This window comes from Balaenoptera ricei, chromosome 21, assembly GCF_028023285.1.
Source record: "Balaenoptera ricei isolate mBalRic1 chromosome 21, mBalRic1.hap2, whole genome shotgun sequence".
NCBI lineage: Eukaryota > Metazoa > Chordata > Mammalia > Artiodactyla > Balaenopteridae > Balaenoptera > Balaenoptera ricei.
Window position 1 is genome coordinate 6,359,991 of NC_082659.1, and position 70,499 is coordinate 6,430,489.

Sequence of the window (70,499 nt, forward strand, 5' to 3'; positions counted from 1 at the left end):
TAAGTTGGGAAAATTCAAGTTTGGAGTCCAGGTCCATGAGGCTCACAGATAATGCTAAATATTTACTCCACTACTTGAGGTCATTATAACTATGTTTTGTATCCGTCTTTTCATCAAAGGTTTTTAGAGTGGGGTTTCCCAATGGAAAGGTGAATGACCATATGTGGTGGAGAATGAACAGAAGAGGATTTGGGGAATTGAAGCTATATCTTACCCACTCAACCCAGACCACAGAGCTGTTTTGAGATTTCCCAGATAACTGTCCTATGGAACTACCACCGGGACATTTACAATGCCAGAACACCAAGAGAAATTCAATCAAGTGATGAATTTGGCATCTCCACCTCAATCTTCCATCTTTAAAAAAAAAATGTCTTATGATTGCATACATCAGAAACCAGAAAACATTTTCTGTAAAAGACTAGACAATACATACTTTTAGGCTTTGCTGGTCATATGCTTTCTGTTGCAACCACACAACTCTGTAGGTGTAAGTGCAAAAGTAGTCACAAATAATACATAAACACATGGGCGTGGCTTTGTTCCATAAAACTTTATTTATGAAAACAGGTAGCAGCTGGATTTAGCCAGTGGGCCATGGCTTGCTGGCCCCTGGCATGTACTTGTAAGATAATGAGTGTGTAGGCAGCCTCTAAGGTGACCTCAGATGACACCTACCTTACTAGAGTTCATGTGCCTGTGTAACTCTCTTTTTGCTTGTGGGCTGGCCTCACTGACTCACTTCTAACAAACAGAATGTGGCAGAAGTGATGGACTAATCCTGAGATTAGGCTATAAAAAGAGTGTGGGCTCAGTTTTGGGTTCCCACTTGCTCTCTTACTTGCTGATGCTGAGGGAAGCCAGGTGCTGTGTTTTGAGCTGCCCTACAGAGAGGCCCATGTGTCGAGGAGCCGAGGAAGACTTTTGGTCAACAGCCAGTGGGGAACTGAGACCCTTAATCTAACAGCCTGCGAGGCACCAGCTCCTGCCAACAAGCCCCCAAGTGAGCTTGGAGAAGTGAGCTTTCCAATGGAACTGCAGGCTGGCTGACAGCCTGTCTGCAACGTCATGAGTACCTTGATCCGGAAGCGCCCAGCTAAGCATTTCACAATGCACAGAAATTGTGAGACAATGTCTGTTGTTTTCAGCCATTAAGTTTTGGGGTCAGTTACAGATGTAGAGAACAAACGTATGGACACCAAGGGGGGAAAGTGGTGGGGTGGTGGTGGGATGAACTGGGAGGTTGGGATTGACATGTGTACACTAATACATATAAAATAGATAGCTAATAAGAACCTGCTATATAAAAAACTAAATTAAATTAAATTTAAAAAAAGTTTTGGGGTCATTTGTTATGCAGCAATGGTTAACTACTATGGTGAGGTATGGTACAAACAATACTCTATATGAGATTGGGAGACCTGAGATTTTCGGTCTCAAGGTTTTTGACAAATTTACTGTGTGAGTTTAGGTTAGCTGCTAATCCAGTCTGGGCCTTCCATTTCCTCTCCGCCTGCCAAAAGAACAGGGATAATGCATTTCTGAGGTTATTACAGGTCTAAATCTTCATATTTCATTTAATTGAGTCAAACCGATTCCTGCCTCGGAATGAGAGTTGTGAACTGGCAACCCATAGGTAAAATACAGCCCACCAACTTATTTTGATACAATTGCCCACGTTGAAAGGACTAGAGATTCTGCAGAAAAATCCAGATTTCTGGCATCTTCAGGAAAATTCGATGATTCAACCCATATTCTCATACTGTAACATCAAGGAGTATCCAAAGATCTCTCTCCCCCTTTACACAGAATGAGACCCCCCCCCATGCAGTGCGGGACCCCCATGCATTATTTTTCATGGGCCTGTCTCACTTCTTCATAATGCTTGTCTCTGAGGGGCTTCAGGAAGCCACTTAAATTATGTGCGATCTTGCACTGAGATCTTCTCTGAAACAGAGCAAGGGTGTTCTCTTACCTTCTGATTATGTCTTGAGTCCAGGATATTGACCACCTGATGGCTCCATCTGCCCTGTGTGAAATCCAGCTGTGTCACAAGATCAGCATCCACGGGTCCTGCGGCGCAGACCCCAGGGAGATCCAGCTGAGAGCCCAGGCAGGGCGTGCGTCCAGTTTGCCACAGTTGTTAACATTCTCTGCTCTCTCTGCCACAGCTCTAGAAGACCTCTCATCCCTCCCACAGCCTTTATGGGGAGATGCACGCTCAGGTGCGCACACAAACACACACACAGAATTACAGAATTCTCTCTAGCTCAGATGGAACCAACACCTGTCTTATATCCCCTCTGCCCCTGATACATAAGAGCCTGAAAAACTTCCCCTTTTTCCACCTCCTGCAGGTCTTCACTGCCCCTCTACCTGATGTCATTTATCCTCTAACAATCTCCGTGAATCCTTGATTTCTCTTTCCTTTTCTCTCTCCCATTCTTTCTCCTTCCACCTCCTTCCTTCTCACCACCCCCAACTTGACAGTCACGTACACATTTTTCTATTTATCTATGTTATTTGCATTTGTCTTATTCTTTTGAGCACTAGGTCTCAGCTCAGAAAAAATACAGTCTATATAATATATGTATATATGTACATACAAACTTAAATTACTGTGACTTAAAATTTGTTTCATTTTGAGGATTTTTTGTGTTTTGTAATAAGCATTTCACAAGTCATATCTGTTTTAGGATACACTCTGGCCCAGGGCCAAATCTCAGCTTTAGCTCTGTAGTTATGTACACATATGCACAGCTTACAACACCTGTCCAGAACTCCACACCCAGCTAAGGAACTCTACAAAACCGACAAAAACGGGGGGGGGAAAAAATCAACAAAATATCTAGATGTTTTCAAGCACAGTACACATTTTAGGAAAATTACTGATAATGGCCTGGACTTTATTCTCCTGGGGGTTGGTATTTTGAGTCACCAGACTGTCATATATTGTTGTGAACGTCATGGCGCACTGAGCAAAAGACCTCTGGGATGGCTAGGGTGGGACCCACTGCTTTCCAAAGGGTCAGATTTGCCTCGTCCAGTGGGTTCTCTGTAGCCTCTTCGGAACTAGATTTTGCTCGAGACAATGGTGCTCGGTGTCACAGGCTGCCCTGCTCAGCTGCCCGAAGTTTCTATTTAAGTCTCACTTCACGGACTCTTTTCATATCTGCCTCTTCCCTGGGGACACGTAGAAGCTCCAGATATCCGCCTGGAGACCCTCTGCAAAACTGCACCTGTTTACTCAAAAAAGGAAACCATAACGTGTACCCAAATATTTTTTCTTCATTTCAGTCTCCCTTGAGCGATCTGTCTTCTTCTGTTACCGCCCCCCAACACCTGTGTCTTCTTCCAATCTTTTACCCTGTTTTATGCATCACATTAACCTCTTCTCTCTGTCTGGCTCTTGCTTTCTCTCTGCCTTATTCTTCTGTCTCTGTGTTCTTGTGTCTGTCATTGTCTGTCTCCTACCTCCTCCTGTCTAACACTGTGTGAGTGTGTGTGTGTGTGTGTCTCCACAGGGCGGTCTCTCTACTTCTGCTCTTGTGGGGAATGTCACGGTCTCTGGGTCTCTCCACATCAGAACTCTCTTCCTGACAGGCTGCAGTGCTTCCAGCTCTTGGGACCACCTTCCCCAGCCAGCCAAGGGGATCTCCTGACTGGGAACCTCCATCCTCTGGCCATGCAGGTGCCTCCAGATTATTCTGGGGGAACATGACCAAACACACAGTCCTGCTTCTGCTAATAAACCTTGCCACCAAGCCCGGTAATGAAAGGATTAGAGATTCTGCAGAAAAATCCAGATTTCTGGTAATGACTTGTCCTTTGAAGGTTCATGCGGAATGAGGTAACAGAGATAAGAATCAACCCTCATTTTCTGTGGGGAGAAGAGCTCAAGGGGGGAGGGCTTCAAATCTTATCTAGGACTAACCATTCTCAAATCCCCATGAGGTAGGCATAGGGCGGTGAGTGTGCCTTCTCTCCATACGAGGAAATATAACCAAGCTGAAATGGTCAAAGCCATGCTTCTAGGGGAGTTTACTCACTTTTTAAAAGTGACTGTTTCCTTGCTTTGTTATTATCAGCAACAAAATCTCAAGATTTAAAGGGATCTTCAAGGTCATGTCATAAAATGCCTCATGTGGTGGTTGAATCCTGCCTCTTTTTGAACACTTCTAATGTTGGTGAACTCACTGTTCCCAAAAGGATCCCACTTTATTTTCAGCTGCTATGCCTATTGTTTTACTTTTCTCCTTATTGAGTCAAACTACGCTTCCTTAAAACTTGTCTCATTGTTCCTGTCTGGATTCCTGGTTCTCAAAAACTTCCCTCCTTTCCCTCTTTCTTCCTTCCTTCCCTTCTTGTTTTCTTTCTCTTTTAAATTAATTAGACCATGTCCTTTTTATTTTATTTTTGACTTCTTGATTTTTAAATTTGAGTTATAATTGACAAATGAAATTGTAAGGTCATGATGTGTACATTGTGATGATTCAAAGCATGTGCACCCTTTGAAAGGACTTCTCCCCCGTCTAGTTAATTAACACATTCAACACCTCACACCTTTATCTTCTTTTTTTCTGTGTGTGAGAACCTTCTTCCTTTTTTCCTTTCTTTCTCTCTAACCTTGAACACACATTTCAAATTTAGCTAGAGTGGTAGTGACACATGTCCAGCGGCTCAGACTGTGGTGATTCTGGGGAGAAGTGAGATTGGGCACGCTGGGCTCCTTTCTTTCTCCAAGAATTTTCACCTCCAGCAGAATAGTTATTTTGCATCCAGATTAAAGCCCTATATTGTTTCCCTGACACCTTCTTGAGGAGACTGGAGACTCAAGCCAGTAATTAGGGTTTCTGGAGGTCTTGGGAAGTCTACAGGAAGAGGATTTCAAACTTCCTGGCAGGCAGGAAAGAACATTTGAGCAAACTGGTGTGGGTTCACGTTCGGACCCGAACTACTAACATTTAGTCAACGTCCCCCTATTAGCAGGGGACTAATTATCTGGTAGAGGTAGAGGGAGTATTTCTTGGGAGACGGTTCCTAAGCTGGCGTTTTCCATTAGACACAAATCTCTGCTGTCACTCTTCTTGCTTCCACGGATGTCATCAAATGTAAAATGCACCATTTTTAAATGCATTAATAAAAAAGTGTTAAACTATGAACAATGTATTTTTATCACATGGCATTTTAACTTTATATTTATTGAATGAGCTCTTTGAAACTTATTTAGACATAATTATTTATTATATTTTGTGCTTTTATATAAGTGAAAAAAATTAAGTTTCCATATCAAGAACATCGTTAATGAAGCAATTCTTAGAAGAGTGTTTAACTTGGACATTTTTCAAGGACAGTGACACACAGTATTCAAATTTTGATGATGATTTTTTTTTTAGTCTTAAATGAAGACGTCGACAGAAAGTTTCTAGTCAAAAAGCAGAGCTTGTACCCTTTTCTCAAATGGTGCTTCGGCAGTTGGTTGGATGGAGCGCTGAAAAGCTGCTCCCAGAGCAGGGGTTGGGGGCCTGTAGAGGCGTGCATCACTATGCTACCAGGAAGCGGGCAGCAAAGGGAAGGGAGGACCGGGTACCCACGAGACCCTTGCCCTCCGTGGGGTGGTCAGGGTGGGCGCTGGCCCCTGGAGAGGAAAATTGCTGGAGTGGGAGATCCTGGAACAAAGCTTTCTGTCATCACGGTGCTTCTTCATCTTTCTTTTCATGAAGAGCTGCCTCTCCAGCAAATTCCTTTCCCAAGACTCATGGTGTCTTCCCTCCACATGAGCAGATGCCAGAATCACGGGGAGGAAAGGGGAAGGACGAGCCAGGCACCAGGGGTGTGAAGTCTCTCAGTGAACCAGCCTGGGGCTCTCTGGCTTCACCTTTGCCCGACCAGCTGTTGGCGGAGCCGTGGTGATTCACGGAACAGGATGTTCAGGTGTGATGTTTGATGCTAGGTGTGGTGCAGTTCCAGGCGAGCACCATGAAAAACTGGAAAAGCTGCACATTTCACTTTATTGTTGTCACTGTGTCGTTCCAGGGAGGGAGCTGAGGAAGCAGAGACGGGGCAGCTACCAGCCCAAGCTCGTGTCTCGAAGCCAGATGAGCGTCTTCACCCTTCAGAAACTGTCTCCTTTAGCCCTGTGGTTCTCAGTGCCATCTTGGCAGCATTTAAGAATTACATATGGCGCCCAAGGCACCACCTGTAGGGATCTGACTGATTGAGTCGGGTGGATCCTTAGCTAATTCTGTAAAGGGACCTGAGCGTAGCTATTGTGCATCCAGAGCTGAGAACCATGGCCTCAGGTAGAGAATCGTGGTTCCGTTGCATCCTCTCCAGCAGCTTCACTGTCTTTTCCCTGCAGTAACATGACGCTGGCCATCACCACATCCCCCCACTAAGTAAGGCTCCGAAGGAGTGGCAGACAGAGAGGAGCTGCAGTGAACGCTGGTCAGTTCACCACATGATCCCACAGACCCACTAACAATCTGTGAGAAGGAAGGCTAGCCCTCCTCCTCAGAGACAGAGACAGCGCTCTCGGAGGAGACATGTCATATGATGCACTTCACGTCAGAGAGGGAGGCGTAGTCTAGAGGGCAAACCTCACTCGGGGGCCCGCGTTTGTACCCAGAAAGATAGTGCTGTACGAGGAGAGACGCCAGGTGGGCGACACCCCGTTTCAGACAGAGAGAGCATTCCCTGAGGAGAAACGTGGGATCCTGGGCCTTGACCTCAGAGAGGTCAGCAGCTCTCTTTGAAGACAAGGCCTGGTGGCCTGCTCTTGTTCTCAGACAGACAGAGGTCACAATAAAATAGAAACACCAGGGCTTCCGTGGTGGCGCGGTGGTTAAGAATCCACCTGCCAATGCAGGGGACACGGGTTCGAGCCCTGGTCCGGGAAGATCCCACATGCCGCGGAGCCACTAAACCCGTGTGCCACAACTACTGAGCCTGTGCTCTAGAGTCTGCGAGCCACAACTACTGAGCCTGCGTGCTACAACTACTGATCCCACATGCCACAACTACTGAAGCCCGCGCACCTAGAGCCCATGCTCCGCAACAAGAGAAGCCACCGCGATGAGAAGCACGCGCACCACAATGAAGAGTAGCCCCGCTTGCCACAACTAGAGAAAGCTGGCACGCAGCAACGAAGACCCAAAGCAGCCAAAAATAAATAAATAAATAAATTTAAAAAAAAAAGAAAAGAAAGAAACGCCAGAGGATGGGCCATTTTCCTTCGACAGCCCTCTAGGAGGAGAGGCGCCCAATGGACAGGGAAGAGAGCTCCCCGAGGAGAGAGGTGGGGGGGCCGGGCTCCCCTCAGTCAGAGAGGGCGCTCCTCGAGGATAAGCTCAGCGGGGATGGCAGCTGAGAGTTTCAGAAGGAGGGGCAGGTCTCTCCGAGGGGAAGTGCGCTGGCTGGTTCTCCACCTCAGAGCGAGACCGCGCCCTGAGGAGAAAGGCCAGGTTGGCGGCGCTCTGCCTCAGAAGAGGAGAGGGCCCTTTATGAGGAGGAACCCCGAATGGCCGGCCTTGCTTCTCAGACAGGGAGAAAGCGCTCTGAGGAGGAAAGACAGCTCCCCTTTTCAGACAGACAGACAGACAGACAGAACTGTGTGAGGTGAAAGGCTGCATGCCTCCCTTCTTCCCTGTGAGAGGTTCACTGCTTCCTCTGGTGAAGGGTTGTACACCCTGCCTCTCTTCAGGGAGACAGCACACACTGCTGGGGACTCTGAACGTTCAGCGGCTTCTAGGCCCTGTTTGTCAGGGAGGGAAACAGGGGGCGGCTGTAGGAGTCCCTTGATAGCCCCCCACATTTTGGGGGCCACCTTGCCAGATGCCATCTGCTGAGCTTTCTCTTAACTTCATGTCTTTCTTTTCATCTTTTCTCCTTCTTCTTCTGCCTCTGAAATGTACTGGACTTGAGCTACAGGCTCAAGACAAATGGTGGACAGGCCTCAGGCCCTGGGCTTCCAAGGGCGCATCGGGCAAGCAGAGGAGCGTGGCTGCCGGCGGGGGTGACGTTCGCCCCAGGTGTCCTCGGGCAGTGCAGCAGGGGCCCCAGGTCACTTGGGGGGCGCTGTGCCGTGTCCCAGCAGGTGTCGTGTCAGCCAAGGCCTGAAGGGTTTGGAAATTTTATGAGCTATGTTGGAAAATCGGCTCATTTGGGGGAGAAATAAATTAATAGTATCAGGATTTATCACCCACCTTTTCCTCTGCACTTGAATCTATTCCCAAGTCACAGACTTGGAATGCAACCACTAGGGAAGAATTTCATAAATAGTTTGGAGAATCAGGCATACCATTCCTAGGGAAGATAAATGACCTTCCTCGTGTGTTAATTACGCATTGTTGTACCTTTGTTACCTTAAGTTGTCACGTAACTCACAGACCATTAATAACAGTAGCCAAGCATCCGGGAATTCCTTGACAGGAGAAGCTATATCATTAGTTGGTTGATATAAATATTCTGTACATCAAAGATGTGACGCATAATCACTATAAGACGCTACAAAAGGACAGCCCTCTGCACTGTCCCATTTTTAACAAGCTTAATCCTGTCCTCTTTCTATTACCTTGGAACCTGTAAGGAGAATTCTCATTCGTTAAGAAACCAAGCATTAATTTGGCCATTGCCTATCACCTTGGTTTCTGTATCTGAGTGAGGGAAACAATAAGAGTTTCCTCAAGGAGTTATTTGGGGACTATAAATAAGACAAGTAAAATTCCAAGAACGATGTTTGCAATAAGGCGTATTTGGCAAAAGACAGCCATCCGCTGGAGGCAGACTGGTGGACTGGCTCTCCACTGCAGACTCCAGAAAGAAGAGGCCGTTATTCTTCTGACTGGCATGGACGCCAAGGCACTAGAGCCTCCAGGTACCCAAGGTGCTGTGTTCTGTGGCACAAGGAGGGAGAATGCCTTTCCCCTTTTCCATTAGGGTCTGCTGGAAGGATCCCAAGGCTGTATCGTTGCTGCCGTATGTTTTATAGAGTTTTTACTTCCAATTTCAGTCTAACCATTTCATTAAATGTGCGATTGGATACAGTGAGAACTGGGCTGGGAATTCCACCCACCTGCCACCCAGGTGATTCTGAGATAGCGTTCTACTGCTCTCAGATTAATGGCGAGTGAAGCCATTTACCCTTTCCCACTCATTTGTTTATCCCCCTAAAATGTAAGCTCCATGCAGGCAGGAGTTTTGTGCGTTTGGTTCTTTATTATACCTTTGGCACCTAGAACGGTGCTTATCATATAATACCTAACTGTTGAATACCTTCATGTTCACCAGAGATAAAATTCAAATCAATACAGAGCATATGTAAAGAAACACTACAAAATAAAGGTAAGGGAATAGTATTGGGAAGACTCAGCAAAAGACCCATCCTGTGAAAAAGATCCACTGCAGGAATAAGAAGACAATTCTGTCTCAAGTTTTTAAAAAACAAACAAACAAAAAACAGCATATAGGACTTCCCTGGTGGCACAGTAGTTAAGAATCTGCCTGCCAATGCAGGGGACACGGGTTCGAGCCCTGGCCTGGGAAGATACCACATGCCGCGGAGCATATAGGCCCGTGCGCCACAACTACTGAGCCCACGTGCCACAACTACTGAGCCTGTGCTCTAGAGCCCGCGAGCCACAACTACTGAGCCCGTATGCTGCAACTACTGAAGCCCGTGTGCCTAGAGCCTGTGCTCCGCAACAAGAGAAGCCACCGCAACGAGAAGCCCGTGCACCGCAGTGAAGACCCAACACAGCCAAAAATAAATAAATAAAAATAAATAAATTTATATAAAAATACAGTATCTACCATTTATAGGCAACTGTCTACAAGGACAAAACAAGGTGGGATAAAATAGTAGGCAAGATTTTTAGAAAATGAAATGGAAGAGTAAAGTTTGTGGTACTAAGGAAAAGTCCATACTTTGGAAGCTGAACTAATGATGTGAAGATCACACTTGAGGTGGCATTCCAGACACAGTAGGAAAAAGACACAGACACGAAAACTACTACAGATGGTGAGACACAAAAGTCAGAGGAAGACAAGTCAACCTAAAGGCTACGGTATTCCTGAGAAGAAAACAGAAAATTTTCAGAGGAGATATAATGTGAATGGCGGTTACCAGGGGCTGGAGGGAGGGGAAGTGGGGAATTATTAATCAACAGGTGTGAAGTTTCAGTTTCGTAAGATGAGTAAGCTCTAAAGATGTGCTGTGCAATGCTGTGCCTGTACATGCATTGTACACCTAACATTTGTTATGATAGATATCACGCTGTGTTTTTATCACAATAAAATTACATCTTTTTAAAAAAGAAATAATGTTAAAATACTATTTAAAAAGAGTTTGTGAAGTGGAAAATTACTGAAATAAGCCAGTTTATAGGCCTTCCCAATCTTCAGATGAAACCAATTAAATGAGAATTGCAGTTAAATGTGCCTTAATGAAATGTTTAAGGCATAAACAAAAAGAAATAAGAGCTTACCAAAATCAGGAATCCCATAAGAGAACAAAAGCAGACCTACCCTACCTATTTCTTCCACTACACTAGATGCTGCCTGAGGAAGGGCGCCTTTGAGATTTTTAAGAGGAAAATTGTGTTGCAAGGATTTGGTTCCATGACTGATTATCTCTCATGGGTAAAAAAAGAAAATCATTCTGAAATATTCAAGGAATCAGAAAATATTTCATCCAAATGCTATTCTTGAAAATATTATAAAATTTATATTTGTTTCTATACTACATTGCATCTCTTTTTTTTTTTTTTTTTTTTTGAGAAAAGGAATACCAGATGCTATTTTCTGCCTTCAGATTTGCCATGTTCCAATCCATTTTCATGTGTCCTTGAACAAAGGGCAGAAAGCATGACTGTGTCCTTCAATGTTAAAACTCTGTGGCTTTGCCATTCTGTTGGTTCCTGAAGTAACAGCTACTAGTGAAAAGAATTTAGTGGTTGGCTAAATTTGTCTTTTCCCTCTCAAAGTCATACTTAGGTTCATACTTACAGTTCCTCTGTCCAAACTGGCTCTTCACTTTTCCTGAAGCATTTCCTACTTACCATATGTCTATTTCAGCACATATAGTGTTTCATGATCCCCTTTTTATCCCTGTAGAAATAAACAGAATTTTCAGCCTTCACTACCGCAATGGAATTATCTCACACTCCCCTAAAAGCCATAGGGCAGTGTCTTGATTATCTATAATAAGACTAATTTCTCTATTCATCAGAGGCTTCCATCAAGTCCTTGGTTCCCAGCTGCATGAATTACATCAACACAGCCCTTGGGTTTAGACCAGGTGAAATAATAAACTGGGTCCCCACCACCTGACTCTGGCTGGGGCAGTTGTTCTTATTTTTGGCTGAGGATTCTTACCACAATATCCGCTTGAAATGATCTTCCCACTGACTTCCTCTCATCCTAGAATCCTTCTGGTGTGTCTTTCTTTTGTGTTTATTCCTGTAGCTTCTATTAAAGACAAAAATGACTAGTCAGAAATACCAGCCTCCTTTCCTCCTAACCCTGGAAACTCCTTTGGGGCTTTCTTTTCACTATCCTAACTCAGTTCTTTAGTTACTTCCTATAATCCTCCATATTACACCCCCCTGTACAGCTAACAATCATTCACCGGATCCTTGGGTAAGCCAGGGAGAAGGTTGGGGCAATTATTTATCATTTTCTTAAAGTCCTACACCAAATTCTTTTCTCATTTGTCTCACAGGTCTTTTTTCTCTTCCAGGTTTACCATAATTCATCACAGGAGAGCACGCCAAGCTCCTGCAGCCATATTTCCTTTGTCAACTGAGGTACGCGCATAACTTATGGAAGTAGGTATCCCAGACACACCTCTGTTTAATTGTCTTCACCAGCTGTGGTCATGTTATTGGTTTCCTAGGATGAACTACTCATTCATACAAACACAACTCATTGGGTTTAGGGCACTTTTGCCCACTGTGCTCATCAGGAGTTCCCCAAAGCATCAACACAATTATTATTAGAGTTGCGACTAGAACCCAAGTACCTGGCATTCCCAGTAAGTGTCACTTCTACTCACTCACTCACATACACAGTCATCCGCAGCTCACAGAGCCATATGCCCTCCTGCAGGGAAGGCACCCATCTCCAGGGTTTGTTGAGAAGCTTATCTTAGCCAGTGCTGTCGGGGAACATCCTGAGAAAGAAACGTGTGTTGTCTTAGGAACAGCAGAAAAGCCCACACCCACACGTTGAGTCTTCTGGCTCAGAGTGAGTTGGGTTAGGGTCCTAGGCATGTCCCTGATCTCCACCTGATCTAGGTTGCATCATTTAACTCTGCCTTAATTTTTCCAGCAATGAAACAGACATGATAACTGACCCGTTGCAGGAACCTTGGATAGACAGGCAGGAAGTAGTGACCAGCTTTCTCTAGGGGAGCTCTCAGAGCTCAGAGAAAGGAGAAACAGGGAGGAGGCAAATCAGAGAAGGAGCCCAGAGGAAGCAGATGGAAACGAGAGAAGAACAGATTCTCTGGGGCTTTCCTGTTCTCCCGAAAGTGTAAAAGGACTGGCCATGCGCTTCACCGCAGTGCCCGCTGGTGCATGTAGACCTAACAGAGCCATTTAATCAGACCCCCTAGGGAAGCACCCTCTGCCCCATAGTGGGGCTTGACGTTGTTTCCCTGCAGCCGAGGTCTTTCCCATCCCTGCTGTCCTCATTGGTAATACTGATGTTGCTTGTCTGACTCCAGGAACCTTTTCTGGTCCATCAAGAAACAGGCTGTGTTAATGCACTCAGTCTCCCTTCATTTGGACATACTAATTTTAATTTTTGTTCTTATTGCTAAGAGATTCCCTGGGTCCAGTAAGGTCATGTCCTATGACCCAAGAGATAAGGGCAGGCCAGCTCAGAGCAGGCCAAGCCTGCAGGTAGCTGTGGTGACCACTGCATGTGTGGACCGGAAGGAAAGATTCGGTGTGGTCTTTATTAATCACCGGAAGCCCAGTGGGGATGAGATTGACTGAGCCCGTCCTCCCTATCTCCTTGCCTGCAGACCTTGGCACTGCGGAAGAAGCAGACTTCCTGATCACAGGGCAGCTCTGGGGCATGGATGAGTCTGAGGGATCAAAGTCCCGGGAAGGCTTCTTGGGGTACAGTGGGAGAGCAGCACACTGTGTATGGATGGTGGGCGAGGGGAGCAGACAGGAGGCAGTCAGGTGTGTTCCAACCGGCTCTGCATCCTGGTGCCTAAAGGATCTCTTCCCACCAGGGGTACAGCCGGTGTCCATAATGCCTGGTCAGGCATCGGGGCCCTGCACTCAGCGGGCTTCCGGAAAAAGACCACCACCGTGTGACTAATAGAGCTGCTCGCTCAGAACTGACCCTGAGGAGCCAGGATGCTAGCTCCCTTGTCCCCAGGCAGAGCTGCAAAAATGACCCAGAACGGTAGAAGAGATCAGCTTTTACCAGTTTCTTATGAATCCCCAAGCAGGTTCCAAAAACCCCTCTGGATAACATGCTTTGATGTTTTATAATCTTAATGCCCAGGAAGTTCTTTCTTATGTTAAATTTATGACTTTCTGGAGGCAATTTAAGTCTACTATAGACTATCTCTGCCTAGGATCAAAGTAGTCTTTGTTTATATGTACATACATATTTATCCTTAGGCACATCAATTTTGTCTTTTTTTTTTTTTTTTAAGAAATTCACGTTCTTTTATTTATTTATTTATTTATTTTTGGCTGTGTTGGGTCTTCATTTCTGTGCGAGGGCTTTCTCTAGTTGCGGCAAGTGGGGACCACTCTTCATCGCGGTGCGCGGGCCTCTCACCATCGTGGCCTCTCTTGTTGCGGAGCACAGGCTCCAGACGCGCAGGCTCAGTGATTGTGGCTCACGGGCCCAGTTGCTCCGTGGCATGTGGGATCTTCCCAGACCAGGGCTCGAACCCGTGTCCCCTGCATTGGCAGGCAGATTCTCAACCACTGCGCCACCAGGGAAGCCCCCAATTTTGTCTTTTTAAAGGTATATTTAAAATTAAGAGTAATACAATAACAGAGTATTTTTAAAGATAAAATAATTTAAAATCACCAATAATCTTAACACTGGAAACTAAAATCTTTTTTTTTTCTTTTTTTGATTTTGGACATATTTTTCACAATTAATTTTACATCAAATATATAAAAATTGTATCCTGCAACTTCTAAGAAAGAAAATTTTATTTTATGCATTTTTATGGTTTTTATTTGCTTTTATGTTTATTATACATAAGGGATATGGAATATCCCTTTAAGTATTGGGTTGGCCAAAATGTTCCTTTTGGCCAGCCCAATAGATCTAACATAGTTTGCTAAGATATTGCTTTATTGGAGTATATATCTCCATTTGCATATGGAGGCCATCTTCCCATTGCCTCATAACTTACAATGCTCTACAGACCAACAGGAGGACCCAGGGCCTGCTTACTTAGATTTATTTTTGTTGGTGGGTTACCTTTGAAAAGCAGATGGTGATGGGGATCTTCCCTGTCCTTCAAGATGTGAGTAAAATTTGGGGGGTAGACCATAGGATTAGTAGCTACAGGATAAATGGGGGAAGTTGCCCCTTATTACAAAGTGTGACTCCATCTGTGTTTTCACTCCTAACATCCTTGGGGCGGTTACGACAGCCCTCCGGATCTTTCCGTCATGTCACACAAAGTGCTCCCACTTCGGTCCTGCTCAGGGTTGCATCAGAAACACAAAGGCGCTGGTCGGCACTGAGGTTTGGAAGTGGGGGGAGATGTTAATATGGCAACTAACCTTCTCTCGGTGGATAAAAATTCCCTCAGTCGGGACTAGGTTAGGACCACCCCCAGCCCAGCCTATGGGCAGAGAGAGGGGCAAGTCTTCACTAGCCTGCAGGCACTTCCCCAAGGGCTCTTGGCGGGTAGGGAGGTTAAACAATGCAGCAGAGGAGGGGGGAGGAAGGAGAAGAAAGGGCATGGAGGCCCCTCCTCAAGTCCACCCCCCCCCCCCAAGGCTTCTTCCACCTTCGTTCCTTCATTCACTCACAAATACTTACTGAACAAAGACAATGCGTTAAGACGTGCTGAGCTCTGCAGTTTGGCAACGAAGGTACAGATGTGCTCCCTGCTCAGGAAGTGCGCCTCGTAGCGTAGAGTTAGGTGTTTGACCATCCTGCCTTTACCTTCCTGGACCAGGAGAGCAAAGACAGGGCCTGCCCGGTCTTGGGGGTGGGGGACCCGGCGCGGGACTCTTCCGGATTCGAGGACATTTACTCTCTCTCTGAAGGTGAGTAGATCAAAAGAAGGTGTCGAGGCAGCGTGGAAGCAAAAGGTCAGTTCGTGCCAAGGAAGACCTGGAGAGGCTCGTGTGGCCCTTGAGGAAGGAAAGGCCATCACGCCTGGGACTCCGAGAGTCAGGAGGAGAGGAGCGTCAGAGCGTGTTAGGTGGAGGATATGGGCTTTCTCCGGGGAGTGGGTCATCTCCTGCTCTCACACCGTCGGCTTTCAGGCAAGGGTTTTTAAAGACAGTGTTAGGGGAGAGGGTCATAGGAAACGTGCTCCTGGACCTTCTTCTAACTGGTTGGTGGTGAAGAACCAGGCCATGTTTCCAGAATCTCAATCATCGACCTTCTGGTTCTGACCAGTCTGGGGTCTACAAGCTGGAGGTCAGCATGTAACCACCGTCCACCACCCGGCCGGGGGAGCTCTTAGTGTCTGCAGAACAGCACAAAGACGTGCATCAGATTGTTCTCTCTCTCTTCAGGAGGAACTAGGGGTCCTGTGACTCTGTTGTTCTGATCTCTTTGGAACTCGGGGAAGGTCTAGGAGGGTCCTTTTTTTCTACAAACAAGAAATGGGGGAGACGGAGGGGCTTTTGTACCCAGGGAGGCCCTGCAGGGTCTTACTCGGTTTCAATCCCCCTTTTTCTTTGATACTCCTCAATTCTGAGGGGAACAGGGGCAGACAAGAAAGGAAGCAAAGTTTTGAATAGAGAGGTTAGTCATAAACTCAGTAAGGGAGCTCAGTTTTAGGGGGACTGCATTTCCCTCCAAGAGAGAGCAAGGTCTGAACTGAGAGGGGCACTTGTGCGATTGGGTGGACCCTGGGACATTAACGACACCCAGGAACCCCGGGAGCAAACACAGCTGAGGGTGGGGCTGTTGGCTGTTGAAGTTCAGTTGTCCTTGTCAGGAGATGATTAGAAATACTCACGTGGAATTCCAGCCAGGGACTAAGGGTAAAGAGATGGGTGGGGGACTTGCTGACCGGTGCTCACATTTCAAATTATCACAATAAATGTACCTCTAAGTCACCAGCAGTATCACAGGCTCCCACTGGTCATTGGGGTCATGTGACACAAAAGGCCTTTATCTAGTGAGGCTTTCACTTGGCCTAAAGGGTCAGAGGCTCCGGCCTGTGCTGTGGTTTCATCTCAGGGCATTTCCCCAGGAAGGTCTGGTCTGGTGTTGACACTTTACCCCTGACAGTATTAATAAAGGGCTTCTTGTAAATACAGGAAAACAGAAACAAAAACTCCAAGTGGCTTCCCGTCTTCCTCAAAGTGAAAGCCTGAATCTTACTCTGACCTCTGAGTTCTCTTTGCTGGCCTCCGCTGGCTGTTCCTCAAATGCACCAGGCTCGGCCCTTCTAGGGGCGCTGGCGTTTGTTTCCCCTCCTTGGAGTGCCCACTGCCCACCAGATACCAAGGGCTCACTCCTCACCTTCAGGTCTCAGAATCTACCTTCTTGGAGAGGACTTCTCTATCTCCTGCATCCAAATGCCACCCTCTGCCTGACACTTTGTATCCCCTCCTCTGCTTTTTCTTTTTCCGTATCATTTATCACTTTCTAATAGATGTTTTATTTATACACCTTGCTTATCGGTCTCTCCAATTAGGATATAGATGAGCGACCAGAGCGTGGGAGATTTTGTTTGTTACTGGATCTCCTGTATCTAGAACACTACCTGGGGCATCGTGGATGCTTCCTAGATATTTGTTGAATGAATGAGTGAATGAATGAGTGAGTGAGTGAATGAGAACCGGGAAGTCATTAGAGAGATTTAAAGAGAATGGTAACGTATGTAGATGTGTTTTTGCAGGGAGGGCTCTTGTTTTCTCCATCTCCTTCTCAGTCATCTCAACTTTATGCTTCCTTTACAGACTTTGCCACACACATATGTACCTTAGCTCTCATACTTAATCATTATTTTAACTCTTACACACACACAAAAAAAAATCCAAAAAACAAAAACAAAAAGCTGCCTTGAATACATTTTTGTTCTCGCCACTTAGAGGGAGACACTGACATCCTAAGGCTTAATACCCAAGGCTCTATTGCTGACAGAACTCCAGCCAAGACCCAGGTGTCTGATGCCCGGTCCCTCAACTAGGTGCGGCTGAGGAACCATGGAGACAGTGGCATACTTCACTTTCTCCTAGCATCTCTGCCTGCTGTCCCAGCATCTCTGCCTGCTGTCCCAGCACCTCTGCCTGCTGTCCCAGCACCTCTGCCTGCTGTCCCAGCATCTCTGCCTGCTGTCCCAGCACCTCTGCCTGCTGTCCCAGCACCTCTGCCTGCTGTCTCAGCACCGCGCTCTTTCCTGGACCGCTTTCTCCTTCCTGTCATAGGTCTCTCTTCATCTCTCTTGGGGACTCCTCATTTTTCTGTGCCTCATGGAAACATCAGCATTCTTCAGTGCGTCCCTCTGAAATCTGTCCCTGGGTGATAGGTTATAAGAAGGCAGTTTCTGCCTACAAGTGAATGACTTTGACTCTTTTTTTTCATTTTTTAACCAATTTTTATTGGAGTAGAGTTGATGTACAATGTTGTGTTAGTTTCTGCTCTACAGCAAAGTGAATCAGTTATCCATATACATATATCCACTCTTTTTTAGATTCTTTCCCCATATAGGTTATTACAGAGTATTAAGTAGAGTTCCTTGTGCTATACAGTAGGTCCTTATTTGTTATCTATTTTATATAGAGCAGTGTGTATGTGTCAATACCAATCTCCCAATTTATCCCTCCCCCGACCCCTTTTCCCCTTGGTAACCATAAGTTTGTCTTCTACATCTGTGACTTTATTTCTGTTTTGTAAATAGGTTCATTTGTACCATTATTTTAGATGGCACATATAAGCAATATCATGATATTTGTCTTTCTCTGTCTGACAATCTCTAGGTCCATCCATGTTGCTGCAAATGGCATTATTTCGTTCTTTTTTATGGCTGACTTTGACTCTTTTATTTCTTGTCTCCTCCTCTCTCCCGGAACTTGTGCAAGTCCATCCAGGTCCCAGCTGGACATGGTGAACGCCGCCGGCTTCTAATCCGATGTTCCCCAGACCGGTCTAGCCCTCCCCGTGCTTCCCTTCCTCCCCACGTCCCGGGCGTCGCCTGGTCCCCAGGACTCTCCCCCACCCCGTGCCTTTCCTTCTCCTCCGTCACCAGACCTGTAACCTCAGCCTCTGCAGAAGCCCCTTAATTGTTCCCTCGTCAGAGCCTCTGTCACCATCTCAGCCACTGACCACATCCTCGGCCTTCACTGTCCCAGTCATCTCTTACCTTCCTGCCTCTGGTCTCACACATTGTCAGTCCATCCCCAATTCTTTTGTTAGAATGAACATCCTAACACTCAAGTATGATTACATTCACTCCCCTGGCGCACCTGGTAACCTTCTCGTGTTTAGCCCTCCGACGTCTTTAGCGTAATATTTGTTTTCTGACAACTTCACACCATTTTCCTGCACCCTCCTCTTTTGGTACTTGTAATTAGTCCCTCTCCTTTGCGGTTATGCTGAGCTTCTCCCCATTTTCTTAGCAAATCATTCTTTCAAGTTTCCATGACTTCCTACAAACTGTACTCTTTGCCTGAAAAATCTCTGCTTCTCTCTTTCACTTAAGAAACTCCTAATCATCCTCCAAAATCCTGCTCAAATATCCCCAGGAATCCTTTCTTAATTCTCTCATATTCGTCCTCCCCACATTTTGGATATACTCACATTTTAAAATATGCAGCATTTTGTTGTTTTTATGTATTGAGATGTTCTTCTCCTCATATATCCACAGTTTCAATTCATTACATTTCTCAGTGTCTAGAACAAAAGTAGGTACTCAAAAAATATTTTTAAAATAAAAGAACAAATGACTTGAATGCTTTCCTATAAAAGTTTATTACATCCATATCTACCAGTAAACATTGTGTGATTTGCAAGGTATTGTACATCTCAAGCTAAGTCACTTTCTCTAAGATCACACCGAAAGATCACGTATAGCAGTTTTTGACTTTTCTTTTGCTGCAGTAGGATGTTTAGACTGTCAGGCGCAGATGACCAAGCCTCACCTCCTCTCTGCTCAGCTCCTTCTCCAAAACACCCGCATCTGGATTAATGGCCCAGGAGAACAGGGAGTGGACAAAGCTTTGGCTTTTATGACAACAACCTCAGTTTTGAGGTAAACAGCACGCATCTTTCTTTTTAGAGCAATAGCCTAGTTGTAGTTCCATATAATTACAATATTTTTGACATCTGCCATCGCCTCTCTTGCAGTTGACAACTTTGAAATCTGGTTCAACGTCTGTATAAAGAAATAGCCAACGTTAAGAATCAAACACTGGTTATCTTAGCCCAAAGGGATATGGTGGAGGACGGCAGGGGATAGGAAACGGATTTCTTTTGTACATGGTCTATCGTATTGCCATGTAACCATTCTGATAGCATCGAACTCAGATTCTTGATTCCGGCTTAAAAGTCACCTTCACTCTCCCTGCAAATTCAGAGGCAGTTGGGAAGAGAAATGATGAGGGATGCATTACAGTACAAATGTTGTACTTTAAATAATTTGGAACGTTGTGTAGGGGGACAAATAAGGACCCTCTGAGGTAAACTGTGAAGTGACATGGCCCCATCAGACATGTACTAAGTGCAATGGTCCCTGAGGAAAGTGGGCAGAGCCGTCCCTGTAAGGGAGATGAGACATCTAGGCCAGGCCAGGCGAGCAGGGGTGGCAGAGGGTAGAATTTTAAAGAACGAAAAGATGTATTTTCTGCCCCTCACTACCTTATGAATGCCTGGATCTGCTACCTTAAACATGAGTCAAGTTACTTGAGTTAATATGAAATTGATGTCTCACTCTATAGTTCAAGCACTAAAATTGTTAAACATTAATTTTTCTCTTAAGTAATATATTATGATGACAATGATGGAAAAGGGTGAGGGGCAAGTGTTAAAAAAAGAAAAAACTGATGAACACAATGAAAGCAGAGGCACAATATCAGAGAATTAGCAATAGGTGTCTGGCTGGGGAAGGCTTCTGATGGAGACCAGGGTGCTCCGATTATCACAGGCGCTGCCACCGATTTGAGATTTGACCTTCAGAGTGATTAAATGTTAAAAGATGTTACCCTCTTCCTGTCCTAATTTCTTTCATCGTGTGCCTTACAATTATTTGGCTAGATCAATGAATCAATTGGTCAATCAATTAAATTATTTTCTTATCACTTCATTTTCAGATCAATAATTTTTTTTTCTTATCCATAAAAACCTGCACGTAGAGAATTCCCTGGCGGTCCAGTGGTTAGGACCTGGCGCTTTCATTTCCGGGGCCCCGGGTTCAATCCCTAGTTGGGGAACTAAGATCCTGCAAGCCGCTCAGCACGGCCGAAAAAACAAAACAAAAAAAACACCCTGATACCATCGCCATAATCAAGGTCATAAACATATTCCTCGCCTCCAAAAGTGTCCTTGTGTCCCTTTGTTTTTGTTTTGTTTAGTTTTTGTTTCTCTTGTGGTAAGAACATAAGACCTACCCCTCTTAAGAACTTTTTAAATGCACGACCTGCAGCATTAACTATAGGCTCTATGATGTACAGCACACCTCCAGGATTTATTCACTCAGCATAACTGAAACTTTACCCTATTGAACAACAGTTCCATCTATTTCTCTACCCCTTTCCTCTGGAAACACCATTCTATTGTCTACTCCTCTACCTTTGATTATTTTAAATACCCCATATGGTTCATAGTTTCAAGTTTAAAACTATAAAATCAACTCCAGGTATGTAGCTCTGCTTCTTCCAAGAGAGAGATTTACCTCCTCAGACCTATCATTCATCTAGTTAAGCCCCAACAAAATCCAAAGATTATTTTCATTATGACATCAATGGCAGAGGACTCTAGAATCGTCTCAGTGCTGCTGAGAAATGTCATGTTTTTCTAGGTCATCCTGTGCCACAGCTGCAGAACAGTCATCACTAGGAACCCCTTTCTTTTGGGGATTTAAAACTCCTTGTCTAAGTGAGAGAGTGGTAGTGTATATATGGACATATAAACACTACCAAATGTAAAATAGATAGCTAGTGGGAAGCAGCCGCATAGCACAGGGAGATCAGCTCAGTGCTTTGTGATGACCTAGAGGGGTGGGATAGGGAGGGTGGGAGGGAGACGCAAGAGGGAGAGGATATGGGGATATATGTATATGTATAGCTGATTCATTTTGTTATATAGCAGAAACTAACACACCATTGTAAAGCAATTATACTCCAACAAAAATGTTAAAAAAATAAAATAAAATAAAAATAAAACTTGTCTATAATGTTCACTCCATGGCTCTCTTTAGTCTGCTGATCTACCCAGAATAATCCTGTCTGAAGGGAGTTATTGTATCCCTCCAAGTATCCTAGTCTCATGTTGAACTATGTAACTTGTTTTCAGGTTATTTGTGAGGTAGGTGTTTGTACCTTCTGGTTGTCCGCTCTAGGCCCCTCCAGTGGGAAACAGAAGTGGACACACACCTCTCACCAATCAGAGGAGCTCATTCTTACTGCACCTACACACAGTCCAGCCCAGCATTTGCCCTCCAGCCCCTCTTCAACCTGCATCTCTGGTCACCAACATGAATTCTAAAAAATTAATAAAACTAGTACCCTGAATTGAAACAAGAGAGGATAGTATCGTAGGTTCTAGAGGAAGATAGTTCTGAATTCACACAACTTTTCTGCTACTTAGGTGGTGTGTGCTTTTGAGAAAGACACTCTTCAAGCTTGACCATCAAAAGGAGGTGATAAACCTATCCTCTAAGTTTGTATGAGTTCTAGCAAAGTACCTGGCACACAGTAGATGCTTATTATACTTAAATCATTATTATATTAATTAAATTGTTTGGGACATACTTTGGCCCTAGAAGCCTCTAGCCCTGGAATCTTGTACCAGTCAGTAAGAGCAACAAGAGGACGGATGGCACAGTCTTTGGAGACCATTTGGCTGGCCCAGCTGCTAACAGCTCTGACATCACGTGGGGAAAGGCCATGGGCCTTGTTCTTCTCAATTTACTCATTTGCAATGTGGGGATAATAATAGTACTTATCTCCTAAGGCTATTGTGAAGATTAAATGAACTTATGGCAAGCAGTTGGAACAGACCAGCACAAAGTGAGCAGTATATAAATATTATTGTTACTATTATTATTACTCATGATAACATCTTGTGGATTGCCACAGTAACTTATAAGACAAAATGATCTAATGTTATGAATCTCGTGTACAATAAAGACAAGTTCGGGGCTTCCCTGGTGGCGCAGCGGTTGAGAATCTGCCTGCCAATGCAGGGGACACAGGTTCCAGTCCCAGTCTGGGAAGATCCCATATGCCGCGGAGCAACTGGGCCCGTGAGCCGCAATTACTGAGCCTGCGCATCTGGAGCCTGTGCTCCGCAACAAGAGAGGCCGCGATAGTGAGAGGCCCGCGCACCGCGATGAAGAGTGGCCCCCGCTTGCCGCAACTAGAGAAAGCCCTCGCACAGAAACGAAGACCCAACACACCCATAAATAATAAATAAATAAATTTAAAAAAAAAAAGTAGAGGAATTTAAACAAAAACTCCTAAAGAAACTCAACATTTAAAAAAAAAAAAAGACAAGTTCATAACATTTTGTCCACTAAGCATTTTTGTCATGAAGCAAAGCCAATTTACCCGAGTATTCACTCAAGAAATCATTACTTGTAAAATAGATAGCTAGTGGGAAGCAGCCGCATAGCACAGGGAGATCAGCTGGGTGCTGTGTGACCACCTAGAGGGGTGGGATAGGGAGGGTGGGAGGGAGACGCAAGAGGAAGGGGATATGGGGACATGTGTATGCATATGGCTGATTCTCTTTGTTGTACAGAAGAAACTAACACCATATTGTAAAGCAATTATACTCCAATAAAGATGTTAAAAAAAAAAAAGAAATAATTACTGAGAACTTATAACGTGCTAAGTCCTGTTCTGGGTGTTGGGCTTTGCACAGTGAATGTGGCAGTTGATCTCTTATTCTCTGGTGAGGTTTACATTTCCCACTAGTCTTCACGTGACTTTGGAGACACAGGCAGAGCATATAGGGGACACAGAAGTCACGTGGTCCAGAATCTCCAACAGGTGGATCACAGTCAATGGACCGTCTTGAGAGCATCCCTTGTCAGTCCCCAAGCCAGTTGTGTCGCGCTTCTCCTAGTGGCTCACGTGCTCCCTTCTCTGTTCTTGGTGCTTTTGCCAACAGCATCCTTCTCTAGCACCAGCCTTCTCCCTTCTGCTCCAAGAAACATCCCTGCCAACAGACCTCCCCTCACAAACACCCACGTGGACAGACAGACATGCATGCAAACAATCCAATCACTCTTCCTTAGACAGAAGTTACATTCTTAGTGCTGGTTGACCCTGAGGTTGTAAAGACACAGCGACAGAGGCCCAGGAAGCCCACGCGGCTTCCCTGAAGTTCACCCTGCTGCAGGCAGGGCACAAGGAGTGGTCAGCAATGAGCTCTTTTCTTTAGAGATCCTACTCTCTTCCGCCAGCTGAGTTACTGAGGTCTCTGAGGCTTGCAGCCGTGAGGTGGACGAGGAGGAGGCAGATCCGAGTTTCTCACTGATTTGTCCTGTGATGCGCTGACCTTGTGCCCTGGCAGCCAGCCGGCAGGAGGAGGCACCCTTACTCCAGTTCGCGGCTGACTCTTTCGCAGGCCCTCAGTGTCTGGTGGCATCTAAGGCACATTCTCACTGACCCCTCAGGTCCTCAACAGACACCCTCTTCCAGAGGACCAAAGCTGACCCCTGTGTGAGGCCCAAATCTGGACCACGGAAAACAAATACGTGTTCTGCCCACCGAATACCTAGGAAGGTGGGCCCATTCCCAGGCGGCGTCCACCCCTCCTTCGCACCTGCACCAGGGAAGCGCAGCAGAGCAGCTGCCACCCGTTAGACTTTGGCCGCCGAAGAGGTGTCAGGCCAGCGTGGCTTCCTGTGTCAGGGGAGACTCAGGTCTCCAAGGGCCTCTCTTGAAGCCCATCTCCGGTGTCTCGGGGTGGGAACAGGGCCCAGGCCCTTTCCCTGAGGAAAAGCATGAGCCTCTCAAGTCACCAGTGGCCCTTTCCAGAAGCTTCTTCCCAAACTCATCTCAGTTTCCCCTTCTCTGTTTAAGGGCCTTGACAGGGGGAGGATCTCAGACTCGCCTCTCCGGGTTTCGGTCACCCCCTTTCTATAGAGCTGCCCGCCTCTGCACCCACACATGGGGGCACGTCTGACCGACACCATCCCCTCCGGCCACCAGCTTTGGGTGAAGTCCGAGCAGCGGCCTCTTGTCTGCTCGACGCTCCCACGTTTCACAAGACCTCCAGGGGTCCCGCCCTGGGGGGCTGTGAGACTCCCACGTCCTTTCCGACGGGCAGGGCAGCCTAAGCCGTCCACGTAGTGTCTCTGCGTCCCCAGCACAGCTCAGCTGCCACCCCGGCCCGGTCACCCCGCATCTAGCCTTCCTGTAAAGCCTCTGCCCTCGACGTACCCATCACTTACCCGGGAAGGGGGGCGTGCGAGGTAAGAGGTGGCGTTCTACTTGGTGGCGTGACGGGTGAGACCCTTCGGTGCCACGTCCCGGGGGGCCTTCCTCTGGTCCCCTGGGACCTTCGGTGTCCTGCTGGTTAGCATTCGTGACCCTGGACAATCCTGTCTCAGAGTAAACACACAGCAGAGAACGCTCAGAGCTCGCCATTCACAGAGCCAGGAGGACGAGGGGCTTACATTCCGCGGCTCGAGTGACAGTGGAGGCGGGAGGGGCAGGGGGATTGTCGCCCAAGTTTACAGTTCCGGTCGCGCAGGATGGGCACGGCCCAGACCTGCTGTCCAGCTTAGGTAACAACACGGCCTTGTGTGCTTCAAAATTTGCTAGGGGGGCAGATCTCACGTTAGGTGTTGTTACCACAGGAAAACAACAGCACGAAGAAAGGGCCACCGAAACTCTGGGAGGAGTTGGGGCGTCCGTCCCCTTGGCTGGGGGGATGGAAGCACAGGCGTTTGCATATCTCCACACGCATCACACTGTACACAGTAAGCAGGTGCCATGCCCCGTGTAACAACCATACGTCACTGAAGCTGCAAAAACAGAGAGAGGAGGATGGACGGAGTAGGCTGAAAGAGGGGCAAATGTGACGTGTGTGTGTGTGTGTGAGAGACAGAGACAGAGACAGAGAGAGATGAACGATCTGAAATGGTAAGTGGTGGAGCCTGAGTGCCCCGTGGAAGCCAAGCTGACCACCCCTAGGCTGTCACCAAGGTAGTCGTTGAGACCCCCTAAATGTCAAGGTCCTCCCTGACACACACTGTCCTTCTCTGTAAGGGGAAGGGGATGTTAAAAGGATAAGAAAGTGGAGTCAGCGTGGGGACCCTCCCTCCTGGGAAGCTATGCCAGCAGCACATTCAGAGTGTCACTCACGGGACTTCCCTGGCCATCTGGGGGTTAAGACTCTGTGCTTCCGATGCAGGGGGTGTGGGTTTGATCCCTGGTCGGGGATCGGCCAAAAAAAAAAAAAAAAAGAGTGTCATTCACAAACCCAGGCAGAGGCTCCTACTGAAAAACCCACCAGGAGATGGGCTCCCAGGGCTGAGTTTCTCAAGGCCCAGCCTGGACTCCTATCCTGGAAATGACCACTGTGGAGAGACCCTGGCCCCCAGGCCCAGGCCACACTGCCAATTTACCTGGGAAGAGAAGAACCACCAGGAGAAGGGTGGCTGGAGAGAGGAACTGCCTCATGTCGCCGAGGGGACGGCAGCTGGGGTGCCCAGGGTGGCCGCAGGCGGGCGGGCCGCAGCAGGGCTTCCTTTATAGCTGGGCTGGGTGAGTGGGCCTGTGGCCCAGGATGGGCTGCGTCCTGAATAACTTCCTGCTTTCACAGGACACGGGTAGATGCATTACTTTCCCACCGCTAGTGGAACAAACAAACATTGAGCCATTTTTCTCAGGAAGTAAATAATATGCCTGAGTGCCTTGGGCGGATTTGGTGAATAAGACAGGTAAGGCGAAGAGAGGAGGAGAAGGAAGAGGGGAGAGAAAGGTCATTAACACAAAATAGCCAATTTCATGTGCTGACGGTTAAAGCACGGCTATTCATTAAAATGGTGACCTAAATAAAGCTGCCACTGTGCTCCTACCCTCTCTTCTGAACATATTTATTTTAGCATAAAAAATCATGCAGAAAAACACAAAGCATTTCAGGTATGACCTGACTTTCAAGGCTGTCATTGCCTGAGCTTGCAGAGGTAGTTCCAAAGCCACTCCAAATAGCCCTTCCTGTTCTTCCTCCCGAAGCTCTCCCTCATCTCTTTTTACCCTCCACCCTTTGTAATTTTTTCTGGCTCTTTTTCAGTTTTCTCCCCTCTTTCTATTCTCCTCTTTCCCCCAGATGCCTGACTATTGATGCCATTGGGTCCAATTCAACACTGTTTTGAAAACAAGTTCTGTAACTGAGCCTGGGTTTTCTCTTCTAGCGATAATTAAGCCAAAGGCGCGTCTTCATCGTCTTCTTAGCAGGCACGAGATTTCATTTTGTTGCTTTATCACAGGCTTGCGCAACCCAGGCAGGGTGTCCTGGACTCAACCAGACGTTATAACCATCTAACGTCCAGTATAACGTCAGTGACTCTGGAAAGGGCAGTGTTTATCCCATGTGTCTTATGTGCATGCACATTTTGGTCCAGAGAAAAATGTCTTTGATTACTTGTGTAAATGAAAATGCATCTGTTCTCCCCAGAGGAAGGTGGAAGTGGGTGGAGAAGGGGGCAGCAGGTACCACGGACACTTGGCATCTGGGGAAGCAACAAGGAAGCAGAGGAGGATTGCAGCTTGAATCGATGCTCACGGACTTGCCCCAGCATCTCGACCCAGCAATCACCGCTTCGGGTCTTGGGCGCGCAGAGGTTCTAGGCAGAGGTAGCATTAAGATCAAACACATCCTTTTATTTTTAGGCATTAGGAAATCTTCCAGTTCAAGAGGACATTGGGGACTCTGGCAGGGGTGGGAGACAACTGGCCCAAGATAAGGGTCATTAATCACCGAGGTCACCAGATTCTGACAAATGGACGTCTGAAGAAAGTAGATGGTCAAGAAAGGAAGTGAAAAGCTGTGGTTACCTCAACTCTAAATGGAGATTTCTTATTCCTTCACCCCATGCTCTCTTTATTTTCCAGTCCAGCAGCTATGTCTTATAGTTGTACTTATATGTACTTAAGTGTAGAATTAGGATCTTTTATAAAGATAATGCAAATTTTACAGTATATAAGCAACTTATTTCTACAGATGTTTGTTTTCCCTATTAAAAAAAAAAGTAAAGAAAGCCCATTCTAATATTCAGAGGTTAATAGTGATGAGTCACGGATCAACCTAGAAAAGTATTTTGAACACTACCAAATGTAAAACAGATAGCTAGTGGGAAGCAGCTGCGTAGCACAGGGAGATCAGCTCGGTGCTTTGTGACCACCTAGAGGAGTGGGATAGGGAGGGTGGGAGGGAGATGCTAGAGGGAGGAGATATGGGGATATAGGTATATGTATAGCTGATTCACTTTGTTATACAGGAGAAACTAACACAACATTGTAAAGCAATTATACTCCAATAAAGATGCTAAAAAAAAAAAAAAGAAAAAAGAACAGTATTTTGATAACCACCGCTCAGCTAAAGGAAGGCTCTAATTCATTCAAATCATCTGATCAAATTAGATGAAGAAATCGAGCCCCAAACAGTCACGTCTCACTTCCTCTGTCTAGGTCTTAAGATAAAGTAATCCCTCTCCAATGCTTCTGAAAAGAGCAATTCTTGAGCAGGAGGAAGAAGTGAAAAGCTCGTCCTGCTTTTTGATAGACAAATGTTGGCAAAGTCGTTATAAAAGCAGTTGGTGTCACATTGGTCCTAACAGAACAAAGTTCTGAGTCCTCTTCCAGAATTCTGTGTTCTAAAAAAACCATAGAGCAATTTACCTGCTAAAAGCCACATCCATCCTGAGGGGGAGAAGAACCCATTTCAGAACATTCTAATCACTAGTTCTAACTCTTGTTTTTTGTCCATGCAACTAATAACTAGTATTTTTCTTTGTTTGTTTTTTGAAGCCGCTTAGTATGTGAGATCTTGATTCATCTGAACCAAGTAGGTGAGCTAAAGTAAAATGGTAGAGGCTGCTTTGCCTAAGAAGATAATCTGCAATAATCCCTGCTTACCCCACATTCACATTTTCCAGGATTTAACGCGGTGCCACTCAGGAGGCAAGAAAGAGGATGTTCCAGGGCTGAAAATCTCACCCCCTGCATGTTTCCTTTTTCCATTAAGAACTTGGATGGCAGATCTGCTCACCCAGATGTTTGTTCCGTTAATCTTCCAACCTTCTCTCTCTTTCTCTCCCCGCCTCTGTCTCGCTCTCTCAACTTCAGGTAATACAAAATGTATAAAGGTGTTTGCAAAATAGTGCTTGTCTCATTCTATCACCCTTCCTTCCTTTATTAGCTGGACTACTGTCTGAAATACAGTTTGGGCAGGAAAGTCAGGTCAAATGCTTTATTACTCCCCTTACTTTGCTGGTTTTCACATTAAGAAGTCTGAGGGCACCTACGCAAACCCTGCCCAGTGCCAGAGCCACTCTCTGCTGCCACCTGCTGGATGGGGCCCTCCATAGCCATCCACTGGGGTCAACCCTTCTCACAGAGCATCTCTTTGCTTTGTCTCCCTGGAGGTCTATGGTTCGAATTACAGTGTATGCCAAACAAACTGCACCTAATATTGATTTATTCCATTTTAATTAATAAAAGACATGTAAAACTGTTGAGCAGAACTTCTGATCAGAAAAGAAACCCAATATTATCAAGATCAATCAATATAATTCAGGCAAAAAATAAAATGATGTTCACTTAGGCTTGTGGCTGATTGGATATGTTGTTTGGTTCATCTTTTCCAGTATTGAGACTCTCACGTAACCTGCATTGCTGTCCCCCCTCATCAGGTGGAGGCCTTGTGTTCTCTGCATCTCCTGTACTGGCTCTGCATGGGGTGAAAGCTCTCAGCAAGTCTTCACTCAGTGGTTCCACTGGGGATGTTCCAGCTGGAAGGCCTGGAGAAGAAGACTCAGAGGCCTAGCTGTCGGCAATTCCAGGGACCAGGCTCCACTGGATTTCTGTCTTTCACTGGATTCAATGAGTTGACGGTCCACTTTTTCAAACAGCACGGAGAGGTGTTGGGGCATTTTCCAGTTCTGAATTCTGGTCTTTTACAATTCCTCCGGCAGCGAGAAGTCCCGTAGCCGCATATCCTGTCTGCATGGAGGTCACTTCTCACTAAATAGCAGAGTAAGTCAGTGTAATTAATTGTAACCGAGGACCGAGAGGCGAGGCTTTGGCAGGTGTTTGGGGGGAATGACGGAGACTGACTGGAGAATGCGGGGAGGAGTAGAGGTGGGACTGACACAGGATGACAGCTGCCCTGACGACCCCACCTCCTCCTCTTTCCTAGCTGATTGGCTTCACCGTCTGATTTGCTTCCAGCATGACTTTTGCATGTGTGTGTGTTTTAACCCAGAGGCCTTTAATACCATCATTTTAATCAGAATTATAACAATGTTGAAAATTTTTAGCAAGAAAATATTTTACGTGGCCACCTTCATTCAGCCAATTAAAGGGAGTGTGGGTGATAGATGGTGGACTTTTCTGTTTCATGTTCATTGGTTCATGTCACACTTCTTTTTAAAATTCCTGCAAAAATTTGCTACTACTTTGTGATTAAATCCAACCAAGGCTGTTAGCATGGTCCACAAAGCGATGGCAATCTGAGCCTGGGCCTTCTCTCCAGACTCGTGCTGTTCCCCAGCGGCTCCTGCTCTCCCGCCAGAGCCCCCTTGGCGTCCCTGTGACTCCTGCACACCAGCTCTTGGCTGTCTGTGTGCCCTCCCTTGCGCTGTGCCCTCTGCCTGGAATACTTTTCTCCTCTTCCCATGAACGACCTCTCTGAACCTTTAGCTCTCAACCTAAATGTCAATGTCGGGGAGATCTGCCTTGTCCTCTTCATGGGCTTAAGTGCCCCAGAACTATTGTCTTTCTGATGCAATTATTTTTATTCCTTCGTAACATGTATCCCAAACTGTAGTTCCTTCTTTTTTCTTTTTTAGTACTTTGCTCTTCTCAGTTGAAGTCCAAGTTCCCTGAGTGGAAGATGTCCGTGTCCCACGCTCACACACCCAGTACACGTGCACAACGTGTGCTCAACGAGGACCTGCTGGGCACCTGCCTGGAGAGACCAGACTGGAACGGGTAGGGGAGATCCGGATGCGGGAAACGAGATCGAATCCTGATCCTTTGGCCCTTGGCCTAGAACAGAAGCGGGAGATGTGGGTTTCCTTACTCAGTCTCCGTGTGTGCTCTCTGAGGCTGAAAGCAGCTGGTTAAACCAGCCTTCACACGCCAAACTGGTAGTATTTCACAGCGGTGCCAGGAGAGCCCTAGAAGCACAGGTGTGGAGCCCTGGAGCGGAAAGGTAGTTGGTGGATTGAAGGATCCTCCCTGTAGAGAACTTTGCTTGAGGTGGCTCTACAGACAGGTGCCTCTTGCATCTGGCAGGACCAGATAAACGCATTCTACGGTAGACCAAACGATACTGGGTCTCCCTAACATAACCGATCACCCTCCTATTCACCCACCCTCCCGCTTCGTGGGCATTGCAAGGGGCTGCGGGTAGGTAAGCGCCAGAGTCACCAAAAGGAGGAGCAGCAGAGATGCGGTCGGGCAGTCCTGGCAGTTCGCGCTCCCCTTGCCCCGCTCTCCCCACATCGCGCCCCTCCTGCGGGCCTCTCTCAGGCTTAGACCGTAGCAGCCAACCCGACCCAGCCCTCAGCAGCCAAGGGTGGGCAGTGGCGACCAGGTCGGCCTGAGCATCCCCATGGTCCTGGAGGGACCCCGGACCCAGGTTCCTATCTCAACAGGTTCTTTGTCTTGTGATCACAGGTCGAAGGGAAGTTGGTTTTTGATAAATAAATTACTATCATACTTTGACAGACCTGGAATACGCTGATAGCAGAATTTCAGAGAGGCGTCCATGGGAAGTGGCCCAGGAAGAAAGAGCAAGGAAGGAAGAGTTAAGCTAAACATGGACCCTTGGGATAAAGAAATAACCCATGTGGATTACTGCAGGGACACAGCCCAGAAGGAGAAAAGGTGGGCAGGCCGGGAACCCTTCAGAGCCATGGGAATTCACTGAGCGGCTTGAGCAAGATTATGGAGTTGCTATGAGTCAAACGATTGGTGTAATCCCAGCACAGCTGGATTCCTCTTAATCCTAATCCTCTGACATGATATGAAAAGGTGTTGTAAAATTTAGGAGGGTGAGTGGGATCCCCTTCTGTGTAGATCAAAGCTTTTCAGGAAGCAGAAGGGGGTCATCAACAGGAAGGGGAGAAGACATCTCTTTCCACACAATCAACAGTGAATAATTGCAGCTGTCCTGCAATGCGGTAAGTACGGTGAGTGAATCCCCCCCACACCCCTGACGCCTAAGGTCCCTGCGTTTTTGACTTATGACGTCTCACTGCCAGGAGGTATACGAGGACTGCCCTTCACTGCATTTTCCTCATGGTCTCAATCAGGGCAGAGATTAAAGGCTGTGATTGAACAAGGATGAAGCTCCCCGTGGGATGTTTATTCTTAGTCAAGGTTTTTCTTCACATCCTGTCCTCTGCAACTGCATGTATTTCTAGCTAAGAGTCTCTTTTTACCTGGAGGACCTTGGTAGAGCAGAAGAAAAGTGGTTAAGAGAAGGACAAGGACGCTCATGGTGCAGGGTGTCACCTACACATCGGCACTTGCCATCTACCTCTACAAGGATTAAATCATGAGCCACTGCAGCTGCTGACCTGCAACGCCCCCTAAAAGGAGTTCTGGGTGGAGAGTAGGAATGAGGCACTCTGTGCTCTGGAAAAAACTGGCAGAACGGGTCTTCACATAGTTAGATATTTGCAGGAACCGATGTTATGAACCCAATTCTTGCATCTCGTCATATCTAGAAAAGCATTAAAACCCTTCATGGTGATGACTGCTCCTCGTGACTAGCAGAAACCTTCTGCAAAAAATATGTGCTTGATTGCATGTCACTTCACCAGAATCACATATATACTGACCTTCCCTCCTACCTCTTTGGAGCAGTTTCTCAGAGCTGTCTGAGATGCTGTCTCCCGGGCTATAGTCCTCATTTTGCCCCAAATAAAACTTAACTCACAACTCTCATGTTGTGCCTTTTTTTTTCAGTCGACAAGGGGTTCCTGGAGAGACACAGAAGCAAGTCTGCCACAATCACCATGGGGCAGGAGAGGAGCATCTCTTTCTACGGGCAGGGTGCTGCTTTGGATCGCCAAGGCTTTCGAAAAGCAGCATGTATAGGGGAGCGCTCACGAGACACAGCGAGAGGGTAGGTGTTAGGGACATCCCTAGTGGCACGGAGCCAGTGCTCAGGATGGGGAGGGTGGGTTCTTGTATGGAAAGGACCCTTTATGAGGAGTTGTTTGCAACTTCATTTGTTTCCCCGTCTGAAACAAGAATTGGAAAGAGGATCTCTAAGATATTCTTTGATTCAGATGAAAGGACTTGCGGTTCTGTTTCAGTTCAGCTGGCATTAAATTGCTCCAGGTAAATTTCAGCCTGGAGCTTCTTGTTGAAATGATGGCCTAGGCCAATGGGGTTAAAGTCTATCATTCCCAGGACCGCTCTGAAAAAAATAAGCACACAATGTGAAAGAGAACAACGGCGTGGGAGGTGGAGGAGATCTCAGCGCATTTCCGGGACAGAAAAACCTATGGGGTGTGGATAACAGGTATCTCCAAGGAGCAAGTATCGAAAGGAGTTAGGAGAGAAAGACATTTGTTGCAGGACGGACCTGTGGAGGCGAAAGTGGGGAAGGAGCAGGACAGGGCAGGGAACGTCTTCGCCCTTGTTGTGGGCCTGACACCCCTGAGGAGGTGAGGTGGGGCTGAGTAGGAACAGCCTTAGATTGCAGGCAGCTGGGACCCCCAGAGCGCGGCCGCCCTCGGAAGATCCCTGCATCAGCAGACACGGCCCAGCTTTGGGTCCGCCCTGTGCTTATTCTCTGACTGGAAGCAGCCCTGGAAGACAGTGCCCTCCTCAGGGGGCTGCCTCCTCACAGGGGACCAACCTGAGCACCAAGGGGCATAAGGCACGGGCTCTGCCTGCCTGTCCCAGCTTAGGCGTAGTGAACTTTGATGATGCGCCTCAGGGAAAAGACAGCTTAAGTTCAAGGTCTGACGAGCCTAAATTCAAATAGACTCCGAGGGTGGGCAAGCACAAGAGGTGGAAGGCACTGAACGCCCCAGACCAAGACCCACCCCCTGCTTCCTGGGCTTTAACTCCAGGAAACCCACCAAGTTATCACGGTGAGAGACCAGAAACAAACCCCTGTTGGCTCTGGCAAGGAGAAAGGAAGAGTAATTATGTGACACGTGTCCAGAGAATTCTCTGTAACAAGAACTTACTCTCCAGGGAGAAGAGCTTTACTAGAGCCACGTCCCATCTGGGAGAAGGGCGATTCCCCTACATGAGCCCCACCCAACCTTCCTGTCTCACCTGAGTGGTGGTGGGAGAGGCTAAGAAAACCTTGTGAAGGTGGCATTGCAGAGACGCAGGGCAGGAAAGGACTGAGGTTTAATTGTAAGATTATAAACTGCTTCCCTTCCGCCCACTTTAGCCCCCCATCAACAGGGCTCCAGGATAGGAACAGCAGGTTACAGCTGAAAGAGCTGCAGATACAAACTACCTAAAAAGGAGTTGTTTCCAGCAAACCCAAAGATACCAGGGGAGACAAAAACAAGGACATCAAAGGAAACTGAGGCTTCTGACACCTACAGCTACAGTCAACAGTAAACACAGCCCAACTCCCAGTCAGATCAACACGAAACCTCACACTAGAGACCGATTCACTTCAGTTCCTATTACCCCATGCATCATGTCTGGCTTTCAGTAAAAAATTACAAAGTATGCTAAAGGCAAGAAAAAAAAACATTCTGAAGAACTAGACTCAGATATGGCAGAAAATTTCAAATTCTAAGACTGTGAATTTAGAATAACTATGTTTAGTTTGCTAAAGAAGATTTGGCAACGTGCAAAATGCATAATGGAAGCAGAGAGAGGGAAACTCCCTGCACTGTACTCTTTGGAAGGACGTCCCCATGCACTGTCCACACTTAAGGAGTGGGGAATTATGCCCACTTCTTTGAGGGCCAAACATCTGCATAAATTATTTGGAATTATCCTGCATGGGAGAGCTGTCTCTTCTCCTCCATTTCTTTCTTTCTTTATTCCATCTTTTATGTTAGTATGGAGTCATGGTCATAGATCTTCATTTTATGCTTTGGATTATGATCCAATACTACTTAATTTATTTATCTTTGCTCAAATTAATTCAGGTTTGGTCATTGGGAGCTCTTTCAGTTGGTTTTTGTGTTCCTTGGACATTCCCCTGCCATCTTTTCGTTTGTTTGTTTTGCTTTGAGTACTCCTGTATGTTCTGGTGCTACAAGCTGCTCTGGGTTTATCTCGCATACCTCCTGCTCCAGCCTTAGAATTAGCCATCTCTCCAAAGATCCTTGGTTCCTTTTATTGGGGAGTGATATCAAAAAGCAGGATCTAGCTGCTGGAGTATCATTGCTTCTAGGCCATCTCAGCTGACGGGGCAAGGAAATATATGTATAAAAACCCATATATACATATACATATATATGGGTACACACACACCCTTATAAATATTTATGTAATCGTCTGTATCTACAGTAAGCTAAATATGAGTTCATATTGATGTCTCCGACTCTCATCCATCCCCACATGGATCATTCTAACTTCCTTGCTTATCTGTAAACTTCCACTCCAGCAGTAAGAATCCTGGCCCCCAGCCTCTCCCATCCACTTAATTGTTCAATGTCCTTGTACCTGTACAGCAGTATCTGAACCCTAACCTTGTATTACAAAAGAAACAACGTTATCAACTGGACTGTGGTCCTTTGGTACGGTTCCTTTGGCCTTCAGACTTAGAGATGGCCCTCCTTTTCAAAGGGACTTAGGTCAGTATCTGTCTCCCCCCATACAAATGCCTTCAGTGAAGTTGTTTTATGCATTTATGATACGGTTAGACTTGTTTTGTCACATTCTGCATTCTATCCTGGGGCAGCCCTGACTTTCCTAACTTATCTTTTTTCATTTGCATAGTGCACCTTAGTTCAATCTTCATGCTGCAAAGTTCTAATGGTTTTAACAAGTGCCTAGTATTATACAGAATAGTTTCACTGCCCTAACGCACACCCTCTTCTTCCCCTAGGCAACCCCTGGCAACCTGTGATCTCTTTACTATCGCTATAGTTTTTTCCTTTCCAGAATGCCATATAATTGGAAACATACGGTATGTGACATTTTCAGACTGTCTTTTTTCTGGAACAGTATGTATTTAAGATCCATACATGTCTTTTTGAGGCTTGATAGCTCATTTCTTTTTATCCCTGAATACTATTTCATTATATGGGTGAACCACAATTTGTTATCAGCTCACTTATTGACGGATATCTTGGTTACTTCCAGTTTGAAGTGATTATGAATAAAGCTGCTATTGATATTTTGTGCAGGAGTTTGTGTGGATATAAATTTTCAAATCAATTGAGTAAAACGTTACAAACTGATGTTTTAGGAAAATGCAAAAATAATTTAATGGAAAAAAGACAATTTTTTGAAAAAATATGCTGGAGCAATTGAACATCCATAGGTTTAAAAAAAAAAGACCTTGACCATCTCACAACTTTTAGAAAAATTAACTCAAAGTGGTTAATGTATTTAAAAGTAAATGTTAAATTATAAAACTTTTAGGAAAGAATACAGGAGAAAATCTTTAGCGTGTAGGGCTACTCAAAAAGCTCTTAGACTTGATCAAAAAACAAGATCCTTAAATAGAAAATATGTTAGACCTCACAAAATTTTAAAAATTTGCTGTGTAAAAGATCCTGCTAAGAGGCTGAAAAGACAAGGACTTCCCTGGCGGTCCGGTGGTTAAGACTTTGCCTTCCAATGCAGGGGGTGCAGGTTCGATCCCTGGTCCGGGAGCTAAGATCCCACATGCTTCACAGCCAAAAAACCAAAACATTAAAAAAAAAAAAGAATCAATATTGTAACAAATTCAATAAAGACTTTAAAAATGGTCCACTTAAAAAAAAAATCTTAAAAAAAAGAGGTTGAAAAGACAAGCTGTGGATTGGGAAAAAGTATTTGAAAACCATATATTCAACGAATAGCTAATATCAAGAATATATCAAGGACTCTCGAAACTCAACAGCAAAAACAACCAAAAATAATCCAATTAGAAAATAAGCATATGAGAGATATTTTACTGAAGGAGATATAGAGATGGCAAATAAGTACACAGAAAGATGTTAAATATCATTAACATTTAGAGAGTTGCAAATTAAAATCACAATGAACTATCAATACACTCTTACCAGAGTGGCAAAAATTAAAAAGTAGTGGCAACTACTTTTAGCCAATGCTGGCTAGAATGTGGATAAGCTAGATCACTCTTATCTTGTTGGTGGGAATGTGGAATGGTGCAGCCATTCTGAAAAACAGTTTGGCCTCCTTTTAAAAAAACTACACTTCCAACTACTAAAGGATGCAGCAACTGTACCCCAGGACATTTATCTCAGAGTAATGAAAACTTATGTTTGCCCCCAAACCTATAAACATCAATGTTTATAACAGCTTTATTTGTAATAGCACCAAATTGGAAACAACCCAGATGTTCTTTGTTGGGTGAATGGTTAAACAACCGTGGTTCACCCACACCATGGAATACTACACAGCAATGAAAATGAAAAGACCCTTGATGCATGCAACAACTTTGAAGACTCTCCAGAGAATTATGCTGAGTAAAAAGCCAGTCCTCCAAAGTTATATACTGTATGATTCTATTGATATGGCATTCCTGAAAAGACAGAATTGTAACAATCAAGAACAAATTAGTAGTACCAGAAGTTAAGGAAGAGGAGGAGGCCAGAGGGAGGAAAGTGTGGCCATGAAAGGGCAAAAAGTAGGGTCTCGATGGTGATGGAAACGTTGTGTATCAATGTCAGTATCTCAGTTGTCGTGCTGCTTTGGGGGGAAATTGGGTGAAAGGTGTAGGAGATGTTCCTGTGTGATTTTTTACAGCTGTACGTGACTCTACAATTGTCTCAAAACAGAAAATGTCATTAAAAGTGTCACTGATTCCAAGAGGATTAAGTACATTGACCCTGAGGAATTAAAAGGGAGGCAAAGCAGGATTTCTGACCCAGCAGAGAACCAAGGCTGGATCTTAAGCCTAGGGAACATGACAGGGAATCCTTAATTGAACCAGGTAACGTGAGAGCTTAGAGTCAGAAGGTAATTTGGCAGTTAGCCAGTTCCTAGGAAAATAGTAGAAAGTCAATTTGGGACCAGGATCCTGGTCACTGGAGCTACTAGCAATTGTAGAGATATTTACGATCCCTGTGCCCAACAGCAAATTTGATTCCAGTCTTATAGGTAGGGAACAAGTCCATAGGAACTGTCTCCAATTACAACTAAAGGCATGGAGTCAGGATGATTAATTTAGACAGGTGTGTGACACAGGATAGTCCCTGATAAATAGATTATCTATCCATATATCATTAATATGATGATCCATCTAGATATATGTTAATTTCTCTACCTACCCATCATCTATCTGTCATCTATCTATCTCAACAGGTTGCTGGGGGTTGACTGCCTGAGAGAAAGCTAGAGGTTTGTTGATTATAACAGCTTCTAGCCCCCTTTTAAAAAGAAATATCAGGTGGCTTAGGGACAAGTCCCTTATCAAAAAAGTACAGAAAAAGAAGCCAAGAGTCAGGGACCATCAAGGTTAGCTACTCACGTTCCCCCTTCTAAGTGATCATTGACAAATGGATCAAAGAGAGTCATTTTATTTGTATTAAAGTGTCTTCTTACTGGAGGCCAGAGTAAAAACAAGATGGAGGTGGGTGGTCCGTGCTGCTCTGGAATCTTAAGCATTTTCCTTACTTTTCCAACATGCCTGGAGTGTCACACAGCATTTCAGAGACTTCCGGCAGAGACCCACAAGTTCTTCATTTATCTGACAGGACTCCACGCATCTCCCTTTAAGCTTGTAGCATTTCTCCTCGAGAAATCCACTCCTGGCTACACAAGGGAAAGAGCCACCTGAATTAATTCTCTTCTCAAATATGTCTAGTTACCAGGTACAGTCGTGTCACTCATCAGGGAGGGTTCCTTTACCAGTTGTTGCAGCGCCTCATCCTGCCAGCAGATGAGATGGCAGTGGGGGAAGTGTTTTCTCTTTGATTTTCCTATGGTCTTGTCACACAGGCTGAAAGAGCAGGAAGGACAGATTTGCCTTCCTTCCAGCATGTTGGATTAGGCTGTGTGAGGGCTTTGGGAAACAGAAGCTAATGTTCTTTCTAATCTTTTGGGATATTGTCAACTTATTCCCATAAACACCTCCAGAGTCCGTAGCTTCCCCCAACACACTCTCAAAGTGCTATCTGTAGATGGCAAGACCTGAGATTGGGAAGATGTCCCATGACTGGAGTGAAAAAGCATAAATACATAGAAAGAAGAACGTTTACTGTAGTGGCTAGAAGTTGAGAGATTGCTTTAAGAGGCTCGATTTGATTTCCTCTCCACATTCCATCAAATGTGTTCAAGAGCAGAAAGGGCGCTGTGTCGGGAGTAGTTCTCCCAGACTTTCCTTGTGTCATTCTGCATAGGATGCTGGCTCTGGCCTTAGTACTTGATGAGGAGAAATCATTAGAGTAGCCAGCTTCAACTTAAAGACAGGCAGAGCACCTTTTTAAAAAAAAACATTTTTGTTTGTTTGTTTTTTGGTTTTGGCTGTGCCATGCACCGTGCAGGATCTTAGTTCCCCCTCCAGGGATCGAACCCGTGCCCCCTGCAGTGGAAGCGCAGAGTCCTAACCACTAGACCGCCAGGGAGTTCCCCAGGCAGTGCATCTTACCAGAATCAACATTTTAAAGTTGCACAGTTCAGGTGTGTATGTAATGAATGTGTCAGACGTACACAAATTGCAATTAATGTCAACATATAAAGATGCCTAATTCACATACCCGTAAAACTAAAACCAGATAGATTAGTGCCAGCATATGCGCTAATCAAACCAGCATTGGCATATGAGCTCGTAAGTTTAAATACTCTGACATTTCAAAGCTCAGTGAACCCTGGCTTCTACCACAGGAATTTATACTCTCTCTGCCGTCCTAATAGTAGAAGGCTATCTCAGGCTAGGGGTACTGGACCTCACTCTGACAAGAGTCCTTGTATTGGATCCAATTCGCAGTGATGGCCCAGAAAGAGAAAGCCTCTGGAAAGAGCGAGAGCACGCATGCCTACAGGGCTTCTAATGGATCACCACAGATACCCATCTAGAGAATACGTGTGGGCCTGTGTGTGCACGTATGGCACGTTAATAGGTCAGTTTCATTTAGTTACATTAGATAACTTCCTATTACATCATCTTGTACTGCGTTGAAAGTATGAGGGATCTGAAAAGGGTGCTGTGGTTAGTTTCCAACGTGTCCATCAAGGCCAGTGGAAGGAATGGTTCACTCTAGGTGCTGGATCCTCGTGTGCTTGGCACAGAATCTACTTACACAGGGTTACTGCGAAACAGACCAGAGACGTGCAGAGCTGGTGGAAACTTCTGAGCCTCATACCAGGGATATCACTGGCATTTGGCACAAATTCGGACTCACGGTCGGTTCTGGAAAACCCTTTGTTCAGCTCTCTGGAATGTGGGATGAGTCTAGCCTTGCACTGTGATTTTGGGCAGGACCCAGATGGAGCCATTGGAGGTCCTCAGGAGGTGATGACGGAGTTCTGATGCGGAAAGGACACTGTGGCGAGACAGAGCCGGCCTCAAGACCTGCCTTCCCTCCTGCTTCCCCGCAGGACTTTGACAAGCTGCTCGGCCTACCTGAAGTTTAACTTCTACAGCTGTGAAATATATGTAAAACAGGCCTTCCAAGCCCAAAGAGTTGCTCTGAATATCACTAAATTACAGGTAGGGCAGAGTCTCCCTCAAAGGCACTGTCATTGGAGAGTGAAATACGTTTTATTATGTGACAGCTTGGTCTCAGTGTCCAGCTCTGTAGCCTGTGATTAAGGAATGGCAGTTGAAGCTTTACTATTTTAAGTAATACCGTGAGTGGCAGGATACACAGTGTCTCCAAGCTCCACCCCTTTCTCTTCCATTTCTCTCTTTCTCTGTCTCTCTTCCTTACCTGTCTTAATCTCTATCACAACTATTTTTTAAAAGATCCATTGATGGCCACCCTTGCTTTCAATTTTTTTTCAAATTTTTATTTTTGTTAATGAGCAAAAGACTGAGAACCAAAAGGCATCTTTTCTGGCATATCTTGATGTCTTCAAACCTGTGACGCTCCATCCTAGATGATAACAAAAAATGCAACAGCTTTACAGCAGAGGCAGTAGAGGAGAATTGCCCTCCTTTGGCAGATTCAGGGCTCCTGGGCCGAGGGTGTCACTGCATTCTAGAGCGGACTGCGCCCAGGTGCCCGTGGAGACAGACTCACTCTCCAAGCCTCCACCTCCGATAACCTTCCCTGCGAAGGTGCTCGTTTTACCTGGGGCCAGAAAGAAGAAGACGGCAAAGAGAAAGAGGGACGTCTTCATGACTTGCAGTTCTCGAGAAATCAGCACAGTGTCCATGAGAAAAGAGCAGCAAACACCCACATTTAAACCTTTCTCCAGCCCGATAACATCTTGGTCGGTGAGGCGTGGCGGAAGCGAAGATGTGTCTGTGCTCTTCTCCTGGAGGCCACAGTCACATGGGTGGAGAGAAAGACCTGAACTGTCCACTTTAATCCTCCCCCTTGTGAGACAGGGAATGGGATACCTCTCTTTAAGAAGATGTGAAATTACGGGGATAAGCGTCCATCGGCATCACCCCACTAGTCCGATTGCTGCTAATGTCGAAATACCCTAGACGCATTTGTTAAAACAAGAATAACCCCCGCCTCCCCAGCCGCCAAGCAACAAATGATTGCTATGTTATGGAAAAGGTGGTTTTCACACGTGATCTGGATAAGCTCAGCAATTTAGTTCCTCGTGCTCCACTGATACCAATGAGGGATTGAACGTATAACTACCTTCGAGAAAACGGACACGTTTCTCAAGGGAAGAATTCCAGATGGTATTTGCTGACATTCCCCCTCCAGGGGACGGAGCTTAATTGTCTCAACTTGAAAGTGATTTGCTTCCAAAGAATAGAATATAGAAGGGGAAGAACAGTCACTGAGGAGTGGGGGAGCCTGGCAGGCACGCCTCACCAAGTGGTCAAGGTTAACCTCAGGAGGGGTCAGTCATGTATCCCTGACATGAGGAGTGGGAGGAGAAGGACACTTCGCTCTGTGCTCTCCTTCTCCCAAACCCTAAACCCCAGTCCACTCATAGGAAAACATCAGACAAACTGGAATGCTGTAGTTTAGTTAGTAGTCAAGTACTACTGAGACTTTCTCGGTTTTGACAAATGAACCATGGTTATTAACATGAATAACTATTAACATGGATGTTAAGGTTGGGGAACTGGGGGGAGGGTAGATGGGCACTCTCTGTACTATCTTTGCAACTTTTCAGTAAATCTAAAATTATTCCAAACTAAAAATTTTATTTTAAAAAACGATCGGGGAATATCCTATCTAACTTTAGCCTCAGTCACCATGATATTTTTGTTAGGTTTTTTTAATGCATATTGATTATATATGATGAATGATCCAGTTAGGAATGATAGACTGAAAACATGCATTTTCTCTCTTCCCTTCCAACCTCACCTAAATAGATTGAAGCCCCCAAGAAAAGACGAACTTCCAAATATTTTCAGTTATACACAGTTTCATTTATCTTGTTTGTTATCTCCTCATCTCATTTATTTTTGCTTCTTACAAAGTGAGTCTGATTCATCTGCAAGTGAAGGTTGCAAACATGACAGACTGACCGTTGGATCCTCTGAAACAAATGAATGTTAATAAGGTGATGGAAACTCCACTTCTTGTCAGGGATTCATGTGGTTTCTCACCTAAATTCAGGATGTATAGTGTCTCAGTCTGTTCAGGCTGCTGTAACAAAATACCACAGACTCAGTAGCTTATAAACAACAAGCATTCATTTCTCACAGTTCTGGAGGCTGTGCAAGATCAGGGTGAGGACCCTCTTCCGGGTGGCAGATGGCTGACTTCTCACTGTGTCCCCACGTGGCAGAAGGGGAAGGGAATCTCTCTGGGGTCTCCTTTATAAAGGCACTAATCCCACTCATGAGGGCACCACCCTCATGACCTAATCTTGTCCCAAAGACCCCACGCGCAAACATCATCACCTTAAGGGTTAGGATTTCAACTTAAGAATTTGGGGGGGACACAGACATTCAGACCATAGCCTAAAGAAGCTTGTCTGAGCTCTCACAAAGAGCCAACTAGCTCTCCTGAGGGAACTGCTGTGTGTAAACTGCTAAAAGAGCAGTCCTCCTGTTCACACCTCACTGGGAAGAGGACAAATGCATTTTACTGGGTGAATTCTAAGCACAGGAGTATGGTGAGTTCCAGGATTTGGGGGCTGATCAAGGAAAAAGCAGGACCGTGAGAGGCAGTAACACCACAGGCCATATTGGGTGGCACGTGGACAGGGTTACAGGAGGAGGCCTTCCAGAGAGCGCAGCCTGAGGCCACCAGCCCAAACGGCAAGGGGACTCCGAGGAGAGAGGCATCAGCGGGGGGCACGTGTGTCTAGATGGTGTCTCTTGGCAGCAGGGTGGGGAGTCTCTGGGTCGGAGGGCACAGAAAGGCGGCAGCAGTTTGGGGTCATGGCTACAGGGTGTGTCTGATCCGTGGTTAGCAGGTGGTGGGTGTGATTTTGCAGGGTGTGCAAAGCAGGGGGGCTCTTCCTGGCTGAATAAATGCCTATTTGTGCTACATTCAGAGCAATTGGATGTGGAAGAATTTGAGTTTGGAGCCGGGGGATCTGTGCTACAGAAGTAAACGACACAGGGACCAGCACACTGGGGCCATCTTTGGACCACTGGTGCAGGGAGACCTCGTGGTTCCCACGACGAGGACAAGCCCTATAATTAGAGGTGGTTTCAAGCGTCATTTTATTTTTCTGAGATTGGAAGTTCACTCCAGGTCAGGACCAGCTACATCATCTGCTGGGCCTATTGCAGGATGAAAACACACGCTTCCATGTTCAAAAAGCACGGAAACGTTGCCATTAAAGCCACCAAAATATGAAGCTTTTTCCTTTCCTCCCAGGTCTCTGTCATAGTATTTTTTATCTGCTGTTTAACGTCGTACTCCCTTGGACACAGGGACACTCAGGGACACCTTGCAGACCCTCCCCGGTGCCCCCCGCCCTGCCGCTCTGCGCATATGCTTGTGGCCCACTGGCTGCTGGGCTGCCCCCGAGTCCTGCCACCCGCTGCTGGGCAGGTGTGCCTTGCCCCAGAGAGGGTCAAGCCAGGCATCTCTCCTTCTCACGGGCCTGCCATCCCCACCATGACAACTGGGCGACTCCTGAGATCCTGAAACGCCTGTGCTGGATGTAGTCTGTGCTGAATTGCAGCTGGGGAGAGGCTCGCTCCGGTCACGCTGCCCGCCTTCACCACAGCACCAGCAGCCCTGGGGCGGGTGGGTCGGTGTCCCGTCCTGAGATGCTCAGGGCTCAGGAACATGGCCCCAACCCTCTCTGGGTACCAGTCCAAGCTAGGAGTGCACGGTGGCAGCGGTCGCCGGGAGGGAATAGAAAGGAGGAGGCCAGGCTGGGGCCCAGGGTTCATGGGGCAGCGCCGGGGACCAGAAACCCTCCCAGGGAGCGTCAGGCTTCGTTTACAAAACACATAGTCAAAGGTAAAAGGATGGAAAATTTCAATACAGTGAGCGCAGAGCTTTAAACCCCAAGGTGGCAGGAAGAGCTGTGTGACCGCCCTGGTCACCTGCCCGCAAAGCCGGCCTGGCTACAGGTTGTTAAAAATGCCCCGAAGTTGAAAGGCATTAGGCTCAGCTCTATCCCCCAGCACGTACATAATTAGCTTGTGTTCCTGAAGCTTAACTGTTGAAAACACATACACGTATCAGCGATGTTGTGTTTATGGGCCGGGAAAGCTTCATTATGAATTAGTGGACTTGGAAAAGAGTTTACAGAAACGCTAGAGAGAGAGATGTGAATCAGTCCTAGTAACAATAGCCCGACACTCTGCTAAGCACTTTCCATACATTATTTCAGTTAATCCTCTCAAATATCCTATGAAGTAGGTACCATTATTACATCCTCATTTTAAGGATGAAGAAGCTGAGGTTCAGAAAATTAAGCAACCTGATCGAGGTCATATACTGGCTACATCAATCTGTCTGACTTCAGAGTCTAATTATTAGAGTCTACTAATTTTAAAATTATCCTATTTTTTCATTTCAAAAATGAAGAACAGAGCCTTGCATGAGCATAGGCAACAGGATGGGACTTCTGAGGGTGCAGTGATACAGGTATAACTTTTAATATCCATGTTCTTAATGAATTAAAAGGGTGTGATAACTATGACTTTGGTCTTCTAGGTGATGTTGTTACGGGCTCAGGGATTCAGAGGTAACTTGGCAAAACGACTGCTACCCCTCCCTTTCTCCTTGGGAATTTTAGGGACAGTACGCGTGAAAGCCAGGGAAGTGACACTATATTTATTCAGCTCTCACAGGGCACCAGGCCTCCTTCAGAGCATTCCACGTGTTCAAAACACTTTTGTGTCATCATCACACCAGCTCCTCAGAGCAACCTTGAGAGGTTGGCGGAGTGACTGTGCTCTCTCTCAATAACTCTGAGTTGGTCCTTGTTTGATAGATACGCAAACTGAGCTGGGAGCGGTGAGGCATAGTTTGCTCTTCTCCCTGGACTAGGGCAGAGTTGGCCTGGTGTCCTTTCCACCACCCCAGTCAGAATCCCCCCAGTTCAAGGCTCTATGGAGGCCAAGGGTTATGAGGCATCACATCAGTCCTTGATCCTGGGAAATGGAGCGTATAAATGTGCTTTCTTTATGGATCCACTCCACTGACCAAGAGCATATCCCATTGCTTTCAAATATAAGGGAGCCTCTCGTCCTCTCAGAGGAATCCTGAACCTCTGTTTGAAGAGTCTTCCCTCAGAGATGGCGCCAAGCAGGAAGATGTTTTATTTTGTCTTTGCCTTTTTCTTCATTTTGGCTCAATTTCCACCAGGTAAATGAGAGTAGATGGGTTCGTGATGGGGCAGAGCATGAAGCCTGATGATTCTTCCGCGTGCCACCCTAAAACGAGAGTAGCAGCTCCCCTCTGCACTTCTCATGAGAACTCTTGAACCTGCAGTAGCATTTTCTATGAGCAAACTATGATTCCTTTTATTTTTTTAAATGTTTTTAAAATTAATTAATTAATTTATTTTTATTTTTATCTTTTGGCTGCATTGGGTCTTTGTTGCTGCGCGTGGGCTTTCTCTAGTTGCAGTGAGCAGGGGATACTCTTCGTTGCGGTGCACAGGCTTCTCATTGCGGTGGCTTCCCTTGTTGCGGAGCACAGGCTCTCGGCGTGCGGGCTTCAGTAGTTGTGGCACGTGGGCTCAGTAGTTGTGGCACGTGGGCTCAGTAGTTGTGGCTCACGGGCTCTAGAGCGCAGGCTCAGTAGTTTGTGGCGCATGGGCTTAGTTGCTCCATGGCATGTGGGATCTTCCCGGACCAGGGCTCGAACCTGTGTCCCCTGCATTGGCAGGCGGATTCTTAACCGCTGTGCCACCAGGGAAGCCCTATGATTCCTTTAAAAAAACAAACAAACAAACTTATTCTTGGATACCAGGAGTTCTGGCCTTCAAAAATAGAAAAAAGATTCAACCTCTGTGAGTTGGGAAAACTTTTACACAGTGCTATTTCCCGCATTGATATTCATGTCCAAAATGTGCTTTGTTTTGAATTTAGGGTGCCAGGCAGGACTCGAGTATTCCCAGCCACTTCCAGCAGGTAGGTTAAATCCCTTTTTATTTTTAGGAACTCTGGCCCTGTTAGGTATCTCTGACTTCATGGAGGTATCTCTGACTTCAGGAAGCCATGTAGATAGTGGTGAAAACAGAATTGCCTGAAATCCCAGCCCACGAACTCTACCTTCTTCTCTTCCTCTTGTTCCCAGCGTCATATCTGGATTTTCCATTTCACAGAGAAATCTCTTTGTTACTGGATTGTAATTTTGGTCATGGAGCTTTGGACCTCGTGGCTGTTCTCATTAGCTCATGGTACTAACTAAACCAAGGTCACAGGACCAAGCTTGTACCAGCCAGTTAACACTGCCCTGAGAACATGCCCACCCATCTCTTATAGCCTCTGCTCCTAAATCCAGTAAGGTGTGTCCCAAACGTATACCACTGGTCTAAAAAGGATCAAATAAAGGCGTCAGGGCGTTTCAGTGAAAACTCATCACCACTGCAGAAGAGATATTCATAAAGAATAGCCCACTGATCTTTTTTTCTGTGAACTCACCTTACACAGGAAAAAAAAGCATATTATAAACAGAACTGAAAGAAATATTCCTGGGTAATTCTAAACAAAATTTACAAGTGTTCAGACAGAATTTCAGAGTGAGAAAGAGTAAGGTTGCCACTAGTCATTCAGTGCTTACGGTGTACCAGGCAGTCTATTAACAACCTTATGTGGATTATGTCATTTGATCTCCAAAACATCCCTTTAAGGAAGGTACTATTATAACCACCATTTTACAGAAGATGAAGCAGAGATACAGATTAGATGTTAAATAATTTTGCCCAGGGGATACAAATAATAAGTAGTAAGCTAGACTTCCAAGTCAGGACAAGTTTTAATTCTGTGACTCTCAACCAGGTAGAATAACGCCCAGCAATACTCATAAGCAGAGGTAGCAAACAAAATCTTCAACAAACTGTGCTGCACAAGCATTGGACAATCAGACCATATACTGCCTGGAGAAGAGCAGATGCTGCCTTAAGCAATCATTTTGCCAGTGCCAGTGGGTAGCAACTGCACGTAAGCCCTGCATATAAACATAACTAGAGAGGGTTACTAGGGTGATGGGTGGGAGAATGGGTATTCTAGGTCTGTAGCAAATGGGAATCTAGAGGTAATCCCTGGCATTCCGAAGAGTAAGTCAGATGAGAAATACAACAGAATCCCATATCTTCTCTGATTCCATGGCTGAAAATGTTGATTCTTCCCTGATTCAGTAATGAAAATCTCAGGAAGTAGGACAGGCTGAGACACCAAAGCACAACTATTAGCAAATCCGTGTGAAGAGAAGTGGAGCTCACACAAGCTGGGAAAGCCAGGTGGATGCTAACGCAGAAGATCCTAGGTGAGGAAGGAGACTGGAATTTAGGAGAAAGTCATAAAATTAGAAGATAGACATGAACAAGAAGTTGAGAAGCTTGAGATTCAGCTATTGATCTGAGGTGCCTTGGAGCCACAGAATTGTACTGTAGGCTTTAGACCAAGGTGGTGAAGAAAGATACTGGTTTGATATTTGTTATCAGGGAGACTTTGATGTCATCTGCTGCTAGCAGGAGCGCATCTTCAGTAGAGCTCTACCTGACATCTTCTCTCACCTCCAGTCAAAGAGAGTGAGAATAAGTCACCAGGGACTTTGTTTCAGAGTCGATTGGAATTCTTATCCAAAGGTGTGATGAGTGTACAGCATCAAGGAAAAGAGGAAGGTGATACGAACCCGGGCTTAGTAGACCAAAGGCTGAGGGGATGGATTTGACGCTAACAGTGGACTTCCTAGGAGCAAACGGAGAGCCAAGGCAGTCCCCAGGACCATGGAAATCTCCAATACAACGTAAGCAACACTTAACCTGAACACACACAATCTGTGAGTTCGTATTCAGAAGTTATGTGGGCGACCTCAGGAGATCCAGTAGCCAGGCAATGGGACGGCGCCCCGGGAATGGACCAACAGCAGCTGGGTGAGTCACAGGGCAACTCGCTCCGTGCGCAGAGTGAGAAGCAGGTGGTGAGGCCGGAAACAAGCAGAGGACCACGACTGACATGAGCACTGAGGACGGAGGAGTGAGCTGCTAGGAGCTCGCTGAATGACTGCAGTGGCGGCACCAACCTGAAGGCTCCATGTTGTTCTGAGGTTATTGGGGAGGGGTGGTTATAATAGGAAAGAAAGTAAGAGGCTACAATTTAAATGCTGCCCCCGGAGAATCAGGCCAGCAAATAAAGGCTTCCTGGCTAGCAGACGCACTACCTACCTAGTCCATGAAAGTTATCCTGAAAAATTCTTTGTGGTCCTGTAAAAAAAGTTTCTGCTTACAGGAACAACCAGAACAGCTAACTGAGTAAAGAGTGTTTGGCAAAATATTCTCACATAAATTATTCCATTTGACCACTAAAAAAATTAAAGATGTAGCAAGTATTTCTAGAATGTCCATTTGACAAATGACAAAGCTGAGATTAAGCAGTTTACTGAGGACACGTGGCCATTACCTGGCCCAAACAAAACTGAACCTGAGTCTTGAAACTCTACCCTCAAAGATCTTTCCAAACCACAAGATAGCCCTCCCATTTTCACCTTGTAACCTTCACAGCAGCATCAAGTATGTATTTTTGTAGTTCCGTAATATACATGACACTCTGTCCAACTGTGCTTACTTTTGACCCATGCAGGTTGCTAAACCCATGAAGACAGGGACTGCACCTTCCTCTTGCTTAAACATTAACTCTCCCCATCTCTACTCTGAAAAAAGTGGAGCTCCTTGGAAAAGTCCAGGCAGTTTCTTGAAAACACTTTTTATAATCATAAACCCCAAGCCTCCCTTCTTCTTTCCCCTCCCTAGAGAGCCCTTGGGAAAGGCATGTCAGCAGCTCTTTCTTGGTGCAGGTGACTTTGCTCCTTGCGAGCCATGCAGGCTCGGCCGGGGCAAATGCAGGAAGATGTGCGCGGAGGACGAGAAGATTGTTGGGAATTGCAAGGTGAACTTTTTCTGTTGCCGACGGAGGGTCCAGTAAGCCACACCAGCACTCTTCTGGCTTCAGAAACAGGACCGGATATTCAAGGAAGGTCGAGAAGTTATGCAGCTTAACCAAGTCACACAGTGCGTGTCAGGATCATGCTCATTTCCTTCTTCCTTTGTTTCTTTGCTTATTTTTTAAGATAATCTTTAAGCAGGCTGCCAGTAGGGAGAGGGAATGGGGGAGGGGTGAGGTAGGGGTGGGAGACTGAGAGGTACAAACTGCTATGTATAAAATAAATAAGCTATAAGGATATACTGTACAGCATGGGGAATAAAGCCAATATTTTATAATAATTTTAAACGGAGTGTAATCTATAAAATATTGACTTCCTATGTTGTACACCTGAAACTAATAGATTGTAAATCAACTATACTTAAATTAACAAAAAAGTCAAGACATGAGTGGGTACCTGATAGCTACTCACAGAATCAGATACTGTTACTATATATTTATAGAGTTCCTTATAATTTATGAATCTTTCCCCCATAATTTTCTTGTATGACTCACAATCATCTTATAAGGTAGATTTTATTATCCCCATTTATATTTGAAGAAGTTGAGACCCAGGCAGGCTGTCATTTCCTCATGGTCATAGCTGGAAACCAGTAAAGGGTGTGCACACCACTATCATGTTCTGTGTATCCATTTACATGCACTAATTCTCACAAAGTAGGTACATGAAAATGGCATCCACAACACTGTTAACGGGATTATAATTCTATAGAGTTTAACAAATTATTTTTTCCACATCATTTCTTGTTGAACCAATATATTATCACTCATTCTAGTACTTATGGTGTATTTTTTATTGAATATATTTGACATAGAACCATGTAAATTTAAGACATACATGTTCATTTGATACATTTATATATTGTAATATGATTGCTGTTGTAGCGATATTTAGCACCTCTATCATAGTACCTAATTATCCTTTCTTTTTAGTGTTCGGATAACTAAGTTTTAGTCTCTCAGCAAAACTGTTGTCTGTATTCATTATACTGTGCATTAGATCACTGTGGCTTATTTACTACCTGCTGCAAGTCTGTATCCTTAACATCAATGCCATCCTCCTACCTCCCATCCCCTGGTAACCACCATTTTACTCTCTGTTTTTTACAAGTTTGACTTTTTTAGATTCCACATATAATAGATATCATTCAGTACTTGTCTTTTTCTGACTATCTCATTGAGCATAATGTGCTCAAGGTCCATCCATATTGTCGTAAATGGCATCAAAATAGCCAACAGTTCCCTGAAAAGATGCTCAACGTCACTACTCCTCAGGGAAATGCAACTCAAAACCACACCTCACACCACTCAGAATGGCCATCAAGAAGACAAGAGACAACAGGTGTTAGAGAGGATATGGTGTGTGTGTTTTTTTTAAAACATCTCACATCTACTCAGTTAAGGTCCAGGGCACCAACTCTGTGTTTCTCTTCCTACCAGTGCATGAAAATGTTAGAGATTAATTTTAAAATGTTCAGCATTGAATATGCATAAATGGTTGACTCTATAACTTTGCCTTATGAAATAAAATTTGTAGCTTCGCAAAATAAAGGTCAAAATGATCAGTCCTGTGAGTAGTGACTCAAAGCTGAGCCCTCAGTTTTAACACGTGAGACTGAACAAGGTGTTGCTCCACGTTTGAGTGGACCACGGCCTCATGTGTTGTTTTGCACTCAGATCCACTCCCTGTCCTCTCCCTGCTCTGCTCTGTATAACTGGCGGATTCTCTGCAAGCCTCACTCTCTAAGCTTCCTGGCGTTTCTGGCTGGTGTCAGTCAACTGCAAGTGCCTGGCAGAAGAATGGCAGATGAGAGGACAGGAGAACTGTGGGATTTGCTCTCTCACCGCTCCAGCTCGTGTCCTCACTTCTCGCTCGGCACTCCCACTGCAGGCACCGCTTCTGCCAGCTAGCCCCCGCTCCTGGGCGCACACCAGAGCCTCTTGTTTTTCTCCAGCCATACGGCAGGGGGGGATTCCAGCTGTGGCTAGTGTTAGTGTGGCCTCACTGTTCCCATTTTGCAGGTTTGGTTTTTCCAACACTGTTATCACCAGTTGTCCATATTAAATCCTCTTTATTGAATCTTCTGGTATGGGAACCATTTTCATGCCTGGAGCTTGGCTGATCTGACTTTTAGGCTGACTCTGTTGTCAGATCCATTTACATTTGACCAACTGTTCTCCAAAAGAGATCTGAGACATAACCATTGTGAACCCTAGAGCGTTTCCTTCATTTTCACAGGAATTAATTCAGGGAAGCGGCAAGTGGAGGCTCTGGTCTCACAAACCTGGTTGAGTCATCACCTGCTAGTGGATGCTCCTTCTGCCCAGATCTCCCCAGCAAGAGTAGAGTTGATGGTTCACAGAGCATCATGAGGCCAGGGTATCTCCTACTCATTCCATATCCCATATTGCTTGATTCCCAAAACTGAAGGTGTTCTGGACCCTAACTGAAGTCTTTTTTATAGAAGAATTCATGTACATGTCTCAGAGTCATACAGAATGGGGGACCAGTGGTTGTGCCCTGATAGTACCTTAATAATTACCTTAAATAGCATCCAGAGTCAGGTGGCTTATGGTCTCAGAGGTCACCTCCCATAAATGCTCAACTATTCACAAATTTCCCTTCTTTCTCTTGCTCTCTTCTCTCTTCCGTACTTTGCTCTTTTTAGAACTTTTCCACGCAATTACCTCTTTTTTTTTTTTACCCCTCAGACACCAGTCCTTCCTACAGAATAATAAAGTCTCAACTCACACTAATTTCTTGTTACTTGAAAAGTCAGCCCTTTCCGACGTCAAGTGGATGCCCATGGCTTCCTCAGATAAGTTTCTGTTGATTCCACAGTACATTATGGAGATCTCTGATATCAGTTTCTGCTGGATCTTCTGAAGGGGAATGTCTTCTGAATGCTGGATGGGTCAGAGGGAAATGGCGCAAGGAAGAGAGACACTGGGGCTGGTTTCTCTTAAAGTACCTCGACTCAAGTTAGTCTGCATAATGCTCCTGTTTAGCAAGATTTTATCTCCATTAATTCTGAAATTGTGTTGGGTTGGCCAAAAACTTCGTTCGGGGTTTTCAGGTTTTTCCGTAACATCTTATGGAAAATCTGAACGAGCTTTCTGGCCAACACAATAGCTATTGGTGGTCTTATGCTAGGTGGCTATTACCCCTTCTTGGTTCTGGGTTCTACTTCAAAGCCCTCTCACAATAACTGAAAGGGAATGACAATGCCTATAGAGCAAGGCAGATCAGTTTGGGCTGAATTCCCAAAAGGTAGAGGACAAAACACTAAATATCATTAACTTCCACATTCCCAACTGAGGTACTAAACCGCAAAGGCAAGAATGGCAAAGAGGGTGACCACAGAATGTGTTTGGAAACACTCAGCCTTGTACGTACTTGAGGGCATAAAAGAAAGCTAAAGGAGTCAAGGGACAGGATTTCTCTGGAAAATGTGTGTGGGGTGCTCAGCCTCTCAGGGGGAAAGGTGAGGAAAACAACGCTTTCACGCCAGTCCTTATGAGACTGGCTACAAGAAGCCTCCCTGGAGAATCTGACATGTCACCCCGTGGTGCTCATGCCTGACTCACGCCTGAAAATATCTACCGGAAAAGAGCTCTGGCTGGAGTTGCCTATGACGGCAGAACAAGAAGGGAGCCAACAGTGGAGTAGCTGCACTTACGATATTAGGCAGGGAAATGGGTGTGATTCCCATGGACCAAGTGAATGGACCAAGGTCACGGGGCTGAAACCGTCCTAAAGGGAAACCCCCCAATAATGTGGCCTGTGAGGGCAAAGGGAACCAGTAGCAAGTGGTTTCAGGATAGAGCTGGGGGAGGAGAGGAGCTAAGGTCAATTCATAAGAGATCAACCAGAAAGAATATTAACCATTCAGGAAGCTGTACAGTGAGGTGGGCCACACAAGAGTCCCAAAAGAACACATAAATGTGCTTACCATAAAGATTCTACCTGTGATACTGCTGTGTTTGTTTGTTTTACTGTATAACAAAGTACTAGCAACTCGGCAGCTTAAAGCATCGCACGTTATCTCACGCTTCTGTGGGTCAGAAGCCTGGGCACGGTATAGCTGGCTTCTCTGCTGAGGGTTTCACAAGACTGAAATCACGGTGTTGGTTGGGACTCTGATATCATCTGAGGCAGGAAAGGACGTCAGCCAGGGCCTTGTCCTGAGCAAGCAGCACCTGCCTAGCACTCCCGTGACTCTTTCCACAAAGTGGCAGCTTTCTCCTTCAAGGCCAGCAAGAGAGATTCTCATACTTCAAAACTCTCCAACTTCTTTTTCATAGCACAAGTGAGGGGAAAAGAAACAAAATATGGAGCAAAGTTTTTATTTACTATTGAAATTAAGTTAGCATTAATCCAAACAAGATTGTTTTAAATTAATTGTAAATCCCCAAGTAATTAATAAGTTACCTCAGAAATATACAGCAAAATAAATAGGAATTAAATAAAATAAAAGGACTAAAGTAAAATAAAGTAAAAAGGAATTAAGATGTACACCAAGCAATATCTATTTGCAAACACAAAATAAGTCAGTAATGGAAGAATGGAGGAACAAAAAAGACAACATTTAGAAAACAAATAGCAAAATGGAAGATATAAATCCTACCTCATCGCTTATGACATTAAATGCAAATGAATTAAGCACTCCAAGCAGAGACTAGAAGAATGAACGTTTTTAAAAAAGATCCAACTATATGCTGTTTATAAGAGACACTCTTCTGATTTAGGAAACAAAGAGGTTGAAAGTAAAAGGATGGAAAAAGATACACCATGCAAACAGTAACCAAAAGAGAGCTGTAGGGGTTATACTAACAGCAGACAAAACAGACTTTAAGACAAAATTGCTACTAGAGACAAAAGAGTTTTTTATAATATAAGAGTTAATCCATCAAGAAGACATAATAATTATAAATATATATGCACCTAACAACAGAGCCCCCCAAAAATGAAGTGAAAACTGACAGAATTGAAGGGAGAAATATTTAATTCAATAATAATAGTAGGAGACTTCAATATCCCACTTTCATTAATGGATAGAACAACCAGAAAGAAGAGCAGCAAGGAAAAATAAGATTTGAAGAACACTGTAAACCCCACGAGACCTCACAGTCATCTATGGCCCAGCCCACCCAATGACAGCAAAACACAGATTCTCTCAAGTTCACAGGAAGTATTCTCCAGGATAGGCCATATGTTAGGCCAGAAAACATCCTCAATAAAAAGAATTGAAATCATACAAAGTAGGCTCTCCAACCACAAGGGAATAACAGAAGGACATTTGGGAAAGTCACAAATATGTAAGAATTAAACCACACACCCCCAAATAAATAATGAGTCAAGAAGAAATCACAAGAAAAATTAGAAAATATTTCAAGGTGAATGAAAATTTTTAAAAAATACCAAAACTTATGGGATGCAGCTAAACCAATGTTTAGAGAAAAAATTATAGTTTCAAATGTGTATATTTAAAAAGAAGAAAGATCTCAAATCAATAAACTCATTATGTAACCCAAAGCAAACAGAAGAAAATAATAGATTAGAGTGAAAATAAATGAAATAGAGACTAAGAAAAACAATAGAAAAAAATCAACAAAACCAAAAGTTTGTTCTCTGAAATGATCAACAAGATTGACAAACCTCTAGCTAGACTGACAAAGAAAAAAAGAGAATACTCAAGTTACTAAAATATGGAATAAAAGAGGAAGCATTACTACTAACCTTAAAGAAATAAAAATTATTATAAGGGAATACTAGGAACAATTGTATGGCAACATTTTAGATAATCTAGATAAACTGGACACGTTCCTAGAAAGATATAAATATCAAAACTGATACAAGAGTAAATAGAAAACCTAAATAGACCTATAACAAGTAAAGAGAATTTATTGATAATAAAAACAAAAAAACTACATAGTAAAACCAAGGTCCAGATGGCACCTCTGGTGAATTCTAAAGATGTTACTCCATTTTCTTATGGCTTGCATATTTTTTTGATGAGATGAGAAGTTTAATGCAGTTCTTCTCAGTTATCTTTCTCACCCCCCCGGACCTCATAAGACCCCCTATTAATGACTTTCCTTCTGCCAAGGGTAGAGGTTTTTGTTTTGTTTTGTGTTCCTTTCCCTCAACTTTTATTTATTTTTTTTAACTGGTGCTGTATGTTTGCCCTCAAAACACTGGTAAACAGTGCTTGCTGCCCTTCCCACAGAGTTGTAAGGCTTTTTTTTTCCATGTGGGAGGATTCTGGCAGGGCTCTGTGCCTTTCTCACATTGGCTACTGTCCCCTTCATCCCAGTCTACATCATGAAGGATGCTTTCCCAAGACTGTCATCTCCATACTCTTATCTTTTTTTTTGTGAGCACCTGGTGAGGTTCATGAAGAAGAACTTGGACGTTGGTGTGAATGTCTCTGTCTGTGGCTCCCAGGAGTTCTATATGTTCTTTCTAGTTTACACTTGCTATTAGTAATTCTTTATAGACTTACCTGAACTCCGTTTACAAGTGTCTGGTAGAAGCTGCCTTAGGTAAGCAAGTGCTCATGGCCTGTCTTTCTTGGAGGTCCCTGTCTCATCTTAGATTTGGAAATAGGTGGTCGCCTTGTAGCCTTAGCTTTCTGAAGAGTTCAAGAAACTTTGAATATTTGCAGCTCACCCTGCATTTTGGTGTGTGTCTGGCTGATGTGGGAAGATGCCCTTTCCACTTTTCTACATTCTAAGCAGAAGCTATCTTTTGCTTAATAATAATAAAAACTGCTTTAAGAGATATACAAAAATTTGAACTTTCTGCTAATTCTTGTGTCAATTTTGGTAAGTTGAAACTTTGAAGGAATTTTTCTCTTTTATGTAAGTTGTTGAATGTTTAGGCATACAGTTGTTAATAATATTTTCTATTATTTTGCTGGGAATGGCAGTCTCATGTGTGCAGTCTTTGGACCTCTACTTAGCATCATAAGATGGGTTCAGGCTTGGAACACTTCCTTACCAAGAGATAAAAAGCCCACACAGCCTGTACCGGGCTTGTAACCTTGTGTGGGGATATCCATCCCTCTTTCAGGCTTCCAGAATGCTCCTTTGTCTTTGCCTGAAGCATGTGCATCATATGGCACCAGCCAACCCCACTGTTATGTCTGTCCCCTGAGGGGAGGGGACAGGGTCTTTCTGTTTTGGTACAAGGTGTATGTGGGCAAACTGCTTTGCATTGGCCACTGGGAGAGACCCACGGGCCACAGATGGACCCACACCCACTGCTGCAGCTGATCTGACACCAAGGTGCAATAGGCAGAATGCTTAGAGTTCTCCCCTAGGATTGGTAACTAGTGCACAGTACTATATCTCTTGGTATCAATAACTGGTGCACAGGAATCTGCTCTGACAATTATAATGTCTGTAGGCTCTGTAGTGCTAACCCCTCTTTCATTCCTTCTACATACTTGGACTTACCTTGCCCTTATTTTTTTCTTAAAGGGGAATTTTAAGTCATAGATTTATACATTTCTCCTTTTCTAAAATAAACATTTGGATATAAATGTCTAAGTGATTCTTCTGCTGGATCCCACAAAATTTGACATATTCTTTATATTCAATTTGAAATGTTTTCTAGTTACCCTTATCATTTGTTCTTTGATACATACACAATCTAGAGTTATATTCCTTAATTTCCAAGTATTTGGAAATTTCCTAAACATCTTATTATTATTAATTTCTAATCTAATCCTTTTGTGGTGAGAAACATTCTTTGTAAAATTTAAATGTTTTTAAGTACATCAATAATTGTTTTATGGCCTAGTATGTGATCTATTTTGATGAATGGATCATATGTACTTTAAAAGAAGGGTGTGTTCTGCAATTGTTTTATGTTATATTTTATAAATATCAATTTAGTCAACATGGTGAAAGGGTTGTTTAGATCATCCATGTCTTCACTATTTGTGTCCTACTGTTTTATCAATTGCTGAGAGAATAATGTAAAAATCTTCTATACTATGATTCTGAAACTATTTCTCCATCAATTCAATTAGCACATGAACATGTTAATAATTTGTATGTCATTTTTAAATGAATTAGCTGTTTTCCTTATGCAACATCCCACTTTCTATCTGATAATACTCTATTTTATCTGAGACTAAATTGCCACTCCAGCCTTCTTACCCTTGATATTTTCATAGTTTATGTTTTTCCATCCATTTACCTTCAAACTCTGTCTTAATCTTTTAAATGCTTTCCTTATAATTTATGGTCTAGTTAATTTTATTGTGCCAATTTATTTCCTAGCTTTGATAATTCACAATTATGGATGATGTCATCATTGGAGTAGGCTGAGTGATGGGTACACAAGACCTCTCTGTACCAGTTTTGCAATTTATTGGGAGTTCATAACTATTTCAAAAGAAAAAAATTGCTTGGAGAAATGTTTCTTTAGAGACAACACATAGTTTTGTCTTCCTGATTAATCCACCTAATCATTAATGCTGCCTTTAATGAGATTGTTTGGTCCATTAACAATTTTACATAACTAATGAATTGTTAGATTTTTGTCAATCAATTTATTATTTTTGGTGTGTTCATTCTCTCTGATTTTATTCCTCTGTTCCCCCTTTCTTGTCTTCTTCAAATTATTTAAATATTTGTGTCAAGAATTCCATTATAATTTATGTATTCTCTTCATAGCTAGCACTCTTTGTATTGTAATTACTGTTTTCATAGGGGATGTCAATATACATCTGTAACTTTTTTTTTTTCTTTTCAGGCTAACTCACCTGTCACTATATTTTTTAGCTCATAATCACAATATTAAATAGATGCCATTTAAATTGTGTCAGGTTTGCAATATGCTTTGCCACATATCAGCTACTATAGTAAGCTTCACAACGATCTTTCATACCTACTTAGAGTTGGTAGTAATCTACTTTATTTGAAATTTAGAAATCTTGTAACTTTATAGGTAGAAATATTTCTCCCCACTCCCATTGTTCTTTATGCTATATTTTTAGTGTGTATTACATATACATACATTATAAACCCACAATGCAATGTTACAGTTTTTCTTTAAGAAGTCATATAAATTTCAAATAAATTAAAAAACAAAGTATTTTTTATAGTTACTCAGATATTTATCATTTCTATTTGAAAATCTGTTTCTTTCTGGCATTTCCCTTCAGCCTCAGAATTTTCTTGAATCTAAAATGTCTTTATTCTATCTTCCTTTTTGAAGATTTTTCCTGCATATTGAATTTGTGGCTGGCCATTTTCTGTTTGTTCCATTGTTGTTGTTTTCCTTTAGCACTGTAAAAGTGTTGCCCCACTGTCATCGGACTTCTAGTTTCTAATGTGAAATCATTGGTGCTTCAGTTGTTTCCCTGAACTGAATGTGTTACTTTTCTCTGGATGCTTTCAAGATGTTCTTCCTTTTGGGGATTTCAGAAGTTTGAGTATAATGTGTCTAACCATGGTATTTATGCTTTTTGCAGGTTACTGAGCTTCCTGGTTTTGTAAATTTGTCTTTTTCACCAAATTTTAGAGTTTTCAGCCACTATTTCCTTGAATTACTTTTTACCCTGTATCTTCCTGGAAATGCATTTACATCTCTACTACAGCTTTTGATATTGTCCCACAGGCCCTTGAATGCCTATTGTTTTCAAGCTTTTTTCTCTCTGATCTTCAGATGGCATAATTTTTATTGATTCGCTGGCTCTTTGTCCTGTCATATTCACTATTCTATCAAATCTATTCAGTTGATTTTTTCAGATATTATATTTCTTAGTTTCACTATTTCTTTACATTTTCTATTTTTATGATATGATTTCCCATTTAAAAAATTTATTTTGAGTATATTTCCTTTACCACTTGGAGACGTTACAATGGATGTATTAAAGTGCTTGTTTGATCATTTCAACATCTAAGTTATGTCTTGGACACTATAAATGTTATGCTGAGAATCTGGATTATGTTATGCTCTCTGAAGAATTTAGTTTTTTGTTTTTTAACAGGAAAGTAACTGTTAAACTCAAATTGCAAATACTATCTTGTCTGTGATGGGCAGCAACTCAAATCTGTTTCATTTTTTGTTTTTTGTTTTTAACCTAAAATAGGCTGCTCTGAGTTAGCCCTGTGCATGTGTGGATCAGGGGTTAGCAAGAGTCATGGCAGAGTTCACACATATAACCTGGCTCCCCTTCTCTGGCTTTTCAATTTCCAGTATTTTCCAGCAGTTATGACTAACTTTGATTCTGCCCTTGTGTCCTAAGTTTAGCAAGATGCTGGATTATTTTTACATATTTATTTTTGGAGCTTTAATTTCTCTACACCACACTGCAATCAGAGAACTCATTCTGTGCTGGTCCATTTTTCCAAGTTTTGGCTTTTCTCCAAAACATGTCTGCCTCTATTTCAACTTTCATATCCTTCAGGTAGGTTATTTTTTGGGTTTTTTTTTCCTCCAGAGTTTCACTTGTTATCAATGGAAAAGATCATCTGTTAGGAGCTCTCCTCACTTTATTAGAAATGGAACTCCTCATTAGATTTTTTTTCATATTTCTTCCTTTATTAATTGCTGTTTCATGTCTTTAGTCCATTTTTCTACAGAAATGTTTATTCTTCTCTTAAAGATTTATAAAACCCTTTATATCTCATTTGATTTTTAATCTTTCAGATAACTCCCCTACTTAAAACCCTTCGATGACGTTCCTTTGATTTTAGGATAAAAGTCAGATTTCTTAGTAACATATAAATACACATTGTATTTATTGTCTAACACATATTTGTTGAATGAATACTATCCCCATAAAATATAAAATATGGGCATACATAATAATATTATCCTTAATAATACCATACATATATAAAAACTTTGAACATTCAGTAACAATTCTCATATTAATTGCTTCGTGGATTCCTCTAACTGGACAGCTATCAATTAATAAGTCAAATACATATATTTTGAGCTCCGACTGTTACAAAGCACTGTTGTAAGGAATGAATGGAAAGAAAGAGATGAGAAGATAGTTATTTTCCTTTACGGAGTTTACAATATATATGGGGAGATAAAATTTTTTCAGAGAGTATAATTTTTTTAAAAAACAAATATACCAGGTGCCAATCAATAATGGCTGAGTGAGTCTTATAAAAGTAAGTTGCATGTAAACTCTTAGGTAAGAAGAAAATCTTTTTCTTAATGTTTGCTGCCATCATTCTTCTTGCTCAAATTTTCTCAGGTAAGAGGGAAATCCTTATAGATGTATGGATGGCAGTCTGTTCAGGATCTGTCTTTTGAGAAGAAAGCTCAGCTTTTAGAAAAGTACATGACTCAGCCCTATGTCCTTAAAAGGTCCCAGAACAAACCAGTTACAGGAAACCTTTTCCTAAGCTTAGACACAAATCAATGGGACCACACTGATCCAGACCATCTCCAACCAGAAGAGTATCTAGTTAATTTCCCTAAAAGCTCTACGAAGAGGTTCAGACTTCTCTTTACATTTAGATCTCTTTCCTCCTTCTGTAATCTTTGACCTAGCTGCAATGTATGACAAAGTGATTGCTTTAAAATGAGAGAAAATGTCAGAGGCAAACCCCAAACACTCTTGTTAATTTAGAGAAATATAGCCTTTATAGTCTTAGTGAAACTAAACTTATGATAACAAGTCCTTAACAGTCTGTTTTTTCATGTCTCACTAGTTGCTGCAAACCTCCTAACCTTGGATTATCTGGGACTTTCTTTCTGGCTCTTACACACTGATGGAAAATTATATTATTTAAAACACTAACATCTTGATTAGTTTGCTTTTAAGTCCTTGAGTCCTTTGAAATAGGTTCTCTTTGCTCAATACAGCCAAGACTTCATCCCTAATAAACTTTTATGTCCATTCCCTCCTCAACTATCCTTCATTCTTTCTGTTATGAAGCCTTTCCTCATGGAGTTCTCCATGCACCATGAAGCATCCTATTTCTTCTTCATGGTTGCTGAACTTCTACACGTATTTATTGCACAATCTGGCCTCAGTAGAGCTAGCGAACCAATAGCTATTGAATGTGTGCTTACCACTTACGAAAAATTTTTCTAGGAATTATAACAAAAAGAGGTAAAGTGGAGGTGAACATTAGAGCATGGTCTTTGTTTTTAATTTACTTACAGTTTATTAGTCTATTATTTCTGTGTTGGTCAAAAATGGGTTGCCCATAAAAATAAATAAGCATGCAATAAATTTTAAAAGTATAAAGTGAATGGATGAAACAGGAAGATGCACAAATTATCTATGATACAAAACAGTTCTCATAAGTGCTGTAAAGATGAAGAGTACGAGAGAAGCCATTGAAGTAGAAGCTTGTTTCTAACTGGTGGCAGGGGTGGGGGGGTGACGGGTGGTCAGGAGCGGCTTCCTGGGAGGTGGTTATTTGCATTGCACTTTTGAAAACAGGCAGGACTAGAAACAAAGAACAGAGCCGAGGAACACTGCCCTCCTGTTTGAAAGCCCCTCTTGTAAAGTCAGTTACTTAACTTCTGCCCTCAGTCTCTTTCCCGGTCAGGGGTGGAGGTGTCAGCCAATGGATCCAGGCTAAGGAAACACATTTCAAGCTGTCCTCTCCATCTCCTTCCATCAGGACTCCAGCTGCTTCAAATCAATTGCAGAAGGAGATGCGTAAGAGCTCCTTGTCCCCAAAACTCAGCTCAGACACATTTGGTTCTCAATAAGGAGCACAGTTTGGGCACAAATTAGGACCATCATGACAATCACATAGAATCTCAGCATCCGAAGTGAGTTTAATGATCAATAAAAGAGGTGATGAGCACAGACTGTCATGCCAAAATATTTGAGGCTGATCTCAGTTCCAATCCTCATAAGATTTATGAACTCTGCGTTTCAGTTTGTTTCCTATAAATGGAAATAATAATAGGCCTTTTTTTAAAGATTAAGACATTTATTATAGTTATTAGAGTAGAGGCTAACTGGTTTTAATTAAAATAAAACAAAACAAAACAAAAAAACCTTAAACTAGAGTAACAGAAAAAAGAATTTATTTCTCTCTCCTGTAGAAGTCCCAAAATAGGTAAGTTGAGTAGGTTGGGTAGAAGGCTCTTTTCCATCAAGTAAGTCATGCTGGGACCAGGGAGGAAAGTCAACCTTGCCATCCTAAACATGTGACTATGTCATTGATTCTAAGATGCTCTAAAAGGAAGGGATAAAAATTGAGTAAAAGACATGATTTAAAAGATTATATAGAACTTCGTTATAAAGCAGAAACTAACACACCATTGTAAAGCAATTATACTCCAATAAAGATGTTAAAAAAAAATAAAGAACACTTTAAAGAGGAAAAAAAAAAAAGATTACATAGAAACAGCTCACATCTCTCCAGTCCTATTTTATTGGTCCAAACGCATTCATTTGGCCATACGGAAACAGAAAGCCAGAAACAGTTGTCTTTAGCTAAGGAACCATGTGGCCAGCTAAAACTCAGAGGTTCTTTTACTAAAAGACTGAAGGGGAAAATGACCTCTTGGGGACAGTCTCTCTTTATATAAGCTGCTTAAACAGTGCCAGGCATTGATAGACTTAACTATTATTATTGTTTTGTTCTTGTTGTTTTTATCATTATTATTGTTATTCTCTGCCCCAATTCAATGTGAACATATAGCATGTCAATTGACTGCCCTGATGCCTGATGAATTTCAGTGATCTATAACTCACAATATCCCACATTCAACTTTGGACTACTGAAAATGTTTCCCTTTACTTTAAGCAGAAATCTAAGTTCTTGTGATTTTTTTCTATTGGTTAGTCCTACCTTGGGCATTAACAAGCCTGCAACATGGTAATGTCTGAGATGTATGACAGCTAATATGCACGCTTCCCCCCAGAATTGTTCTTTCCAAGAATAAGCATTACGCCCTTTGAGAATAACTGTCAGTTCTTTCAGTTATTTCTCCAAAGAATATATATCACCATTTTTTTTCAATCATTCCTCTCTTAAAACATTTTACTCCCTTCAGCTTGGTCTCTTTGTTCTGAATGAACGCACATTGCCTAGGCCGCCCTAACGTTGCTGCAGAGCTAAAGACAGTATTCCTTTGATGTTATTTACAGAGCAGGCTAGTGCCATGTTTCTTTTCATCTTTATACCAAAACCATGAAATTCCACAACCATACGCCAAAGCATATGGTCTGTCGCTGACCTGCCGATAATATAAATAGCACAATCTTTGCCTTGTGTTATTTATCAGAGACTATTATTTTGGAGACAAGAAAAAAATCATTTATTGGAAAAGATTGTTGATTGGAATTAGAACGTATATTGTCTCCTCCGAGGAAGAAACATTCTGTTTCTATATGTCCAACAAAGATTATAGCTGAGGGAACTCTTTTTTGTTTTTCCTAGTTGAATACAAAGGAAGGACACTGTATATACTGAACCAGGGATCTGAGTTCAGACATAGCTGTTCAGGTCACAGCTGCCTTATCTGATATCTAGATTCACACTCTATATCTCCATGAAATTCGGTAACAGGGAATTCTAAGTTGGTCTGGACAGTGAAAGTTTGCCTTCCAGTAATTAAGTACTGGGTAACTGAAGACAAATTGCTTCCTTCACTTTCTAGCCAGAGGAGGACTTCGAAGACAACTAAGCTGTCTGAAAATGGAAGGTCGCTGTGAAGTCGAACGCCTTTCCTTTGAAGATAAGATCGGGGGCTGCAGAGCTGAATTGACACCATTTTGCTGCAAAAAAAGAATTAAGAATTAAAAGCTAAGCAGCAGCTACACAAATGAAAGAGGTGACGATACTCTGGCTGTGACCTCAGTGCAGCGAACCTCTCTGGACTTTCTCTCCTTAACCGCCACAGTCTGGATTCTCCGAAGTGGTCGGTCCAGTTTCTGGTGCTGCAGGAAATACCCTTTCTAGGCGATGAGCTTCTGGAGGGGAAGGCTCTATGTCTTGTTTGCTCTGCATCCCCTGTTCCTCATATAGGGGCTATTAATTACTTTATTGATGGATAAAGTGAGTGAATTAATAAATAAAACAGTGGAATGGAAAGGCTGGAGTGCCAGTCTGTTGAGCTGAGTTCTAATGTTATAGTCCCGGCTTCCAGCAGACGTGTGACCTGGGGCCGTCTCTACCAAGATTCTGCTGTCTGTAATGTGAGGAGATCCAACTGTGTAGTAAGTGGACCCCTTGCTGAACACCAGTTGTGGCCTCCTCGGCAGTACCACTGTCACACACTCCTCCACTCTCTCCGTTACAGGTAGGAATTGTTTAGAATGTCTCCCATTTCCTGTCTGATCCTAATCATTCTTTGTCTCTAAAACTCCTCTGCTTAATGCTCTCCAAGAGTTAGTGACGCTAAGATACTGTAAAGAGAGAGTCATGACAAAGCTCTGTGGACCCAGGCAAAGGGAAGCGATAGGCTTACTATGAGTCTAAGAAAACTAACCCAGTACTAACCATCTTCAGGGCTTGACTCTTTCCCTACAGCCTTATTGCAAACCTTGGCTCTCTTCCTTCCCTTTCAACCCCTGCTCTTCTAAAATAGAACCTACACACAGGGATTCAAGCTGACCCCAAAACTGAGAGTGCCCTTCTACATTCAGGGAAGGATCAGGAACTAGAGGTATTAACCATTCTGCCCAGACATGCCTCACAGCTTACATGAGACTCCCTGCTTCTGGTCGAGGAATGGCTAGAAACATCAAAAGAGAACAGGCCAATATCCAAAACTCCTGGCCAAGCATGTGCAAGGAGGAATAAGTAATATCACTGCACGTGAAATAGGGTATTTGTTCGTCTTTCTGAGGAACACATATCTGCTCCACCTCCTCGGTTCAGGGAGTTTGCTGGGCTATGCCTGATTTTCCCCTCTAAATCCATCCTAGAATCTCTCTCTGGACAGCAAGCTGGGGCAATTTCAAGGCATCCTTGGTCCACCAGAACCAACATGAAGTTTTCTAAGTATACTTGGCAGCCCAGGTACCACTCCTGTCTTCTTGGAAATGGTGGAGAAAGAGTGACCCACTGCTCAAGTGTCCTCAGGATTTCCTATCTCAGCTCAGAACCTGAGCACCAACATTGCCAAAAACTGCGATGCCACCAGGATTCCAGTGACCTGACTCAGCCTCTAATGAAATCACAAGCCCCCTCGCAGGCCCACACCACTCTCGTGGCAAGCTGGAAGACACAGGGAGTATGTCCTTGGATGGCCATTATCATCAAGCTATTTTCTAAATCTATTTGGGGGCCAAGGAACAGCTCTTGTCTTCCTGAAGAGCTTGGAGAAAAAGTTACTGCCCGCCCGAGTGTCCTTAGAATTTTCTACCTCAACCCAGAGCTGAGGAGCCACCACTGGGCATTTTAGACATCCCGAGTCCCTGGAAATGTTTAAAGTCCCCTTCTTGTTCCAGGAAAGGCTGGTGCTGCACTGGAATGCACACGATGGCAACCACCCATGCACCCCAGGGACCTCTGCATTATCTAGGTCCTCCAAGAAGCAGAGAAAGACTCCTGTGCTATCTCTTGTCTCCCCTTGCTGGTCTGGGGGAGACAAGGGATGCCTCAGACCAATCCCTGATATGCTAGTGATGATATCTGGCCCTCCAGGAGTCTGATGGCAGAGATGGCAGAAGGACAACCAAATGCTGAGGGCTGAGCAAATGCTGGGACTTAGTGTACGTGGTAGGTGTGGCTTCTGAACACTGGGTGTGGATCTGGCTCCTGCCTTCTCATCATGGACCCAGGTCCAACACCCAGCTGGCCGAACTTCTGAAATCCCATGGGTGTCGTGTGGTTGGCAGGCCCCAATCGGGGTTCTTCTTCCTCCATTCCTTAGGCCTCCCCTCCAGGAATGGGCACCTATGTTCCCAAGTTCAGCCACGCCTTTGACCTGGTTGGTTTTCTATGCCATCAGGCCGCTTGTTTTTGCCTTATGGAATAATTTCCTTTGTGAAACTCTAGGAGTCTAGGTCTAAAATACCCCATGAGGACTAGGTATGGGTACCTAGTCATCTACTCTGGGGGGTCAGTACTCTAATCCCCCATCTCCTTGGGTGTGTTATTATCATTAGTGTTAATGTCAGTGTGATCAGCATCCTACCACTACTGCTGTTTTCATCACCACTTATTATGTGTCTCATTATGGATTATTTCGGTGGTGGTTGTATAACACTGAATACAGTTACTCAAGATGAGGGTTCCATTTACTGGAGAGCATTACTGATGTTTCCCCAAAGACTGCCGTTTGCACTGAGGTGGCATTTCCCCAGCTTTACCACTTGGTCTCCCCTCGTGGGACTAGCCTCCTGAAATGTTCCTTGTCCCCGTGAGGCAGGGGGCCCAGTGGAGGCTGTCCCGAGGTTGGCTGGGCCTCTAGGAATTGCACAAGTTCCCTCCAGGGACCAGCACTGTCTCGTACAGACGGGGAAGACCCAGGAAGCCTCCCTGGCTCACCAGGGCCACCTCAAATTTCTAATTCCACTAGGGTTGGCACTGCTCTTGCCAACCCAGAAAGGCTGGGAGACGTGTTACCGATTGCCTGAGAATCCTCAGAATTTTCTACCATAGCTCAGAGCCCAGGATCCACCACTGCCAAAAATAGAGGCACAGCGAGGGAGCCCTGGGCTCACCTGGGCCTCTATAAACACTCACTGTCCTCTTATTGGCCCAAGACATGCTGGTGCTGCACTGCAAGGCACGGAGACGTGCCAGCCTGAGCGCCCGCACCACCCTCTGTCCTCCAGGAAGCCTACGAAATGCTTGTGCGGGCCAGTGACGCCCCCTACTGGTCAGGAGCACCATGCACGACTCCCCTTGCACCTTCTCTAGTGGAATGCAAACCCAGGTGTCTGGACTTCCCCAGGCCTGGGGAGAACAGACGGCACAAGGTCAGCCAGGAGGTGCTGGCTGCAGTATGGTGGAGGCTTAACGGATGCTTATGGATGCTGTCGTATCATTCAAATCAGTGTGTGTGTGTGTGTGTGTGTGTGTGTGTGTGTGTTTTAAGGCAGAAGTAAACAGAGGAAGAAAATGTTGGACACCAAAATTTCCACAGGTTGACCTACATATATATATATATGTTGGATTTACTGTAGCGTTTTCCTTTATAGCTCATGTGCGTATACATTATTTGCATCCTACCTAAGATTCTGCGAAACTTAGGAAATCACTTCAAAGTCTAAAATCAATTCAACTTAAAATCAATTTAAAATCCTTCAGGATTCCCAGGGAGTCGGGCAGTGGGCGGGGCTTCCCCACCTCTTCCCCCCATATGAGCCCCAAGGTGTTCACTGTTGCCCTGCCTAAGAGAATGTTAGCTTCTAGAAGTTAAATCCACTTGAGTCCATATATCTAATATTAAAAACAAACAAACTTAAAAGTTGAAGAAACTTGTATTAGTCACAGGAAAACCAGATGGGTTTTTCTATGGAAATAATCTTTTGAGAAATTGCTGCAGCATGAATAGCTGGAAATCAGTCTTGCCAAATTCCCTCCAGCGTGAACTTCAGAATTTTCAAAGAAAATAGAAGAGATTTTAACTCACATATTTCACATTAAAAATATTAAGGGTATAAGTGAGGCAACTGAAATTTGAAAATACAGTTTTACTATGCTTTCTGATGTTCACATGAGAGAATAGATATTCCAGTCAAAGGTATCTGGGAGTAATAAAAATGGATTTTTCACTTGTTAAAAGCAAAATCCACGTATCTCCTAAAAAGCACACTTTTTACAAGCCTCATTATCCATACTTGACACAAAACATTCAGAAATAGAAAATGAGGGGACTTCCCTAGTGGCGCAGTGGTTAAGAATCCGCCTGCCAATGCAGGGTACATGGGTTCGAGCCCTGGTCCGGGAAGATCCCACATGCCGCGGAGCAACTAAGCCCGGGTGCCACAACTACTGAGCCTGCGCTCTAGAGCCCGTGAGCCACAACTCCTGAAGCCTTCGTGCCACAACTACTGAAACCCGCGCGCCTAGAGCCCGTGCTCCGCAACAAGAGAAGCCACCGCAATGAGAAGCACGCGCAGTGCAACAAAGAGTAGCCCCCGCTCGCCCCAGCTAGAGAAAGCCCGCGCACAGCAACGAAGACCCAGTGCAGCCAAAAATTTTTAAAAAAAGGAAATAGAAAACGAAAACATAGATTAAAATATCTCATTTTGGGACTTCCCTGGTGGTCCAGTGGTAAAGACTCTGCCTTCCAATGCAGGGGACGCCACAACTACTGAGCTCGCGTGCCTCAACTAGAGAGCCCACGCCAAAATGAATGGTCCCGCAGGCTGCAACTAAGACCCAACACAGCCAAAAATAACAATAAATAAATAAAATATTTAAAATAAAAGATCTCATTTTTTCAAATTAAAAATACTTTCAAAACAATAAATAAATACTTTCAGGTAACTGCGGTAATAAAGAGAACTCTGAAATTACAATATATTAAGACAGTAAGGACTTAAGCAATGTGTAGGATGTCATCCACATGTCTCAAAGGTATCACAGGACTCACAGGACACGCTCCCAAAAGGGATTTTTTTGACTTAAATCATCTTCTATTTTTTGAGAAGGAAAGATCTCCGCATTCAGCACAAGTGGCCTCCCAACTCTAAGCTCTTACCTTAAAGCACCGTCAACATCTAACTTGAAGGAAGGTGTGCGCTGCGCCCCTCGCCAGACGCGGGACTCCCTCCCGCCCACGCGGAGAGTCAGCGTCCGTGCGCGGCGGTACCCACCGACCGGAAACGCCCTGGGGGCGGGGCGGAGGGCGCAGGTCACGGCCCCACGCAAGCCCCTCCTCCCTGGCCCCGCCCCCGCGCTCGCAATTTCCGGCCGACCCGGAAGCAGCTCTTCTGGCTCGAAGGCCCGTTACCTGGCTTGAGTTTCAGTGTTTCTCGTTCAAACTCGCTCTTGGATGCCCTGAGCGCCGCGTCCTCCACACCCGGAGTCCGGGGCCCCTCGATCGCTACCGTCCCCGCCCGCGGGGAGCCCCGCCTAGTCGGGGGGAGCTCTGCTGCCGGGGCCGGACCTGAATCTGTTCCGGTAAAATCGCTGCGCGGCTGGTGCTCGCCCCGACCTTTCTGCCCCGGTTCTTTTCACCGTCTCCGCTCCCCACCCCGCTCCTTGTCAGGTCCCCCTCGGTGTGTGTTCTCCGGCCTTCGAGGCGGCGTCGGGCCGTCCCGCCTCCTCCCGACCCTGCGTTCTGCAGCCCCCTGTCCTCTCCTGAGCTGCGTCCCCATCCTGGCTTCATTCTGGGGCCCAGCCCTGCTGCTCCCCAGGCGTTCCCGTCACAGTCACGTCTTCAGAGAGGCCCCTGAGCCCAGTGCTGGGGCGTTCACCCGTCCCCGCCCCGTGCCACCCCGCGGTCTGGAATCCCATCCCACCGGCCGTGCCTGCAGGGTGTGTTTACATTCCCGGGGCCGCCCTGGAAAGCGTGCTCTTGCTCTGCAGGGGCTGCTGCATTCAATTCCTGCGACTGCAGAGGTGCGGCAGGGGGATGACGGGGAAGGAGCGAGATCAAGGGAGAACCCGGGAGACAGAGTGAGATAGAAAAACCAGGGGTGAATGGAGGTTGGGGGAGTGGGTCCCATGGGCTTGAAAAGACCCGGTAAGAGTGAAGGAGAATGACCTGGGCAGCAGGGGGATAAATGAAAATGGACAGAAAGAGGATCAGCAGAGAGATGGCAGAGGGCAGAGAGGAGGAGGGAGTTGCGAGCGCCAGTAGCAGCGGGGGCAAGAGAAAGGCAGATCCCGGATTCATTAGTTTTGTTTTTAAATTTCCAACTTTCAGTCCCGTTTACAGGTATTGTGTCAGATTCCGATGATGAGGTCTCAGTGGTTTTCCAACCTTCATCACATGTTGAAAATATTCTTCAGTGCTTAGCAAGTAATTTTACACTAATTCCGTGTGTTCTTACTAAGGATATCGGTAATTTTCTATGTCAACAGTCAAAACCTAGATTAACCACTTAGTCTGATATTCAACATCTTTATCCCCTTATATGAGCTTTTAACTTAGTAGGCTGTGAACTGAAGTTTCCAGGCAAGTGTATATTCCCTTTGTCGTGTCTCTGAAAGTGATCAAGGGTGAGGTGGAT

The 70,499-nt window shown here is 44.5% G+C and overlaps 5 protein-coding genes and 1 long non-coding RNA gene across 7 annotated transcripts in view; 2 read left to right on the top strand and 4 right to left on the bottom strand.

Annotated features, from left to right (window-relative positions):
• Positions 1-5,222: 5,222 nt before the first annotated feature.
• On the bottom strand, positions 5,223-12,166 carry LOC132356658 (uncharacterized). The gene is made up of 2 exons (XR_009499947.1): positions 11,374-12,166; positions 5,223-11,106 (listed from the first exon to the last, which is right to left on the bottom strand). It is a non-coding gene; the product is annotated as an uncharacterized LOC132356658 (long non-coding RNA).
• A 6,974-nt stretch (positions 12,167-19,140) lies between these two features.
• LOC132356657 (sperm-associated antigen 11B-like) lies at positions 19,141-26,030 on the bottom strand. Its single transcript, XM_059909628.1, is given in 3 exon segments — positions 19,141-19,552; positions 24,797-24,946; positions 25,976-26,030. Coding segments are annotated over 3 exon segments (471 nt in total). The 3' UTR covers positions 19,141-19,286.
• Positions 26,031-29,154: 3,124 nt separating this feature from the next.
• Positions 29,155-32,078, bottom strand: LOC132356656 (beta-defensin 104A-like). Its single transcript, XM_059909627.1, has 2 exons — positions 32,021-32,078; positions 29,155-29,594 (listed from the first exon to the last, which is right to left on the bottom strand). The coding sequence occupies exons 1-2, from the start codon at positions 32,076-32,078 to the stop codon at positions 29,386-29,388; spliced, it is 267 nt and encodes an 88-aa protein (XP_059765610.1). The 3' UTR covers positions 29,155-29,385.
• A 1,262-nt stretch (positions 32,079-33,340) lies between these two features.
• Positions 33,341-41,152, bottom strand: LOC132356728 (beta-defensin 106A-like). The gene is made up of 3 exons (XM_059909803.1): positions 40,982-41,152; positions 38,364-38,501; positions 33,341-33,450 (listed from the first exon to the last, which is right to left on the bottom strand). The coding sequence occupies exons 1-3, from the start codon at positions 41,064-41,066 to the stop codon at positions 33,341-33,343; spliced, it is 333 nt and encodes a 110-aa protein (XP_059765786.1). The 5' UTR covers positions 41,067-41,152.
• A 4,385-nt stretch (positions 41,153-45,537) lies between these two features.
• Positions 45,538-49,392, top strand: LOC132356729 (beta-defensin 105-like). Its single transcript, XM_059909804.1, has 3 exons — positions 45,538-45,607; positions 46,336-46,377; positions 49,265-49,392. The coding sequence occupies exons 1-3, from the start codon at positions 45,538-45,540 to the stop codon at positions 49,390-49,392; spliced, it is 240 nt and encodes a 79-aa protein (XP_059765787.1).
• Positions 49,393-69,244: 19,852 nt separating this feature from the next.
• LOC132356654 (zinc finger protein 705A-like) overlaps positions 69,245-70,499 on the top strand; it is a 19,651-nt gene continuing 18,396 nt past the window's right edge. For both annotated transcript variants that reach the window (XM_059909626.1, XM_059909624.1), the window contains exon 1: positions 69,245-69,444. The gene's annotated coding sequence lies outside the window, so the exon portion shown is untranslated. The remainder of the gene's footprint in view (positions 69,445-70,499) is intronic.

What these genes read in the sequence shown, in the direction of transcription:
- LOC132356729 (XM_059909804.1), top strand. Translation starts at nt 45,538, where the DNA reads ATGGCGCCAAGCAGGAAGATGTTTTATTTTGTCTTTGCCTTTTTCTTC. An exon ending in TTTGGCTCAATTTCCACCAG is followed by an intron (nt 45,608 to 46,335) that starts GTAAATGAGAGT and finishes TTTTGAATTTAG; the next exon opens with GGTGCCAGGCAGGACTCGAG. An exon ending in TTCCCAGCCACTTCCAGCAG is followed by an intron (nt 46,378 to 49,264) that starts GTAGGTTAAATC and finishes TTCTTGGTGCAG; the next exon opens with GTGACTTTGCTCCTTGCGAG.
- LOC132356728 (XM_059909803.1), bottom strand. Translation starts at nt 41,066, where the DNA reads ATGGACACTGTGCTGATTTCTCGAGAACTGCAAGTCATGAAGACGTCC. An exon ending in CTTCTTCTTTCTGGCCCCAG is followed by an intron (nt 38,502 to 40,981) that starts GTAAAACGAGCA and finishes TCCCTTGTGTAG; the next exon opens with CCAGGAGTGGATTTCTCGAG. An exon ending in ACTCCAGGCATGTTGGAAAA is followed by an intron (nt 33,451 to 38,363) that starts GTAAGGAAAATG and finishes CTTGGTGCTCAG; the next exon opens with GTTGGTCCCCTGTGAGGAGG.
- LOC132356656 (XM_059909627.1), bottom strand. Translation starts at nt 32,078, where the DNA reads ATGAGCGTCCTTGTCCTTCTCTTAACCACTTTTCTTCTGCTCTACCAA. An exon ending in GCTCTACCAAGGTCCTCCAG is followed by an intron (nt 29,595 to 32,020) that starts GTAAAAAGAGAC and finishes TCTGCTATTTAG; the next exon opens with TGAGAAGTGACCTCCATGCA.